This window comes from Enhydra lutris, unplaced genomic scaffold (assembly GCF_002288905.1).
Source record: "Enhydra lutris kenyoni isolate GAN:26980312 unplaced genomic scaffold, ASM228890v2 scaffoldscaffold3, whole genome shotgun sequence".
NCBI lineage: Eukaryota > Metazoa > Chordata > Mammalia > Carnivora > Mustelidae > Enhydra > Enhydra lutris.
In genome coordinates, this window is record NW_019154087.1 from 70,567,892 (window position 1) to 70,639,980 (window position 72,089).

At 41.7% G+C, this 72,089-nt stretch overlaps 1 protein-coding gene across 2 annotated transcripts; it reads left to right on the forward strand.

The window, feature by feature from the left end:
• The first annotated feature begins 13,547 nt into the window (after positions 1–13,547).
• On the forward strand, positions 13,548–35,286 carry LOC111154216 (BCL2 interacting protein 3 like). 2 transcript variants are annotated; one of them, XM_022513695.1, is made up of 6 exons: positions 13,548–13,731; positions 20,721–20,904; positions 25,298–25,370; positions 30,270–30,373; positions 30,515–30,664; positions 32,495–35,286. In XM_022513695.1, exons 1-6 carry the CDS (start codon positions 13,632–13,634, stop codon positions 32,541–32,543), a joined length of 660 nt encoding a protein of 219 aa, XP_022369403.1. In that variant the 5' UTR covers positions 13,548–13,631; the 3' UTR covers positions 32,544–35,286. The 2 variants fall into 2 exon arrangements, with proteins under 2 accessions (XP_022369403.1, XP_022369409.1); XM_022513701.1 differs by lacking the exon at positions 13,548–13,731 and adding an exon at positions 19,863–19,976.
• Positions 35,287–72,089: the final 36,803 nt, after the last annotated feature.

Below are 72,089 nucleotides of genomic sequence, written 5' to 3' on the forward strand. Positions count from 1 at the left end.
GAGAATTAAAGTCTATTTAAAAAAAAAAAAAGAAAAGAAAAAGAATAAGAAAAATGAACACTGCATATGATACCTATGGGATGCATACCATCTTATGCATAATGGAAGTCCTAGAGAATATTTGCAGAAATAATGGCAAAAACTTTCCAAATTTATCAAATTTGGAAATAAATTTGATAAATACCCAACAAGTTCAATAAATCTCACAATGATAAATGCAAAGAAATTTACACATTATATTTGAATTGTGAAAAGCCAGACACATAAAAATCTAGAAAATCTAGACAAAAGTTATTTCTCATCAAAACCAAGGAGGCAAGAGGATAGTAGGATAATATATTTATGGGATACAGCAAAAGAAGTGTTCAGAGGAAAATTTACTATGGGAAATGCTTACATTAAAAAAGAAGAAAGACTGCGAGCCCATAATTTAGCTTTCTGAATGAAAGTATTGGAAAAAGAAGACCAAACAAGCCAAAAGGTAGCAGAAGGAAATAAATAATAAAGATTAGAGAGAGGGGCTCCTGTGTGGCTCAGCAGGTTAAGTGTCCAGCTCTTGATTTTCTTTTTTTTTTTTTTAAAGATTTTATTTATTTATTTGAGAGAGAGACAGTGAGAGAGAGCATGAGCAAGGAGAAGGTCAGAGGGAGAAGCAGACTCCCCATGGAGCTGGGAGCCCGATGCGGGACTCGATCCCGGGGCTCCGGGATCATGACCTGAGCCGAAGGCAGTCGTCCAACCAACTGAGCCACCCAGGCGTCCCCCAGCTCTTGATTTTGACTCAGGTCATGATCTCAAGGTTATGAGATTGAGCCCTGTACAAGACTCCACACTCAGCATGGAGGCTGGTTGAGATTCTCTCTCCCTCTGCCCCTCCCCATACTCACATTTTCTCTCTCTCTCTCTCTCTCTCTCTCTCGAATAAAGAAATATATTAAATCTTAAAGATTAGACAACTAGTAAAACAAAAGAGAATAAATGAAACCAAAAGTTGATTCTTTGAAAAGATAACAAAATTGACAAACTAAGAACAAAAAAACAAATAACTAAAATCAGAAATAAAAATGGAGATATTACTACTGGTTTTACAGAAATAAGAATAATAAGAAAAATTATATGCCAATAAATTATAAAGCCTACATGAAATGGACACATTCTTAGAAAGATATAAATTACCAAAACCCATTCAAGAAGACACAGAAAAATTTAAGTAGGCCTACAGTATAGTGTAGCAAGTATACAGATTGAAGCAGTAGTCATAATAAACCTCTTAACATGAAAAACTCGGGACCAGATTGCCTCACTGGTGAATTTTTCCAAACATTTAAGGAAAAATTAACAACAATCCTTCTCTAAGTTTTCCAAAAAGTAGAAGAAGGAAGACTTCCTAACTCATTCTATAAAGCAAGTATTATCCCAACACAAAAGGCTGACAAAGTTACCATAAAAAAAACCTACAGACTAATATCCTTTATGAATGTAGATGTAAAAACTCTTAACAAAATACTAGCAAACTGAATCCAAGGATTCAGGGATTATATACCATGACCAAGTGGGATTTATCTCAGGAAGCAAGGGTAGTTTAACATAAGAAAATATACCACATTAACAGAATGAAGGGGAAAATCCACATTATCATCTCAATTGACACAAAAATTAATTTGACAAAATGTATCTTTTCATGATAAAAATACTTAGAAAACCAGAAATAGTAGTGAAATTCCTCAACATGATAAAGGGCATTAATGAAAAACCCACAGCTAATATACTCAAAGGTCAAAGACTGAAGGCTTTCTCTAAGATTAGTTATAAAACAAGGATGCCTACTTTCGCCAAAGCTATTCAACACTGTACTGGAGGTTCTGAGTAAAGCAGTTAGGTAAGGAAAAAAAATAATTAAAAGGCACTCAATTAGAAAGGAAGACATAAAACTACCTGTATTGTCACATGACATGATTTTATACATAGGAAATACCAAAGAATTAAAAGAAAACTACTAGAGCTAATAAATGAATTCAGCCAAGTTTGTAGGGTATAATATCAACATATAAAAATCCATTGTTTTTCTATATATAAGCAATGAACAATTTGAAAAGAAAATTTACAAAATAATTAATCTATAATTGCATGCAAAGAATAAAATAACTGGGAATAAATTTAATCAAGGAAGTCAGAAATGTGTACACTGAAAAATATAAAACATTGCTGGAAGCAATGAAAGCATATTTATTTATTTTTAAATATTTTATTTTTATTTATTTGACAGACAGAGATCACAAGTAGGCAGAGAGGCAGGCAGAGAGAGAGGAGGAAGCAGGCTCCCTGCTGAGCAGAGAGCCCGACGCGGGGGCTCGATCCCAGGACCCTGAGATCATGACCGGAGCCGAAGGCAGAGGCTCAACCCACTGAGCCACCCAGGCGCCCCAATGAAAGCATATTTAAATAGATGGAAAGACATCCCATGTTCATGGATTGGAAAACATTATTGTTAAAATGTTAATACTACCTAAAACAATCTACATCTTCAGTGTAATTGTATCAAAATCCTAGAAGAAAACCTAGTAGAAAATTTTTGTGACCTTGAATTGGGTAATATATGACATTAAAAACACAATACATGGGGCGCCTGGGTGGCTCAGTGGGTTAAGCCACTGCCTTCGGCTCAGGTCATGATCTTAGAGTCCTGGGATCGAGCCCCACATCGGGCTCTCTGCTCAGCGGGGAGCCTGCTTCCTCCTCTCTGCCTGCCTCTCTGCCTACTTGTGATCTCTCTGTCAAATAAATAAATAAAAATCTTAAAAAAAAAACACACACAATACATAAAAGAATAGATTGATAAACTGGACTTTATCAAAATTGAAAACTTCTGTTCTTCAAAAGACACTGCTAAGAGAAACAAAAGACAAGTATGTGTATTGGGGAAAATCTTTGCAAATCATATGCCTAAAAAAAGATGTGTATTGTGAATATATAAAGAACTCTCATAACTTAAAAATAAGAAAGCAACTCAATTTAAAACACGAGTAAATTATTTGAACAGACATTTCATCAAATAAGATATATGGATAACAAGCATATGAAAAGCTGCTCAATAACTTTATCATTAAAGAAAATGCGAATTAAATTCACAGTGAAACAACACTACACTCCCATGAGAATAACTAAAGTTAAATTAAAATTAATACAATACCAGGTGTTAACAAGGTTATTGAGGAAACAACTTTCAAACACTGTTGGGGAAAACATAAAGTCACTCTTGAAAATATTTAAGCAGTTTCTCAAGATGTTAAACATACTCCTACCATATGATCCATTCATTTACCTTCTAGGTATTTACCAAAGATAAAAGGAAATATATGTCCATATAAGGGTTTGTACATAAATGTTCATAGTGGCCATATTTGTAATAGCCCCAAACTGAAAACAACCTAAATGTGCCACCAGTAAATGAATGGAGAAACAAATTAGGTATATCCATTCAAAGTAATGTTACTTAGCAATAAAAAGCAACAAACCACTAATATACAAACCACATAAATAAATGTCAATGCAATTATATTGAGTAAAAGAAACCTGGTAAAAAAAAGTATGTAATACATGATTTCATTAATATAAAACTCTGGACAATGCTAATTAGAGGGACAGAAACCAGAGTGCTGATCAATTGGGAGTGAAAGGAGGGAAAGGACAGGAGGGACAGAATAAAAGGGGCAGTAGGGAAATGTTGAGGATGAGGGGTATGTCCACTATCTTGGCTGTGGTGATGGTTTCACAGTGTATACGTTAAGTCCAAGGTTATCAAATTGTGTACTTATAAAACATGTGATTTGTTTTATTTCAATTATTGTGCAAAAAAAAAAGTTATTTCAAGAAAAAAAATTCATAGCCAATAGGCCAACAGTTTAGAACATGCATTATCTTAGGGGATACTATTCTCAGGAAGAAAACTTCAGCAAGCCAGAGATAATTGCATAAATTGTGGCAATAGGATCCATAATGAGCAATAAATCTGTAACTACATAACTGAGCTAAAACAAATGTGGGAATTATGCTAACATATTTGTGAAGAGTATACTACTGTTTCCAAGTTTTTTTTTTAGCTTCCTAGAATCCATTCCCTTTGCAATGTGACATAGCAGTTGACTCTCTGACTTGCTTTGGCCAACGGAATGTGCACAGAATGATAGCTCAGAGCTGCATGTGCTCATTATTCTCTAATTTCTTCCATCATTATGCAGGGAACATGACCTGGCCAACCCATGGTCCAAGGAAGATGACAGACAGGGAAGCAGAGCTGGATCACCTTTCACCTTGAAACCAAATCTACCTGAGCTGAGTCTATATTAATTATCCTTCAGGTGCATGAGAGAGAATAAGTTTGGGTGAGGTTAGGGTGAGTTTGGGATGGCTCATTATTCAGCATGACTGTGGTAATAGCTATTGGATACATATATATACTGTGATGTATAAACTAATAATATTGAACTGAGTAATTAACAAACAGTGGTAGTGTGGAGAAAAGGGAGAAAAGTAAGAGAGGAGATATGCTAATTTATTTCTACTCATCAAAATTTATTAGATTAAGTTGATAAATCAAGTGATAGATGTACAACTATATCTAAAACTACAAAAATAAATATTAAGAGAATATGATTTAAAAATGGGTAGTAGAAGGAAAGGTGGAAGAAAAGAATTACACTAATTTCATTATCGTTCCTTTCTGGACATTAAAAGAACTGAAGAAATGGAGGATTATAGAAATTATATAAATATATAGTTGTAACAGGAACTAGTTGAACAAAAATAAGATTTCTAAGTTATAGGATGAAATATATTATAAAATGAAGAGACCTATGGTGAAAGATATTTTGAGATATTAAACAGAGGGTATGATATAAAATAACAATATTTAAGCCAAATATGTTTATATTATTAATGGATATAAATGTGTTAAATGACTGTATTAAAAAGTTCTGATTAGGGTGCCTGGGTGGCTCAGTGGGTTAAAGCCTCTGCCTTTGGCTCAGGTCATGATCCCAGGGTCCTGGGATCAAGCCCCACATCAGGCTCTCTGTTCCACGGAGAGCCTGCTTCCTCCTCTCTCTCTCTGCCTGCTCTCTGCCTGCTTGTGATCTCTGTCTGTCAAGTAAATAAAATCTTAAAAAAAAAAGTTCTGATTAGATCCTAATACAAAGTCATTTTTTGCTGTTATCATGTAACACATCTAATAGAATGTTATCCAGAAAGGTAGAAAATTAAAAGAGCAGGTAAAGGCACACTACAATGTTGCAACTAAATAAAAACCACCACCACAACAGAAACTAGGATCATGATGTAAGTATCAGAAAAATTTGAACTGAGGGCAAAATTATGACCACTTCATTATAATAAAGAGACAGGTATGAATACCTGTGAGTCAATTACTGAAGTATCAAGTATAAAAAAGAGACAGAAAGAATATAATCATATCAGCAGTGGGAAATGACGTCTTGAAATCCATGACACATAAAGAGGGAGAAAATATATAAATTTAATTTATTTTTTTTTAAGTAGTCCCATGCCCAATGTAGAGCTTGAACTCAACCCCAAGATCAAGAGTCATAGCTTACTTTACGTATGTCATCCAGAAAAAGGAAGATTTTCCCCTTGCCCAGCGACAACCCAGCCAATGAGAAAACGTCACAATCCCAAACTCTTCTTCTCCTCCAATGAATTTTTGTTCAAAACAACCTCTCCAAACTTTCTCCTTTCCTCTATATAAGGATGCTCTCCTCCTCTCTTTGGACTTGCGTGGGGATAGCCAAAGTTTGTCCTGATTTCCTCTGCTATTCCGAACCAAGGTTGCTTTTGTTGGCTAAACTGCTTACCTTCTTTTGATGGTTGACGTTTCTTGATGTTGGAAGTGGAATCAAAGGAGACAAACTCTGGAGAACTACTGACACCCAGAACTATGCACAGTACCCACTTGAGCTCCTCATACTCTTTGCAAGGGGCATTGTCTTCTTCTATTGTGATTTGGGTAAGTCTCCTCTCTGATTCAAGCTCTCTCCTTTTGGTCAATCTTTTGGACTTTACTTGGGATCCGTTTTTCTAAAAATATCACCCTTTCTGTTGAGTATTATTCTGTTTTCTAAATTTCTGGTTGTTTTATTTTGTTTGTGTTCTGAGCTCTCCAACTTTACTATGCATACTCGTTCTCTATTTCTGTTAACTCCCTTCTGTTTCTGTTTCCATTTGTTGAAGCTTTTTGGTAAGTCACCCATCCTGTTCAAAAGATGGGAATACACGTGATTTCTAGTGTTATAAAACAGCTATTGGAAAATAGGGCCCCTCATGTTATGTTTTAGAGAGTCCGAAGATAGTTTCCATTTAATCCTTGGACCAGATTCTTGTGTCTTTCTGAAAACTGGGTAAACTTTTGGATACTTTGGAATTAGTAATGGCCATTCTGGGGGAACTTTGTTTTAGATAAATCCACCTTAAGGGGATCCCTTAAAAGAGAAGTTTGCAACATCTCAGTGACAATGGAATGCATTCTTAGATTGGAATGCAGAAGATCCTGAAAGACCAAATGACTCCAAAAACAGCTCTGAAAGGATCCTTATAGTATACAAATAAAAAAATCTTTAGTAAAAACTTTGGCCATCTGAGGAGGTAACATTAACTTAGGCCATCTTCCAGAAACATAATTTGGATCTAACTATTCTTTTGAGTTTTATACCTGACACATAGCTAAAATTTCTAAAACAAAAGTTGTAAGTTCTCTGTGTCTGTCTATATATTATGTAGGTCTATGTATGTATGTTATAGATATGTGATATTTTTCTACCTCTGGATGATATTACCAAAATTAATTTGTAAAGAACTCTATTTAATTGGCTTTAAAAAATGCTTCTAGGGGCATCTGGGTGGCTCAGTGGGTTACAAATGCTTCTATAAATTAAGTAGACTGGTTCAAATGTTTTTTGAATTCACATGCTCTGAAATAAACTAAAAGCTAGTTTAAGTTTGTTGGTTTCATAAAAATAAGCATGTCTTCAGAGTTATCAGCATTAAATGTAATCAGTTAAGTTCATGTTATTTCTGTTGCAAAATTTGTCAGCAAGAAAATTCACTTGAGATGATTGCTGATTTTGTCAAATGTCTCATTAGCTTTTGTGAGTAATCTAAACATAATTTAGGGGAGCAAGTGATATAGATAAATGAAAATGGAATGAGAATCTTTTAAGGTAGAACAATTATGTTTTATGGTATGTGTGCTTAAAACATACCTTCCCCAAATCTTTGGTAACTTGAAACTTTAAATGATGGAATTTCATTGACTATCTAGACCATTTTTCACCAAGACCAAATACTAAAATGTTAATTACTGAACATAGGTTTATCTACTTTGGGGTTTCTATTTCAGAAAAACTGAAGATAAATTTGGGTCTGTGGGTAAAAACATCTTGTGCCACATTGAAAGACTGTATTAGTTAAAAGGACATATGCTTCTAGAATTATGAACTGTATTTATATATAAGTTTGCCAGTCCATCATTGCTTACTTCTTAGCTTTCACTAGGAACTGAAGATTCTATGGATTAAGAAAGCTAGTTGATATATGTAAAAATAGAGCTACTAGAAACAATGGGGGTGAAAGAAAATGATTATTTATGAAAGGTAAGCAAGAAAAATAGGGTGTCTGTTTTCAGCAACAATAAGTATTAGAATGGATATGCATCTTCTTGTTGAGGAAAAAGACAGTAATTTTATCCTAAAGAAAAATGATTACCAGAATAAGAGAGGAAAAGGAACAAAAGTGGAATAGATACAGTAAGTTGTAGAAGGATTGTGAAAAAAGACTCTCCAGAAAGAAATATTTTTGTGGTCCAACTAAAATTGAAATGGGTTTTTTTTTTGTTTGTTTTTTGTTTTTTAAAGATTTTATTTATTTATTTGAGGGAGAATGAGTGAGAGAGAGCATGAGAGAGGAGAAGGTCAGAGGGAGAAGCAGACTCCCCAAGGAGCTGGGAGCCTGATGCGGGACTCGATCCTGGAAGTCCGGGATCATGACCTGAGCTGAAGGCAGTTGCTCAACCAACTGAGCCACCCAGGCGCCCTGAAATGGGTTTTTTTAAGTTAAAAAAAAAAGACAGAGAAAGAATTTTAGTATCAAAAATACACTGGTACAGAATTAAAATTTGTTTTTTTTCTATTAAAAGGACAGAGTTTTCTTAGATTATTGCTTTGCTTTTAATAAGAAATTGTAAACAAAGTTTCTTTACCTTTAATGTAATCTGCCTAGGGAACAAAGATTCTGTTTTATCTTTATCAGGTCTTTGATTTCTTGGAAAAATGGAACCTTGTGAGCCTGGTGGTGGGTATTAAGGAGGGCACATTGCATGGAGCACTGCGTGTGGTGCATAAACAATGAATTCTGGAACACTGAAAAGAAATTTTAAAAATAAAAATAAAAGTAAAAGAAAAAAGAAAACTGGAGCCTTCTCTATTAAAAAAGAGCTAATGCTTTTGGCAACTATAGGATCTTCTGTATTTGCCTTTAAAATGTTTTTGTCACTCTAGTTAAATGGATAATTATGTCTTGTTTCATAACTTTCTGTGATCCTCTTTGGTCAGGTGTTTAAAATCTTTTCATATTTTTGACGGACTTAACAAAATTCAAATTCTGGGTGAAATCTTTTTGAACTTGAACTATCTTGAGTTTTTTCAGAGGGTTACTAGAACATCTCAAAGGTTTCTAGAACATTTGTTCTCTCTCCCTACCAAAAGGGAAATTTTAAACTAATTAGGCTTTTATATGAGAAGCTTGCCAAATAAGAAGAAACACCAAACCTTTTTTACGTTGTATTTGGATATGTAATTATGTGCTCCAAAATTTATATGATATTCCTAAAATTCTGGTGTCCTGATAAAATGTTATCAGTCATAATTTAAAAATATGTGTCGCAGAAATAAGCAAATTTCTTGTCAATTCCTCTGTAATGAACTGTCATCAGATATTTAATAATGGGCATTTTTAAGTTACTTGTTATTGTTTTACTCTGATGCTTTTGCAAATGTATTTCACTTAAGGAGAAATTCATGAAAAGAACTCTGACAAATACTATAGAATACAGGTCTCTGATAGCTTTAGGATCATATAACTGAACTGAACATAAAACTTTTTCTCTTAAGTGGTCTATGGCTTACAACAAATTGGTAAAATCTTTGCGAATAAAGACAAAATGATTTTTTTTTCTTCCTAAGTGATTCCTCCAGAATTCAGAAACTTGTGTATTTTTCTCATGGCAGTATAATTATTTGTATGAGTTCAATAAGAATCTGTTCTCCTTGTAAACAGGCCACCGCTTCCATCTTGGCTAAGATCCTATTAGAAAGGATCATTCCTACTTGGGGAATTCCCTCTACCTCCCACATCTGAACTTCCTAGCAATTGAGGAACCCACTTTACTGGTCAGGTGCTTCAACAAATTTGTGCTGTTTGACCACTTTTGCAACATTTTCACTGTGCCTACCACCCTTGATTTTCAGAACCAGTTGAATTACTAATTCATCATTAAGACTGAATTAGCAAAATTTGTAAGACCCCTTGAAATATCCTGGCCAAAAGCACTGCCTTTGGTTCTTCTGAATCTCAGATCCACCCCTTTTGAAACTGGAAAACTCCCTTTTTGGGACAATCACAATATGCCCAAAGTACCTAGCTAGCTCCTGCTTCCTTTGATCCACAGCTGATAAAGGGACATATACTTCAATTTTGCTAAGGTCTAATAAAATCCTAAGAGAACGAGCATACTTGGTAGAACAATCTTTCCACAGTGCTCCCAGGAGACAAAACCATTAGACATCATCATAACCTGCAGCCTGGAGACTTCATCTCCTAGAAAAGACACTTTCAGCAAGAGTCCCTCCAATCTTGCGGTCAGAAGGGACCTTACCAGGAATTGAAGCAAATGACAGCCAAGGCAGATGACTTTCCCAAATGATTGGGCTAGATATGTACACCTTTTTCTTGCTATTGCTTCTTGCCTTTTTTTCTTTCTTTCCTTCTTGGAAAGACAATGCTCTTATTTCCTTTTACCAATCTATTGCAAAAGGCAAATCTTTCTGACAGCTGCAACTATTGCCAGAAACTCTAATCTATTCAAAATGTCAGAGACCCTTGGTCTTACCTGTCATCAATTTCTCCTTAGTATCAAATACCACTACTGATTAAACCCACAAACGTGCATGTTTCCTAGGGGGCTAGGTTATTATAGTCAGGTGTTCCCATACTTACCCCAGTCATAACTATGTTAGCTCAGCTAGACACTTCTACCTTTGCCAATCATACAACCTTTATTTCCTCCCAAACCACATATTTTCCTTACTTAAATATCATCATTTGCCTGTACTCAAGGGTAGTACAAATGGGCTAACTCCTCTTTGAAAGGCTTTTAGAAAAGACAGCTTTAGGATGGGATGGCACTTTACAGAATGTCATCCTAATTTCTCTGACCTCTGGCTTGAAAATTTCAATCAGGAAATTCCAGTTAATGTATCTACTAATAACGAGACCTTAACTGAAGTCCTCTATGCTCCACCTGGTTTCAGTTTTGTCTGCAGTGGATGGAATTTTCATGGGCATATGAATGTTTAGATAGCTGGTGAACTGGAGACCAGTGCTTATTGGGACATTTAACCATTCCTGTTAACATGCACAACAAATCAGAAGCCTCTCATTGGTCCACCCATTGAGCCTCTGTGGCTGCCTTAAATGAACTTCCAAGAGGCATCAAGACTCGGTAGGGAGAGGTTTTCTTCCTTGGGTTAGAGTAACTACCAATGAGCTCTAATACTAGGAGAGCTAGCCAATTCCACACCAAAGCAGTAGCAGCCCAACACTCATCATTTGACTCATCGGCTAAGATAGTTTTGGACAATTGCATAGCCCCTGACTACTTGCTGAACAAGGAGGCATTTGTGCAACAGCAAACACCACCTGTTGCACCTGGATAAATGACTCTGGAGAGATAGAAACTCAATTACACAAGATCAGGGAACAAGCACACTGGTTACAACAAATTTCACCTGATCTCCCCAGTCCTTTGACGTGTTCAGTTGGCAACCTTCAGATTTGGGTCATGGTTAAGAACCATTATACATACTGGATTTGTCATGTTACTTTTAATTCTATTTCGTATAATTATTTTTAAACTTGCTGCTTGTCAAGACTCTACAGAAGTGATGCACCAAATAGAATAATGTAGCTCAATACTTTAAGATGATTTCCAAAGCTTACAATCTAGACAAGATACAACCTTAGGAGTGGAAAATACCTGAGAGCTCCTTCTCCTACTTTCTTTGTTGCACAAATGTGGTTCCTGTGGTTTCCATCACCTCAAGGTCTCCCCGCAGCCTGGGACAGGAATACCAGGAAAGGTCCCCTCTGCCACTGAGGGACACAGACAGAAAAAAATGATTAATTAATAAGTAAATAACCAACCAAATGCTTGAGTAGCAATGCTTTCAAGGAAAGATCTTGATCAAAACAGGGAAATGGGAAAATGAATAAAGGAAACCTAATTCAAAATGGAGAAGGGTCTCAATGAAGGGAGGATTTTCACTCAGGTACCACTCTTGGCAGCTTACCTTACATACTTCAGCAGGAAGAAACTTACTTTACATACCCCAGCAAGAAGAAGGAAGATTTTCCTCTTGCTTGGCAACAGCTCAGCCAATGAGAAGCTGTCACAACATCAAATTCTTGCTCTTCTTGCTCCCAACCTCTTCCTTTCTTCTTAAAAATTGCTTTCTTCTTTCTTCTTCAGACTTCCCTATGGTTCACCATAGTTTGCAACTCCTCCGTTCTTCCTGAAAAAACTCAATTTTGCTGGCTGCACTGCTTACTTTTTTCTTTTAATGATTGACAGTAGTCCTGAATGGGAAGGCAACTTTGTAAATATGTCAGTTATCCTCCCAATTAATCTATTAATTGAATACATTTCTGACCAAAATCTTTAAAAAAATTTCAATGCAGTTTGACAAATTAATCCTTAAAAAGCATTTTTGGGGGACGCCTGGGTGGCTCAGTGGGTTAAGCCTCTGCCTTCGGCTCAGGTCATGGTCTCAGGGTCCTGGGATCAAGCCCCGCATCGGGCTCTCTGCTCAGTGGGGAGCCTGCTTCCCCCACCCCCCCTCTCTGCCTGCCTCTCTGCCTACTTGTGATCTCTGTCAAATAAATAAATAAAATCTTTAAAAAATTTTTTTGGCATGGAACTTTGCAAATGTATTCAAAACTAGAATAATAGTTTAATGTAACCATCACCAAGCTTCAATAATTACCAACACGTGGTCAATTTTGGACAGTCAACTTTTAAATTCATCTAAAGGTAGTCATGAAAAGTTTTGAAAAGACAAAAGAGGACAAACTTTCTCTTACTTTTATCTAATAGAGCTCTTTAGAGAGGCCTTAAATGGACTTATGCTTTTGAGGAAATTTAGAACGTGGTAAAGGTACAGTTTCAAATCAATGTGTAAAAGATGACTTAAAAATTAAAAATTAATAAATACTGTTGAGTCGGTTGACTACCCAATTGGGAAAAATTGAAGTTAATTAATTTACAAGACTTCAAAAATAAATCTCAGATGGATCAAGGACCTAAATATAAAAACTAAGCCTATAAGAAGATTAGAAAATTTATAAGGAATAGATATAAAATCTTAGTGTGAGGGTGCTTCCAAATCATACGAAAATAATAGATTTGACTGCAAGAAAATTTTGAACTTCCTCAGGGTGAAACAAAGTTAAAAGACAAGTGACAGACAGAGAGAAATATATGCCACACAGACCAAGGAATGGACAAAGACACGGTTATATGAAATAGGTGGAGCGTTTAAGAATATAAAGTAGTTTACTGTCACCCAAGTATACTGAGCATGGCTTCCCATATCAAGTCCCAGAAATAGATTAGATGATGGAATTCGGGTAGTTATTTTCTTCCGCATGTTTTCCTGGAATTTTCCATTTTTTACAATGATCATGTGTTTCATTTATAACTTAAAATTTTAAAAAAATCTCTAATAACTAAAAATTCTGGCCTGCCTTACATTGTTCCCTGTTTGGGGCATTCATATATTGCCAGCTTTGTGCTAGCTTTATGACAGGGAGGCGCCGGGGTTTTTTCTTCCTTTGTGTCACCACGAAACCTATTACAGAAATGAATCTTTATAGATAGTGAAAAAGAAATGCTCAGGGATTGGCTAAAACAATGTCGCTGTAGGAGATCTGTGTGCCAAATATGAGCAGCTAACCCTTCCTCATTACACATTTCTCCCTAACCTCTATATCAGTTCCAGTCGCATAAGTCACTCCATCAGGCCGGTACAATGACACGCAAGAATTCATTCCAGGTGCGCACGTCAGCGTGACTCCCGCGTCTCCAGGTCTGAAGCTCGCCTGGGAACGCCCCCTCCCCGCCCCGTCGCTTGTTGTGTTGTCATCACGTGGCCGGAGCGGACCCTGACGTCAGGGTGGGGGAGGGATTGCGCAGGCGCAGAAAAGGGGGCGGGGGACTCGGCTTGTTGTGTTGCTGCCGGAGAACCAGAGACGGTCCTGTTGCGGCCGCAAGCCCTTCCAGCCACCTGACAATGTCGTCTCATTTAGTAGAGCAACCGCCGCCCCCGCACAACAACAACAACAACTGCGAGGAAGGTGAACAACCTTTGCCACCGCCAGCCGGCCTCAACAGTGAGTGCTGGGCCAGTGGGCTCGGCGAAGAGGGTGGGGGGGGGCGGGGGAGGAGCTGCTCCGGCCGCCGCCGCCAGCTCTGCGCGGGGGGCGGGAGGAGAAGGCAGTCCATTGGCCGAGGCTGAGGATGTTGCGGGTGACTGACAGCTCCCGTCACCTGTCAGGAGGAGTGGCTCCTGTCTTCCTGTGGCCCGTCTCCCCTCCCTCCTGGTCTCGGTTGGGGGGCTGCTTGGGCTTGCAGTTGGGGAGGGCTGGTGGGTGGGAGGAGAAGGGGGCGAGCCGATCCCACCTGCGGTGGGCCCCCCTAGTGTAGCCAATCGGAACGCGGGGGGGGCGGGCCTTGGGGGCGCGGAGAGCGCGGTGGGCGGAGCGGGCGGCGGAGGGGACGTGGGCAGGGATGGGGACGTGCAGCTGGGACGCCAGGGGATGGACGCGGGCGGCTGGCCGAGGGGAGGGGGCGGCGGGAGGACGCGCGGGCGGTCAGGTGTGCGGCGGGGCTCGCGCCTGGCCGGGTTGACCCCAGCTCTCTGGGTCGGCCTCCCCTTAGGGCTCGGAATGTAAGCCCTCCAGTTCCCTTCCTTTATTACCACAGGCTGGTCAGGAAAATCATTTGGTAATTTAGTGGTTACTTGTTTGACGGTGGGGGTGGGGGTGAGGAGGCTGTGCTACTTTTTTTCGTGTTTTGTTTTGTTAATTTTATTTTATGAGAGTTGGCCCAAGTGAGTTTTTTGGTTTTGGTTTTTAAACGATGGGGCTGTGTGCCCTGAAAACCTTTTGTGAACAGCCTCTTGAAGATTATGCAAGATTGCATAAATTACGGAATCTGGGGCAATAAATGTTCAGAAACGGGATTAAAACTACACTGATACAGTCGGGCGCTTGGAAGTTAATGTGCAATATTTGAGTTACGATCAGCTACAATTGCTTATCATAACATTCTGGTGCTCAGACATCTTGTCCTAAGGTTTTTCCCAGTTGTCTTGAAAGCTCAGTTTTCTTGGAAAGATCGTTGCCCAACCTTTCTGTAATTGATCTCATTAAAGAGGCAGTTGGGACAGTTAGCATATGGCCAGATGAAATCGTTTAAAAATCATTTGGATGCTTAAATGACATTCAAAGGCATCACAGTCTCTTTCATAAGAGGGAGGTGTTCCAACGTGGCCTAAAAATTATTTTAGGGAAAAGAGTTCCTCCCCACAAGATGGGGATAGAATTTGAGTATTTTAAGATATTTTCATTGCTTATTGCTGCTGTTCCATCTTTTGATGGATAAATTTTTCTTAAATGTTGAGTTTTTGAAACTCAGGTGTCTTACGTTCTGAATTTAAGATTTATATGTTATTTCCCACAGAAAGGATTAATTTATGTGTCTTTAAACATTTGCTTCATGTATTTAATGTGCACTTAAAACACTGCTTACCATTTTTAGCATACTGTTTTAGAAGCATGGAGTTTTAGAATGGAAAGACACTTTAGAGCTTACTGTCTCTGTTGTTTACCGGTAAAGAGAGCAAGAGTAAAGTATGTTGTCTCAAGTTCACAACAGGCTAGGACTTAGAGCTGAGATTTTTTACTTTCTGATAGTAGCCCAGAATCCCCTGGTAATGTGTGTTTCCTGTTTTCCCAGTAGGTTATTCTACCTGATGTACAGAGGTGACCTGCCTATCTAGCTTTCTTTAGTGTACTGTTTCTTGATTGTACTCACCATTTTCCTGCAGTACTCTCAAGTTGGCTGTTTGGTTAGTATGCATACATGATTTCACAGGAAAAAAGGAGTTTTAGTTTCCTTTGACCATTTAACAAAAACAACAAATGGGGTCGAGTTGTCTGTGATTGTTTATCTCTGTGTCTGATAGACATAAGAGGTATTTGATGTTTTTGGTCATTGAGTTACTGCTACGTTTATATTAACTTTAACAGAAGTGGAAGAACACTTCCTCTGTGTGTGATACCAAAATGTTGGCTTTGGGAAGTCTGCTAGATAGAAAGTACTTTTTTTGAGTAGGGTGAGCTTTGAAAAGTTACTGAAAACCTTTTAGCTAGTGCCATATTTAATTTCTCCCCTCTTGTCTTTTATTTTGTGTTTTCAGTTCATTATACAACAGTGGTTTAAACAAAACAAGAAGCCTTACTGATTCCTTCAAGTGATTTTTGGGCGCTAGGTAAAACAACTTATTCAGATATCTAATATTACCCAAATTGCTGATAAGTTGAAGTTCTTTGTTCTGTAAAGTTGCATAACTATGAAACACAGGAGATGAACTCATTGTACAGATTATCTGTGGTTTGGGATTTTTCTTCAGTTCAGGGGTCAAGACAGTTTTAAAACAGCAAATTATTGAAATATTTGGAATAATGAAACCTTTCTCTGACTTTTTTTTTTAGTTTACCATCAGGAAACTATTCATTTTCCTTACAAAATCAGTAGATAAATATCTGAACTACTGGCAAAGTTAAAACAACATTTTTCCAGTTTCCAGTTTCAGTTTTATTAAGAAAACTAACAAGTTACGTAAAAATATCTGTATATATTTATGCTATATAAGTTGGTAGGTAATATAAGAAAATCTTATTACTTTTAATGTAGGAAGTATAGCCTTTCTTTTTCTTCTTCCTTTTTTTTTTTTTCCCCCTGTTTTAAACATCTTCAGCTGTGATGTACTTGCTCCCCCAGTATGGTGAAGGCTTTTAAGGCTATGGCATGTGAGACGTCACTGCTTCATGATACTGTTTTGAATACATAAGTAACTGGTGTGTAAGTATCCACTTGTGGAAAATGACCAACTTTTTTTTTTTTTTAAAGATTTTATTTATTTATTTGACACAGAGAGATCACAAGTAGGCAGAGAGGCAGGCAGAGTGAGAGGGGGGAAGCAGGCTCGCCGCTGAGCAGAGAGCCCAATGTGGGGCTTGATCCCCGGACCCTGGGATCATGACCTGAGCCAAAGGCAGACAGAGGCTTTAACCCACTGAGCTACCCAGGCGCCCCAACTTTTTTTTTTTTTAGAAGAATTTTGGTGACTGTTCTTGGTCTGGATTCCAGCATCCAGTACTTTAAATAAAATAAAGGCTTTAAGGAAAGAACATCAGACATAATGGAATGTGTTACCCCTGGTTAGGATAAGAGTTATACATGGGACCTTGGAAAGTTGTGGGAAAAGAGGAGAACTACTCTTCTTTCTTTTCTCCCTTCCTCTACCCCTCAGCTCTCCCACTCCCTCCTCCTTCACAATTACTGGGCCAACCTTCACAATATACTATATTACAAAATGTAGAAGTGTGAATCTCTTAGGAATTCTCAGACACTTAAACTAAAATATATCTCATGTATTGTGTATGTGTAGAGTCTGGCATAAGAGAGGTCTTTTCAGTTTTAAGTAGTATTTTACTATAGTGGAGAGAGCCTGTAGTTTTTAATTTTAAAGTCTGATTATTAGGAAGAGAATTCACTCAGATTTTTTTCTACTTGGTATTGCTTGGACAGCACAATCCTCATATCTTGTCTTGTTTCCTTTCCAAGGAGGAGGGGACTTTGTGAGAATTGGTGGAGTTAGAACATCAAGAAATTCTGAGGCTGTAAATCAGGAATGAACTAGGTAATGAAAAGCATGTATAGTACATCTATAGTACATGAGAAAGACAAGTTTATTTTTTCCCATCTTAGTAAAAAAATGAAGGTTTTAATAATTTGTGTGCATAACTTTTTGTGCAATGCTGTTTATGTCCATAGATACCTTCTGGAAGATAATTATTAAGGGAAGTCTACCTTTTTAGGTGTCTTAATGCACATTGTCAGATTATCATTTATTGAAGACATGATTATAAATAACATAATATTAGAAACAATTTAGGTAATGGTTAACCTTGACATTTGGATAATGGTTAAAGTATGGTATGAGATGAGATGCAAAGCAGTTGTTTTGAAGTAAGGTAATATACATTGACATTTAAAGACATCTATCTGTAAGCTGTTAGGTAAGAAATGCTTCTTACAGGGCCCCTGGGTGGCTCAGTGGATTAGGCGTCTGCCTTTGGCTCTGGTCATGATCTCAGGGTCCTGGGGTCAAGCCCTGTATCAGGCTCTCTGCTTGGTGGGGAGTCTCCTTCTTCTTCTGCCCTTCCCCCTGCTCATGCTGGCACTCTCTCTCTCTCAAATAGATAAAATCTTTTAAAAAAGAAAAGAAAGAAACGCTTCTTAGAGAAAAATATGTATAGTACAATTCAGTTTTTCTGTAAAAACAAAACCAAAAAACAGCACTGTATTTCATTGAAAAAGCTCTGGAAGTTGACATAAGAACCTTTGAAAAGTAGCCTTTAGGAATAGAAATGGGAGCTTGGGAGGAGAGGTATTTTTACTTTATATGTTTATTTTCAAGAAACACATTTTTGCAATAAGATACATTTTTAAAAGATACAGAATATACTTACAGTAGTGGCTAACACATAGAACTTTCCATATACTAGTGACCTTCTTTATTTTTCTCCATGCTTTATTCATTTCAACCTTCTAACAATCCTATGAGGTAGATGTAATTATTATCCCCAGTTTACAGATGATAAAACTGTTAGGGGGTTAGGTAACCTGTCTAGGGCATAACAGCTGTAAGTGTTAGATTGGGAGTCTGCCTTCACTCTCTGCTCTTAACCACCATATTAGTGTATGCCAGATAAATATTGTCTGCCTTAAGTAGAAATGACTTCAGTTATGCTGGGTATGAAGCTAATCACAGAGATCAATTTTACTAAGGTTTTCCAGGTATGTCTTCTCAAGTTCCTAGGTTATGATTGCTCATGCGTTTTTAATGCAGAAAGTAGAATTTAGATATTGGTTTGGAAGTCCTTCAAAAAAGTAAGGTCTGGAAAAGCTAATACTACTACAGCACTTTTTTCTTTGATCAGCTACTTGAAGTGAACATTAACTATATTTAAGGGAAGACTGGCTTCCACAGAGACCCATCATGAACTCCTGATTCCTTAGTTTTTCTCCTACCAGAGCAGCTCAGGTCTTTTGGTTGTTTTGTTTATTTTACACTTCAGTCTTCTATACAAGAAGAATGGATTCTGTTGGTTTAAAATAAGTTTGACAATCCTAGAAAACAGTATGAGTAGAAAAAAAAAATTTATCATATACCTCTTTCTTTTTCTGTCTCTTTCTGTTAAAATACTTTGCAGAACTCTAAATTTAGGGATGCTTTGGCATATTTCTCATATACTCCAGAGGCACTCGAAGTATTTAGTTAAATTACCTTTAGTTAAAGTTAAATCTGTCTTAGCTTTGCTAGTTGAACTTGTTAATCCATTTTGAGTTCTGTCTAGTCTGTGCCCATTTTTGTGTATAGAATGAGGTCACAGAGATGTCCTGCAACTGTGTTGTTTGGCAGTACAGTCCCAAAGATTTGGCGGTGGTTATGGGACTGTGACACATACTGGGACTGCCTTAGAGGGAAAGGATGGAAACGGTAACTTCATTTTCATTTAGCCAACGCTGTTCTAGGTACTTGACAAATGTAAGCTCTTTTAACTAGTGGATAGCTGAATGAATATCTCCACCTACTGGGTACTTTACCTGTGTCCTGTGTTTAATCCTCAGAGCTGCTCTTAGGGATCTGTATTTTTGTATCCCTGTTTTACAGAGAATACTGAAGCTCAGAAAGACAGGCAAAGACTAGGTGGTAGAGTCAGTTTTCCACTCAGGTCTGCCTTTGAGCTTTTTCCTTCCAGTAAGGATGATGTTGAGTTGACTTTGGATCTAGAATAGTCCTCACCTCACTGAGAGTGCATTTTAGGGTTTGAGCCTCTTTTGGTGATGGTTCTGATTTACTGATGGAAGACTCTTCAGCCACAGAACTCTAATGCTTCTGCTGAGAGTTTGGAGGAATGGCCCTATCAATCTGCTTGGTTATATTTTATAAAATAAAATTTATTATACAGAATGGGAATTAGGAAGAAAATTCAGCAGTGTTTCTTTTTGTTGTGAATTGGCTGCTGTTACCAATTCTTATTAAGATTAAAGCACTGTAATGTGTTCAGCAAACTCACTGAGCCAATAAATAAATATTTTCAAGAGCTATCCGGATTACCAGGGCCACGTTCCCTTTCCTGTGGCTCCACCCTCTTTGACTGTTGGCCTGAGAAAACCTGGGTGTCTCCTGTACAGATGCGCAGTTTCTCCCCTAAAACCAACAAGACTGTGAAACTCTCGGAAATAGGAAGTGGTGGGAGAGAAGAAAGGACAAGTCCACGAGGTATGGCTAGTGCATAGGGAGAGGATAGAAAGAGGTGAGGTATAAAGGAAAGGAATAAACTAATTTGTGGGGTAGAAAGAAAGCTTTTTTCAGATTTTTTTTAGTATTATCACCAGATTTAATTAGAGCTGTGTGCATTAATTTTATGTTGCACATTTGTACACAAATTGAAAATTTTATGATTGGATTTAAGTTCTCTAGAAGCTTCTAATTGTGCTGATTAGGACAGTTGTTAACTTATTTAGATGACTTCTGAGAAGTTTCTAAACTGTAGGTTTACTTCATCTGTGGGGAGGACACAACTAAGTAGCTGCAGTAGACTACGGGGAAATACGCATAAATATATTCTGTTAAACATACGTAATTAAAATAGTAAAGATAAGTAGTAATAAAGTAGCCACTTATTTTTTGAAAAGCAATCTCAGAGTTTTCCGTAAGTGCTTATCATATATAAACTAAGCTTTAACTAGAGAGAAAATTGGCTAAAAGATGCATTTTCTAAGATACTAGTTGTAGAGTTCCAGCTTCTTCTAAATTGGTTGATTGCATGAGCTACTTCAGGAACAGGAACTATATATATTTTTAGACTTCTGTTGCTCCTTATTTATTTTCTTCAGAACACTCTTGCATTTGCTTTGAGGCCAGACCGAATTCTTATCAGAATTCACCGCATTCACATCTGTGTGCACATGACAGAGTTTGGTTCTGCTGTGGTTAACTTAAGCTATCTGACTTGTCCAACAGGTTCCTGGGTGGAGCTACCCATGAACAGCAGCAATGGCAATGATAATGGCAATGGGAAAAATGGGGGACTAGAACATGTACCGTCCTCATCCTCTATCCACAATGGAGATATGGAGAAGATTCTTTTGGATGCACAACACGAATCAGGACAGAGTAGTTCAAGAGCCAGTTCTCACTGTGACAGGTAAGTAAGATCCATACAGATGGGTTACAAGGTTAATTTCCATTAGAAAAAAATAATAAATTTACTTTCATTTTCATTTTACAGAATACAACTCTTGGTTTATCGCAGCATGTGTATTTAAATCAGATAGCTAATTGACAAATATTTGAGTGCCTGGTGTTTTTCACTGGATTAAATCAATTTCCTTGTTCAGAGTGTATCATTTTTTGACGTTTATCAGTTTTAAAGTCAATGCCATAAATGTTTACTTGTAGTATTAAACTTTCTCCCATTTTCCATTGTGTCCTATTTAACAGATCACATTCTGTGAGTTACGTATCTATCCCCCCTTCTGGACTGTGAGGCTCCAAAAGGCAGGAGTCATGTTTCATCTCCTTTGTACCCTTGACAGTCGTCATGCTGGTGTGCAGTAACACTCAGTAAATGTTTGGGTCCTAGAAACTGCAGGTTGATTCAAGTTATAGTGGTATTTGCATCGTTGGAAACACCAACCAAGGTCTGCAAAGATAGTTCATTTGGAAGGCCATTCTGTGTCTTCAGAGGAGCTTCTATTTCATACCTCATTTTTCTACATTGGACTTTGGGAAAGTAATTCCACTGTTGAAGGGCTGCTTTTGGTGAAAGAGTAAGGATACAGTGATATGTATGAGTAAAATGAAACTGAGTTGTTCATTTATTTTGCAGTGTAAGCTTTGATTTTTTTTCTGGAGGGATGGGTGGTATATGTGACAGTTTTAGACTGGTGACAGCCATGCTGTTAGCATTATGGGCTACTGGATGATCTTCTGGTTGATGAAGAGTTAACTGATATTAGTCATGTAGAAAATGCAGATGCACAAGGCAAAGACTGAGGAAACACTTAAAAATGTGTACTAAAAATAAAAGTGATTATCTCCAAGGGATGGAATTGTGAATATTTTTCTTCTGAACATTTTTGTACTTTGTAAAAATTGTATATGTAGCATATTTTATTTGTCAGGAAAAGTTTTAAAAGGAGTAACAGGAGTTCAGTCATGTTTGAAGTTCCTACATATCTTATAATCCACTGATGTTACCAAGGTAGCAGAGGACCGGTTTGCTGGCTCTGGCACTCTGTGCGCCCCCGCCACCCCGTCTCATCTCTGCCTTTGTCCCTGTGCTTCTTAGGAGCCTGGGATGGCTCTTGTTATAAGCAGAAGCAGAGCAGATGGCTCTTTGCTGAGCAGCTTCCCAATGATTCCAGTTGCAGCAGCATTCGTCTGTCTTCAGACTGAAGTTTATATTAATTACATTTATATTATGGGACTTGTAAGGGGTTTCTGAAGTTTTCTGCTTCTTCTGGGCCTGTTTGTAAGACTTTTACTATGCATTCAAGTACATGACCCTTGATCATTGGTATCAGCGTGTCTCTTAACCTCTTGTTCACTTGCTGTTGTCATTGAGCAGAGAAGAAGGCACCTGCTTGCTTTTCTGGTCATCTTATATCACTTGTGGTTGTAGTTCTACTTGTGATCAGATAGGAATTTACCTTCCCATGATCAGGTTTAAGTTAGGTTTCTAAATACATGAAGCAAGGCGTGGCATGTGCTTTTGAACACTTCCCTATCCCTCAGCTTCTGTATCTTTAGGCTTTGGGTTCCTGGTCATCTTTCAGAGAAGGCCTATGACTATAGCTCAGTAGTACTCTCCTGTACTAACCCACCATAACATTTTAAAATGTCTTCATAATTCATGCCTTTTGAATTGCCAGGCATCTCAATATTTGAAGTCATCAAGAAGTGTTTGGTAGGTGGAAGCATTTTTAAGGCTGTTGGATATTCGTCCCAGAGCTAATTTATATATATAGTGACCCTTGAACAACATGGATCTGAACTGCATAGCCGTGTGGATTTTTCTTCCATAAATCTAGTATAGTACTGTAAATGTAGTTTCTCTTCCCTGTGAGTTTCTTTAACATTTTTTTTTCCTCTAGCCTACTTTATTGTAAGAATACGCTACATAAGGCCTATAATGTACAAGATATGTATGAATTGACTCTGTTATCTATAAGGCTTCTTGCCAAAAGCAGGTTATTAGTAATTAGGTTTGGGGGGGGGTCAGAAGTTATACACAGATTTTTAACTGTTCAGGGTGGGTCCAGTACCCTACAATGTTCAACAGTCAACCATATTTTCAATTTAAAAATTATTCCAGAGATACATTTTTGTCACTGTAGTGGTTATTAGAAGATAACCCCTATGTGTTTTGCATTGCATTTTACCCTACTGTAGGAGTTGTCAACCTACACAGTAGGGAGACCCAGAGAGCTTTTAAAATTACCAGTGCACAGGCCACGTCCCTGGAGGTTCATATGCTGTCATCAGGGTTGGGGTAGAGACATGAGGGTATTATAAAAGCTCACCAGCTAATTCTAATATGAGCCAGGGTTGAAGCTCTAATGCATTCCAAATTGTTAGTAAATGGTTCACCAGTGAACTGTTTAGTACTCTTCTAAGTGAGATTGGTGCAGTGATAGGAGTGTAGAAGTGGAACAGTGCTTCTGTAGGGTTCTTGACTATTTCATTTACTGCCTTGACCTACTCCTGGCTCTGTGAGAATGGCCCTTAATTTGATATCTGGCTGTGAATGCAACAGTGTCATATGAGCATAATGACAGTAAACTGAGGACAGTAAAAGTGCCTCCTTCCATCTGGTTCCTGTGTTCTAGCCTGAGATTTCTAGTTCAAAAAAATGTCTAAATACACTAACATATTTGTGTGATACAGAACCAGCTTTTCTCTTTTGCTGTCCGCATTTAAGGCTCTTTTATGTTAATTATAATAGTCCAAGGCCAAATTAGTCTGACACATTTTGGGTGATCTTATTTGTTTTTGAATCTGTCTCACCATCATCTCTATATGTTAACATTATATACAAGCTCTTGGGGGCTTTAACAGATAACATCTCCTTTGGACTGGTTAAGCCTGGAGAGTTTTCATCTCTACTTTCAATTAGATTTGGCAGCGTGGGGTGTGGAGTGGAAAATCTAATGACCTGCTGTGGTTACACAAGCAATCATTGATAAGGTTAAGAATAGAACTTACCATGTTGTTTTCATCTATCACATCAAGTATAGTTCATGATCATGTGTTTTTATGTAAAAGTTTACCTGTAAATTTTGTTTCTGGAAATACATCTTGTACTTTTTATTGAAGATTCTATATTCGTATATAAGCTTATATAATTCACTCTGAAATATCTCAAAGCAAGTATTTATGAAATAAGTAGAATGGCAGTTCTAGTCTCCGTACTCCTTTACATCCCTAAAAATTACTGGGATCCCCAAAGATCTTTTGTATATGTGGGTTATATATTTTGATATTTAATTATATTAGAAATTAAAATAAAACAGATTTAAAAATGTATTCATTTAGCAATAATAAAACCATCACATTTCTGTGCGAGTAACTTTTTTAGAATGAAAAATAACTTTTTTCGTAACCAAAAATAAATAAATAAGAAGTAGTAGCATTGTTTTACATTTTTGCAAATCTCTTTATTATCTGGCTTAATAGAAAACAGCTGGATTCTCATTTGCTTTTGCATTCATTCTGTAATGATAAAACATTTCATGTAGCCTTTGGAAAATTTCATGATCCATGGAATAAGAATGACAGACATGACAGAATAAGAATAAAAAAAGGCAAATCATAATAGTATCATGAAAACAATTTTAGCCTTGAAGACCCTTTGAAAGAGTGTTAGGGGAGGTGTTCAAGAAGACATGACCGCAGGTTGACCCTGGAGCTGGACTTGGGCAATTGGAAGCTCCCCATTCCCTCCCCTGCTCCTGGAATGTGCATTCTGCCTGCCTTCCTGGCTCCCAGAAGCTGACTCAAGAATATAGCCTTGAGGGGCGCCTGGGTGGCGGGTGGCTCAGTGGGTCACTGGGCCTTCCGCTCAGGTCATGATCTCAGGGTCCTGGGATGGAGCCCCGCATTGGGCTCTCTGCTCAGCAGAGAGCCTGCTTCCCCTCTCTCTGCCTGCTTCTCTGCCTACTTGTGATCTTAAACAAAATCTTAAAAAAAAAAAAAAAAAAAAAAAAAGAGAATATAACCTTGAGACAGAAACATGGTGTTGAGTTTGAACGGCATACGTGACTAAACCCAGTTAAGGCTTCTATATACTTTTAAAATTTGGGAGGTTGGTGTGATCTTCTCACCTCACTGTCATCATCATCACAAAATTCCAGAATATTTTGGGTATAAGAGTGCTCTATTTCATTTGTTCTTTGGGGTCAAGATAATACTTTTTGATTGCTGCTTTTTCAAAACCATACTACTGTTGTAACTTTCAATTTTCTAATTTCCAGTGGAGGTTAATTTACTTGACAAAAAGAGAATTAAAAGTAATGGCTAAATTCTTTCTCTTCTAGCCCTTCCCCACAAGATGATGGGCAGATTATGTTTGATGTGGAGATGCACACCAGCAGGGACCATAGCTCTCAGGTGCGTGTACATGTGTGGGTGTGTGCTTGTTTTTCTGATGTACATTAAATAATTAGGAATGTGAACCTCTAAATAAGTATGTTTTACTAAAATATATTAAAGAGTAAGAAAACTTTAAAAAGTAGTTTGAAGCTGTTTTAAGTTCTTCAGTTTCTGATTTTGGAATTTACTTAGGATGATACAGCTCTCATTGTACGCCTTGCAGCTGAGCATTTGGGGTCCTCTCACTGTAAAAGAATTGGAAAATTCTTGTCTGTAATGTATCATTCCAGTATTCCAGGCTAGTTTCTTGAGTTTATAAATAGAAAGCTGAGACAGATGTTTTATTTAAGGTCACAAAATGAATGAAAAGGAAAGTTGTAAAATCAGGCATGAAAACTTTTTCCTGCATCTAACAGCAAACCAGTGACTTTTGAGATGAATTTCAACAGCTAGAGAGAATATTCATTTGAATTTTGCAGGGTCCCTTAAAGAAGATAAATGTAGTTCGCTAAGAGTTGACGTTATCAGTAAAATAGATGGCTGTAGTATTGAAAGTATACAACAATTAGTATTCTGAAATCTACGAGAAGTAATTGTTATTAGCGATTTAAAATGCTCATAACTGGCCCTTGACTGTATTGATGTGTTGACTCGCCTAAAAGTGCCAGAGTGCAAATTTGTGAGGACCAGAACCATTGTCTCTCTCTACCATGTTCATGGGCTGGCAGAGTATTTGTGGAAGGAATGTTAAAAATGCATTTGGACAGAAACTTTGCATTGTGGGATTCTCCCTGCATAGTGTCCTATTCCCCTTTTGCACTGGAAAGACTGTGCATGATAACGTGGGGTGCACCCAGTATTCTTCTGTTTCAGAAGGCTGCAGTTTCTCCCTGCTTTTTTCATAGTCTGTGCTGTTCTCTAAAACCTAGAAAATCTACGGACTGAATATAAATTTGTTTTATGATGAGCTTTATATTATAGATAAGACTGTCGTGTACAGAGATGTTCTGACTGCAGTTGTTGAATTGCTGGCTGATGTATGTCGGTTTTGCCACGTGCATAAGCTATAACTAATGAAGAAGAAAATAGTAGTTTGCATGCAAAAGTGTACTAAGGAATCCCAAGGAAGAGAAGTGAAATTAATTCTTTGTTGTAGTCTTTCCTGAGGAAGATGCCCTCATTTCATACTGTCTTTTGTACGGGTACTTTGAAAATCTAGATTAGCATTTTACAGAATGTGTTTCAACAAACATTTGCTCAATGGGAAGCTCCATAAGATAGTTCCAAAGTCAAGTGGAAGTAATACAGTTCCTGGGCTCCCTTCCTCCCCCCCCCCCCCATCCCCAGTAGTCACAGCACATGGTAGCCCATTAAAGGCTCTGACGATTCCTGCAGCAGAAGAATCTCTTAGTTTAAACCAAGTGTTTCCCAAGCTTATTTGATCTTAGACCTCCCTCCCCGACACACATACATTTTCCCCCTAATAATCTACCTAACAATCTAATGGAACACTCTCATAAGTGATTGATGGAGTGGCAGTATACATTTAGCCTTAACTGATACTTGAACTTAAATAAAATTGTAGAGCTGACTGCATCCAAGCTAGAATTCCAGAGGAATTTATGAAAGTCAGGGGAGAAAATACAACATTTTTGGCTTCTGTTTCAGATTATGATAGTATTGCTCGTGTGGTCCCAATTCAGAAATCAGTACCTAAAGGAATATTAGTTACCGTCAACGTTGTTGGATAAACTATATTAACAATCAGAGCAGTCCATATAAACATGATTACATCTTTGGAAAAGCAGTTTTAAGTCCTTTAAGAAAAATGTGTTTTTTTAGAATAAGACTTTTAGTAAAAGAGAAATCAGTGGGTATGACTTATTTAAACTTTCACAAAGCCTTTTCCATTACTTTTTTAAAATTGAAGAAATGAGCATTTAAAAATTAACAACTTTAGGGGCGCCTGGGTGGCTCAGTGGTTTAAGCCTCTGCCGCCTTTGGCTCAGGTCATGATCTCAGAGTCCTGGGATCGAGCCCCGCGTCAGGCTCTCTGCTCGGCGAGGAGCCTGCTCCCCCCTACCGCCTGTCTCTCTGCCTGCTTGTGATCTCTCTCTCTCTCTCTCTCTGTCAAATAAATAAATAAAATCTTTAAGAAAAAAAAAATTAACAACTTTAGGTTTCGGGAGGGTGGATTTTTTTCATGAGCGAGAAGCAAGCTCAGGGTTAGCAAACAGAAGCATTTACCACAGGACTGTTAAGGGATTGCTCTTATCAAACATTTATATATTGTCTATACGAGGAACAGAGAATGTTTTCAGCCTGTTCTAGGAGGAGGAAGGAAAGACACTAATACATACTAGAAGTATTCTAGGTGCTAAATTTATTTTTAAAAAAGGTTTTTCCCACTTCCAGTGTTCTCATTCTAGTGAAAGAGGTGATATTAGCCCTGAGAACAAATGGGAGAAGTGGGGCTTTGTCTTCATTAAATCACTAAGCTAAGATCACAAAGCCAGTGGGTGAGAGAGCCAGGATTGAAACCAGGGCTGTCTGAACCTGCAGCTCTTGTGCCTTCTACTAAAATAAATCTGTGCACGGAGTTGATTTCAGGAGAGCTCACAAGGTCCTGAGAATGACCTAAGATGTGCTGGGTGAGTTATGGTATGAGGAAGCCTAAGGTATAATGCATTTAGGAAAAGGATCATTCAGACTATACTTTTAGGACCATAGTCCTCAAAAGTCTCCATTTTATTTAGGTCTCTTGAAGTCCTTTTTGTAGTGTGTTTCTGGGATTGAAGGGGCCAGCACAGTGTTGGGTATCACTATTACTGGTACAGAGCAAAATGTCCTCCCTTTCCCCTGTGGTAAAACTGGGGTTTGTGGACCCCATTCTGTGTGGTTTTAATAGCTGCACATAGAGACCATGTCAAGAAAGAACTTGACATGGGCCATGGAGGGAGAATGTGAAGTGCTTTGAAGGTAAAGGACTTGCACTGAGAACAGGCTAAAATAGTCAGAGGAGGGTTATTGATTCCGTTAAAAGTATGAATCGTATTTATAGATAAAGTGCATTATTACCATATTAAGTACATTTTTCCAAGGATTGGAAGGTAGTTTAAAACCTGAAACTGGCAAATTTAAGATTAATAAAAGGAAGCACACAGCAGTAGTAAATGAGGATAGCATAGGATTCTTGGTTCTTAAGGTAAGCATTCTAAACTGATTTGGGGAATTTGTTCTTACTAGTAGTCCAAAGATAACTTTGCTTCGCTCAACTGAGAGAAAATGACATCATAAAGTAAATTAAGCCATAAAATCTTACTACATTTTCATTCTCTTGGAAAGTAGGAAATATTAACTTGTTCACAAATTTAAACCTCAGTCTTTGAGCAGTTTTAAGGAGAGAGATGCGAGACCAGAGTTGGAAACTGTAACCAGAAGTGACACGAATGTGTTGAATATAGTCAGATATTGTGTGTACACAAACTGATCTATAAGTAAATTGTAGCAACTTCTTTTTGATTTAGGATGTTTTCAGATTTATTCCAAAAAGAGCCAACTCATGATTCTGAATAATCTCAATACCCAATGGAAAAAGCTTAATCCTAAAGGCTACATTGTGTCATTCAGTGGAATTTGCCAAGTCCAGCAGAACTAAGTAAGAATGATACTACCAGAGTAGCAAAAATCCACAGGGATTTTACTTTCGGTTTGATAGTCTCTAGAGGTAGGGTAGCCTCTCTTACTCTCTGAACTACCTTCCTGGGGCACCTAGTTCACAGAGAACTAGCCCTGTAAAAAAAAAAAAACAAACCACATGCTTATATCAAGTTCTGCATTTCATAGCTATCTACCAAAAAGAATGAACCCTATTCAAACAGAGTAACAAATCAAAACAGTTCTTAGCTTTGAGACCCTTGGGTCTGAGGTCCTAGCATCACGTTCCTTAAAGCTGAGGGAATAGTACTGTTCATTTTTAGGACCATCTCATTCCCGAGGGTTCTTGTGAAAGAGAAGCTATTGGGAATTTTGCTTGTTCTTGGCCTGAAACTGTGGGTTATCATTACCAAGAAAAAGGACTTACTTTTCTTTTACCTGATGGAAAAAAATGTCAAATTCTAAGTCATTATAAAATAAATGATTCCAAAGTCTTTTAGCTTACATAATTTTGAATAAACTTTGGGAAATGTTTCGATAGTGATTTGTCTAAGGAAGTAAAGCCTAATGCTTAGGAGTTGGGGACTGGAAGAGACTGTTTACCTGGTTTAAATACTGGCCTTATCTCTTGCTCCTTACAAAACTTCAGGCACTTACGTCTTCGTTTCCTCATCTGTAAAATGGAATATTAATAATTTCTGTTTTTATGGCATTGTTGCCAAGTAAAAATCATTAATGCATATAATGTGCTTAGAATGATGCTTATCTCTTGATAAATGATTAATACTGTTATTACTTATTTCCTCATCACATGTCCCACTTGTTTTGTCATCACTTTATATTGGTTAGCATATACTTTTGGAGATTTTTTAATTTTTAATAATGAAAAGTTTTGAGTATGAACAGAAGTAGAGAGAATGTTGCAGTGGGCCTCTGTGTAAGTATCACCCGGATGTGGCAGTTAATGAAGCTCTCCACATTTCAGTGAACATTATAGCCAGGAGTGCACTTTCCAGGTTCACACCCTATGCTTCGGTAGAACAACAGCGAGGCCCACTCAGGTTCTTTTTAAGATAGTAAATGCCCTGATCTCAGATCACTGGGTCAGCCTTTTTAGAAAACTGGCATGTTTCTTACATGAAAATTGCTGATGCACAACCTTAAGAGTTTTAGTATATTTTCTGTCTAGATTTCTCTTTTGTAGTGGGAACAATTGGGCTTCCTTTTTTTCTTTTTTAAAGTTGTAATTCTTCTTCACAGTCAGAAGAAGAAGTTGCAGAAGGAGAGAAAGAAGTTGATGCGTTGAAGAAAAGCGTTGACTGGGTGTCTGACTGGTCCAGTAGACCTGAAAACATTCCACCTAAGTAAGTCCTTGCACATGTCTTCTCAGGGGACATGGCAGACACCATTCCCACTCAAAGACAGTGGACCTGCTCACTCCTAGGATGCTTTCAGCAAGTGCGTTTCTGAGTTTCTGACCCCTGCCTCTGCTTTTCTTCCCCCAGGGAGTTCCACTTCAGACACCCCAAACGCTCTGTCTCTTTAAGCATGAGGAAAAGCGGGGCCATGAAGAAGGGGGGTATTTTCTCCGCAGAATTCCTTAAGGTGTTCATTCCGTCTCTCTTCCTCTCTCATGTTTTGGCTTTGGGCCTAGGGTAAGTACTGGTGGACTCCTAATGGGTTTTCCCTTCATTTCATCCCCTGTTGTGTTTCCAGACATAAGAAATAGATGTGAAACAGTTTGTTTTGCTTTTAATGTTTCAGTGCAAATAGGGAGAGCTTAAAAGAATTATTGAAGCTGATACAGTATTGGTACACTGGTAAGCATTTTCAATAGGGGAGTTTTATTTTTCTTACTTGAAAATAGGTTATTCATGTTAATCCTCTCAAAGGTCATCTTCCTACCCCCTCCCCACTCCCCCACCCCCACCAATAGTCATTTTTAAGTGGGCTCTTCTGTGCTTGAATTTTTCCTTTTTTCTTGTTTATAAATTATTCAAGATTAGCTAAGTTTTATTTATTTTTTCATTTAAGTTCAATTTAGTTAACATACAGTATATTCGTTTTAGGGATAGAATTTAGTGATTCATCAAGATTAGCTAAGTTTTAAAGTAAACTAACCTTTAAGTGTATAAATTTAGGGTTGATTTGAACATTTTTTTTTCCCCCAGAAGGGAAAATACACCATTCTATTGAATAGTCCTTGAGTGAAACTGGTAGGTTGGTTCAGGATCCTGTTTTTTCTTTTTTTGTGGCATTTTCATTTATTCTTCTAAAGTTGACCCCACATTTACCTATAAATAATGAATTTTTTTAAGAATGTCTTTTAAATTCTTTCTTTTTTTTTTTTTTTTTGGTTTTGATGGAACAGTTGAGGAAATCTGTTTTTGAAGGAGGAGTTAAACCCTAGTTGTTGTTTTTTTCTTTTTATAAGATATATGTTATTCTCTTTAAGCAATATCTGTTATTCTCTTTAAGCATGTGCAAAGAATCATTTTCTCTATATAATATGCAAAAGCTCTGTGATCCCTTATCTCTTCTGTAAGGAGCTCAGCATATGGGAGAGATTTACTCACAGTCATAAACATGGAAACATACACATGACTTTCCCATAAACTCCTTTTGCCTTTCTGAGTACCTGATCTGTTTTTGTGATGGCGAAGGCCATGATCACAAACAGCAGAATGGATGGAAGGTTTTGTGGAGGAAGGGAGTGTGTGAGTGTTGAACAGGGTTGGTGTGAGGGCAGGCAGGAGGAGGAGTTCAAATTCCCCTTTGGTATTGACTGCACAGTAGTTCATTTGCCCTCAAGAACTTGGTTTTTATAACTTCCAGTAGCTCTTCCTTTCATGAGTCTTTAGATTGTCTCGCTTGCTGGTATAAGTGTAACTATTGTTATAGATGAGTATAGAAAAAAAAGGATTTGAGAAAGTTGGTTTAATTACACTGGAGGTTGGTGGGACTAGCTTCCTATTTTCCTTAACTTCCCTTCTGCTTATGTTATTTACTGGTAAAATACTTGCTTGGCGGGGAAAAGTAATATTAGGCCTGAAGCCTGAAGAGTTAAGTGATTAGTTAAGAGCCCACTATAAAGCACTGGCAGCTCTGTGATTTGGCATGTTACTGTATTTTGTATGTAAAATACCAGTAGAACTTTCTGTCTGCTGTAAGGGAACGTGTCAAAGGAAGTTGGCTGTGCTTTGTCATTTGGAGAGATCTGTTCTCTCTGGTTTTACTTCATCTGATCACTGCCCCTGTGCTGTTCAGTCCTGCCTAATGAGTAAACATAATTACATAAAACCAGTTTGGCTGCCTGGTGACTGGTTTTAAGGAAGGCAGCAGTGATTTCAGGGTGTTAGGGAACTGTGCACATACACCTTTAGAGTCTTTTACAACATGGAGTTTTTAGGTGCAGTTCGGCCTGTGGACAACTGGTTTGCATCCATTGACACTGGTGAAACACTCTGTACTCTGTTTCCTTTCAGCATCTATATTGGAAAGCGACTCAGCACACCTTCTGCCAGCACCTACTGAAGGAAAGAACAGCCCCAGAAAAGCGTGTGACCTGTGAAGTGGTGTATTGTCACAGTAGTTTATTTGAACTTGAGACCATTGTAAGCATGACCCAACCTGCCACCCTATTTTTACATATCCAAGTTCCAGTAACTCTCAAATCCAGAATTTTATTCAAACTCTGTTGAGGCATTTTACTAACCTCATTCCCTTTTTGGCCTGTAAGACACTTTAGAATTTCCTAACAGAGTTTACTGTTATTTAGAAATTTGCAAGGGCTTCTTTTCCGCAAATGCCACCAGCAGATTATAATTTTGTCAACAATGCTATCGTCTCCTTTTAGTGCCACCAGACTTAGACCTGCATCATTCATGGTATAAATTTTACACTTGCAAGATAACTACCATCTCTCTCTTCAAATGAGATCAGATTAGCAATTGATAGAACAGCTTTGTTGTTTTGTTTTGTTTTTTCAAGACAAAGCAAGCTTCACTAAGCTTGAATTTATAGTTATTAAAAAAGAAAACAAAAAACAAGACACAAGAAAAAAATATCCTGGGCAATAAAAAATTATTTTAAACAAGCTTTGGAGCCACGTTTTGTCTAAACAGCCTCCTAATGGCGCCTTTTCATTTATAGGAGGCCCGCTACGTAAGTGATGGGTGTGAAGTAAAATGAGAACTAAACTACATCAACAGATTTTAATAATAGTATGTTGTAATGCTGTCTTTTCTATGGTGTAGAATCTTTATTTCTCCTAAAGAACGTCTCAGGCCTAGAACTATACAAAATTGCTTTGGGGATTTGTGTGTATTTGGTATTTTTGTTTAATTAGCTTTAGCTGCATGTGAATTTTTCATGACTTTTAAGTTTTGGTTTTGGTTTTTGTTTTTGTTTTTTTAATTCTTTTCTAAGAAGGGGCTTTGGAATGAGTTCCAATTTGTGGTATAAATATAGGCTTCTTATTTTAGGAAGCTCCACTTACACTCTGAAGCCTTTAAACTCTGAAGATCATTGTTTCAGAGTAATTTCAAGCACTTGTGCAACTTTGAAAACCAGACTTGGGTTGTGGGAACAGTTGACAAAGTTCTGAGAAGATGCCATTTGTTTTCTTTGGATCTCTCCCTTTTACTGTTGACCTGCACAAGCCTCCCAAGGTGGTGCCCGGGACTGTGCGGGCACCGGTCACGTTCTCCAGGGGCCATCTTTTCAGTTGTGCTCGACTCCTGCAGTCTCAGAGCGCTCGGCAGCTTCCTTCAGTGATAGACTGTTTCTGTTTTGTTTGTTCGTTTCTAAAATGTGAAGCTTTAGGACAAACTGTTAGAAAGCAGCAGGATTACCAGTTATTCCAAGTAGATTTATTGGATTTTGGAACTAGCATGACTCTGAAGGGGATACTATTATATGTTTTATATATAAATAATTACTGTTTATGATGTAGACATTCCTCCTGAAAATGTAGAGAACCATTGTTAATTTTAAAACTGGCCATTTATTCATTAAATAAAGCGCATCAGGTTTGCCTTGGATGAGAACACTGGCAACCAGATTTGCCAGTTTGTAGAAAGACAGAAGATGTCTTTCACATTAAGTTTTGTAAAGTGGACATGTTATAGTGGAAAATAACCTACAGATTAAACAAAAAAGTTAATTTCTGACTATCTTTTTTCATAAACATAGCTGGTTATCTTTAAGAAAGATGATATATCCAGAATTGTTTTCTGAATCATTTTATGTTTTCTTTCTAGCACTTGATGCCTAAGTAATTTTGGATATCTTTTTATTATACCTTGTTTCTATCTTATTCTCAAACCTGGTAACACTTGATTTGCCTTCTGTAACCTATTTATTTCAAGTGTTCATACTTGGATTTCTTTGGAAGGAAAGTGAACCTGACAGCCCGCTGATTTTGAAAACCCCAAGTAAAATTGGAAAGGCCGATAGAGGTGAAAGAAGTAAACCGTTAAACTGCTACACTATGCAGCTTGTATTACAGTTGGTATCCTGGGAGGGAAAAAGTAAAATCAACCTTAAAATAAGAGCAACTTTTTTTTTTTACAGGTAACACATTGCCGTCCTTTGAAATTCAATAGAATTCTATCAGTAGTGTGGTTAAACTTGGGTATATTTATGATTTCTTTTCAACATTGGAAATAAATTTAGTTCTGCCTTTTTCTTAAACTATCTGTGAAATTTTGGACTATTACTTAAAACATAAATACATGATCATAGTAAAACTTCTCCTAAGATGAATCATGCAGTATTTATTGATAGCTCTAACATACGGAATACATGTTTATGCTCCTACCCAGATTTGTGTTGAACAGAAACAGATTGCATGGTTGGAAAGGAGACTTTGACAATTAACAGTTGACGTTTTAAGATTAATGTTCAAAAAGCTTTATACCTGTTTACAATTTGGGGATGAAAAGGCAGCCTTCATTTTTCTTGATTGATGAAAACTGGCTAACAGTACTTGTAAACAGAATCATGAGCAAAACTGCACAAACTTGCACATTGAAAAGTGCGACAAGTTACTTTGCAGTAAAAATACTTACTATTCTAAAAGTGAAAATTGAAGATTTAGCTAGTCGGGTGAATTTTTAAGTGAACCAGTTGTTGAAATTATTGGAATTTACTGAGCCAAAGTGATATGCATTCTTCATCTATTTAGTTAGCACTTTGTATCATTATATACAGTTTACAAGACATGTATAACTTGTAGCTATAAACATTTTGTGCCATTAAAGCTCTCACAAAACAACTTCTGTCAGCATATCATTTTATGTCATGTGTGTGGCTTGGAGTTTAGAGATGAAGTTTTCCATCACTAAGTTCCTCAAATACTTGAGGGCCTAACAGTGTGCAGGTGCATGGGAACAAATGCTATCCTGTCTTCCTGACTTCCCTACTCGCAGGGAGACCATCACCACAAAATATTATTCATTGGAGAAGTGTGTATGAAGTATGGTGGGGCCAGATCATTCAGAACTTTTGTGGTACAGATGGCATCAGGCTATTTTTACAGAAGAGGTGATGTATTAAAAGATGAGTAAGTACTTGTTCAACAGGTGCAAAAGGGAATCGAGAGTATGCCTGTAAAGGAATGGCAGAAACTGACATGTGAAAAATACATTCTAGAAAGAACTGGAAGGTCATTGTGACTGGAAAGCAGGATGGGTAGAGAGGAAATTGAAAGTGTAGTTTAACGTTGAACCAGGTTGAGATTTATGTGCTCTTCTGGGAGCTGAATTTACTTATAGTTAGTGGAATGTCCTTGGGGGTTAAATGCAGGGAAATGACTGAAGATGAAGTTGTAGATGGTCCTGGTAGAGTGAGGAGAAAGCACCAGAGGCATTAAGAGAGTTGGTTCTCTAGGTAAGGAATAGGGCCTGCCCAAGGGGTAAACCCCAGGGATGGGACAGCTGGGCCAGGGTGGATATGAAGATCTGAGGGAAAACCAAAGTCAGTGGTGAAAAGATGATTTAGAGAGGAAGATGCATGTGTGCCTGTCCCGCCCCCACTTTTTTTTTTTTTTGCTTTGAGTTTCAATTGATGCCATTAACTGAGAAAGGGAGGACAGGTGGAGAAATGGGAGTAGTGGGAGGAAGGAAAGATGACTTCAATTTTGAATACCCTGAACCTGGTTGGAACCTAACAAGTAGACACTTCTTCCCTAGCACTAGAACTCAGGAGAAAGGTCTGGAATGGAAATGAAATACACAAGGCATTTATGCATGTGTATTATATACTATTTGAAGATTTGACCAGGAGGAAAGGAGAAAACAGTGAATTCCAACATTTGAAGACTGAGCAGAAGAGAAGCTCAAAAAGGTGAGTGATGTAAATAGTAAGGTAGGAGAACCACCCCCCTGAAAGGGGAGGAGGTGGCCAGTCCCATCAGACTTAGTGGTTAAGGAGGTAAATTGAAGAGAACATTGTGATTTTGGTTGTTGAATCACTGATCCTTGAAAGAGCATTTTCTGTAGGAGCAAAAGAGGGGTCCCAGGCAAAATTATATTGGGTCAGTGAAAGAATAGCAAGGAAGTGCTGGCTTTTCTCAATCTGGAGATGACAAAAAGGAAGGGAAGATTTCTTAAGAGGAAACCAGGTGATACTATTGTTTAAGTTGGATATAGGATAGGAGTAGGTCTAACAAAAGAGCACAAAAGGAAGACACAAGGGAGCAGGAAAATACTGGAGTAAGACCTTGAAGGGAGTAGTTAGGATATATTAAGGACTCAGAGGGGAGATTGACCTTAGAAAGGGGGAGAAGGACTTTTGGAACCATTGCACAAACCTAAACATTCATGATGGGAAGTGAAGAGATGGGCGAGCAAGCATCAAGAGAGGTCTTTGAGGAGCAAAAGAATGAGGAGTTGAGGAAATTCAAGTCTAATAGACCATTCTGTCTATAAAGACTAGGTTTTGAAGATGAAGACGGTGTAGATGGAGAAGGAAAATGGGATTGTTCTCGATCAGTATCTCCTGATCTGAAAGGAGACTGGAACTAAAGCATAAGATTCTTGAAGCCTTATAATTGCTCCTGCCATTATTCTCCAGTAAAACCAAAAGCATCAGTCCAGTTGACCCAGACTAGGCTCCCCACTTTGCAGCCTAGTCGACTTGATGCTTTTGAGCTTCAGCCACCTTAGATTGGACTAACTGAGATCTTGGGGCCTTTTAATTCTGTCCTTGCTCTTAGTAAATTACAGTTCAGTCTAAAAAGCAGGATTGCGAATGGCTGAATTAGGTATAGACATTACAGAATCCTAGAAATAATACTTTATATTTGGTAGTGGAATAAGAATGTGCGTGTTTATTCTAAATGTTTCCTTTTTGCCTCTTGGTAAGATAACCAAAATTCAGGGAAAAAGCTATAAATTCTAAGTTTAGGTGAGCTAACATTCCACATCACAAATGGTTAATAATCAATAAACTAGTAGGCCCCATTCGTGACATTTTAACTTCCATGTGTTTTAGCCTGGGGATGATTAATTATACCTCTTCTGCTTCATGAGGTACCGGTGTCAGTTTGTAAAGATGTCCTCTGCTTCACTTATTATTTCTTTCTTTGCAATGGTAGAAATACAAATATAAAGGTCATGAAATTAGCCAGTTTATGAATTCAAATCAAGGGGAAAAGTTTTGACAAAGGTTTTATTTCTGTAGCTGAGAAGACAGCTCATCAGAAGTTATTAGACAATAGCAAGTTTTATAAATAACTGAAAAGAGCATTTGGATGTGTTTCAAGGGGTTTTTGAGTAAGTACCAATGGGTGGTTAAGCTGCTGATCAATTCTTACACTTTGAAATGCAAATTTAAAGTTAGCTTAAGTGGAATGGGGTTGGAAACTTGGGCTGAGGGAAGGAGTACAAATCATACTAAAATTACTTGGTTACCACTTAGTGAAGTTACACCTACCTCCTCTGCAGTTTGTATCATGTTTTGAAATGCTTACAAAACAAAAAAAGCTTTAGTTCCCCAACCTCAGTGAATTTTACCTGTGCTCCATCTCAACAGAGTTCTGTCCTCCACTCCCACTCCTAGCATGAATACAGAAAAAATGTGGTATATTTAATAAAGAAACAAATGACAGGTTTTGTTTTTTTTTTTTTTAAGTGCTTCCAGAGTGATGCTGACACACAACCAGGTCACTGACCCACAGGTAAATGCGAGTGGTGCCTGCAGCTGTAATAAGCCAGGTGTGTGCTGGGCTCCAGACCCTTTAGTCCAACTACCCCTTAGACATGGCCTCTTAGCACCTCCTGAACTTGTATTCCCCATCTCTCTTCCTCTTTCCTTCCATGTACCCCTCTTGTGTCGTTTGTGAAGAGCATAAGTATCCCCTCAATTGCCCAAACCAGAAACCTGCCAGTCCTCCACCCATGCATCTAGTCACCATGCCTGTTAATTCCACCTTCAGAATATCTCAGCTCCCGCAGCTGCTTCCACCTTCCACTACCTTAATTCAGGCCACCGCCCCCAGCATTTCTTGGGTCACTGCAAGAGTTTCCCAGCTGGTCTCTAGGGCTCTGTACTTTAAAGCAGCCACAGTAACCTTTCCAAAAGTCAAACCAAAGGGCGCCTGGGTGATGCAGATGGTTGAACGTCTGACTTTTGGTTTCTGCTCAAGTCATGATCTCGGGGTAGTGGGATCAAGCCCCCAGGTCCAGGGTCTGCACTCATCAGGGAGTCTGCTTGGCATTCTGTCGCCCACTCCTTACCCCTCCCATTTATATGGGAAGTAAAATTAAAATCTGATCGTACCACTGTCACTTGAAACCATTAAACGCTTTCCCATTGTCCTGAGGATAAAATTCCCAAAGTTGCTGTCAGGCCCTTCCTCTTCAGGTCCTGCTCATCTCCAGCCTTACCTCCCCATTGTTGCCTGCCACCACCTCCCCAAATTATGAATATACCTTCGTGCTCTGCAGGCCTGTCACCTTTTTAAGTGCTCTTTCCTCTGCAGCGGATCTCCTTTCCCCCACCGCTTTTCCTCCACTTTTCAGGGCTCAGCTCACAGTTCACTTCCTCTGGGAAGCCTTCTTGACAGCCATCTCTCTCACACACACACACAAACACACACACACACACACACCCCAGGTGGGTTCACACACACACACACACACACACCCCAGGTGGGTTAGGTGCCTCCCTGGTAATCCCCCTGAACATTTGGCATTTACTCGCGTTTGCCCTGAATTACAATTCTTTAACACTTGTCTGTTTTCCTGATAGGCTGTGAGGTCCTCCGGGGAAGCGCCAAGTCTTGTTTATTTTCCACCATCCCAGAACTGACAATGCTTGTCATATGATGCATGCTAAAAATACTGAAAATGACTGAATTTTATTTTTGACACACACACACACACACACACACACACAAAAACATGAAAAACCAACCTAGTTTTGGGCTAGTTTTATTTAATTTATCTGAATTAAATAAGTGGAAGAGCAAGATGGAATATTTTGAAATAACCCAGGAAATCAGGAAAGATTGAACTCGTAAGAACAGTTGAATAAAATTGCACTAGATTTTTGAAGTTTTGTTTTTAAGACAGAAGAGGAAAATGTTAAGAAACACTTCAGGAAAAGAATAGAGCCCACGGACACCTGAAATCCCCTGAAGTGACAAGTCAAATTGATTACTTAAGATTCTGACGGAACCCAGAATCTCCTCTTCACCCTGGCCAAGTGGGTGCCCTGTGAGTTTTGTATTGGGATTGTCACATGCAAAAATGGCCACTCTGTGTGGCCATTTGTTTCAATAATGGGATTAGGGGGTACTGCAGGGTTGGCTAGCATGACTTATACATGGAACTGATTCATTTTCGCCAGATAACCTTGTTTATGGGGTGGGATTGAATTAGATGTCTTGCAATGAGATGACTGCATGTGGGAGGTGTCTGGACTAAAATTCAGCCTACAGAGAAAGGTGGGGCCAGTTTCTTACAACTTACCTCCACTGCCTGTTAAGAAAAACTACATCTGTTGGAGATTTTCTTTTTGCTGAGCATTGTTGTGGCTGTCAGTTAATAGAATCCTATAGGTTATTTTACTGTGAAGGACCCAAGGCTCAGAGGTGTTCAACAATTAGCCCGCATCCCACCATTAATAAATGACAGGATGCCAATTTAAAGCAAAAGTACTTTCCAGGGCCCCAGTTCTTTTTAAATCAAGCATCTGGGGTGTCTTAGTTTTCTCAAAATAATTCTGCAATATCAATTTATATCCTGAAAAATCACAGCTTCTCACCAAACGTTATGCGATCATTAATATTCTTGAAAATGCTTATCAACAGTTTTACCAGTAGATGTAGGAGATAAACAGAATGGGATCCAGTGCTGGGCAGTGTTGGCAGCATGGTGCACTTTGTCACATTTGGCAACACTAATGATCCTTGGGTAGAGGCAGATCTTTGAGCTTCAAGCTATCCTTTTGGGCATCAGATTCAGCATCATGAATAAATCTGGAAAAGGAAATTCATAGACATTTTAACCATTTCTGGAAGCTAATCTTCATATCATCTGTGCTTTTGGAAATGCTACCATGTTCCTGCCAAAGAATCCATGTTGTGGGGGGGGGATGTAATTCAGGGTAAGAATAGCATGACAAACTGTCAGTATCGCTGTTTTTTTTAAACATTGCCACACTTGCCATATAATTTATTAAACAGATCACTGTTTTGGGTGAGGACAGAGGGGCAACAGGGCCGGAGGGGTGGAGGTGGAGAAAATATAGAAACATGGAGGGAGTGCTAAGCATGGACCAGACATGGACTTCAGAGAGCTTAACATTCTGCAATTTAAATGACATAACAATCCATTTGAGGTAGTTGTTTTTTGGGTTTTACAGAAGAGAAAATCTGGGTTCAGTAAATGAAGCAGGTCGCTGCCCCGCATCCTTTCTCATAGAACAGCTCCTGGATCCCTTTGAGTTTTAGTCTATAGCTAGGTGACACCTCAAAGTGAGCTGTCCTTCACCCAGTACACGCTCCCTGGTTGCGGGGTCAACTATTCTTTGGTGGATGTGAGCTTTTCCTGGGGGGGAGAGAAATCATGGTAATCCAGTGGGTGCAATTTCTAAGGAATTTTCAATATCAACCAATGCAGTATTTTCCAAACTAGTTTAATATTTGTGATTTTTGCCTTTTAAATGTAAGGAGGATGGGACCTTTAAAAATTATTCTGTGTAAGAATAAGGGATCCCCAGTCCACAAGGGCACCTAGGAACCTTATGTTTCATGCATTCTTTAAGCCAGCAAGTGTTCATTGTGCACATGCTCTGTGCCAGGGACTCCTCTGGGACACCAGATTTATAGCTGTTATATTAGTCAATTCTGACTAGTAGATTCTGGTAGAGTCTCACTCTAGTGACATAGTGTCTATTAAAAAGTTGATTACAAGACAGAATCCTTGAGAGGACTGGAAAGCCACCTCACTGCCCAGAGGGCAACTGCTGAACACAAAGGGCAGTGTTTTCATTCTGTTCTCGGGACCTCATGGGGCAGCCACTGATGCAGCCACCACCCAAGCTGCTTCTGTGCCAGGAGACACCACACCACTGCTTCCACCTGAAAGATGTGAATTTCCCCTTTCCTTCTATGTTACCAGTTCCTGAACCCAAATTCTTTAAGGATGTGTTGATGGGGGGATTGTCTGTGTCCTGCCTAAAGGAGGGGCTGGGAAAGTGAGCAGAGCTGGGGATGCTCTTTTGGGCTCCTTCCCTCTCCCACCAAGATTCATAAAGTGGTTGATTGTTCTGACATAAAAGTGCTGGTGCAGGGTCACTATGAGGAAAGACAAATGTCATCTATGACTGAACAGAACAGATAATGGGACTTCCCATCTAGCAGGAAAAGTGAACATCAAAAATACACAAATTATAATAAGTGTTAGGACGAAGTGAAGAACACTCTGAGCCTGTGACATGGGGACTTGAAAAAATGTGAGGGAGCAGAGGAGGTCGCCTGAGACCACACCCTGGATGCTGAGCTGAAACCACCGGGGGGAAAGGCAGAGAACATTCCAGGCAGAGGGAGCAGCATGTGCTGTTAAAGTAAGAAAAACATGTGCAGAAAACTGGGAGAAGGTCAGTGATGAGGCTGACAGCAGTCAGAGAGACGGACAACAAACAAAATAGGCCTCGGAGGCCAAGCTCATGATGATGGATGTCATTCCAAGAGCTTGAGAAAGCCATTGAAGGATTTCAAGCAGTGGAGCAAAAAGCATAGATTTGCATTATTAAAAGACCACTCTTGAGGCATCTCGGGGGCTCAATTGGTTAATTGAGTCTGCCCCTTTTTGCCTTCAGCTCAGGTCATGATCCCAGGGTCCTAAGATCAAGCCCCACATCAGGCTCCCTGCTCACCAGAGAGTCTACCTCTCCTTCTCCATCTGCCTCTCACCCAGCTCATGCTCTCTCTCTTTCAAATAAATAAAATCTTAAAACAAAAAAACACTCTTTTAAACTTAAAGAATGACCTTGAGAAGGAAAAGAATGGATGTGGAATGACTGGTGAGGATGAAGAGGTTATATAGTGGCTTCAAACTAAATTTATGTTTGTGGAGATGGGCAAAAAATGGATTTGAGAAATATCCAGGAGGTAAAATCAACAAGATGGGGTGAATGACGGGACAGGCCACCCCAAGGTAAAAAGGGTTACTTCTTGATTGCTACTGAATGATGGCGCTGTTTCCTGAAGGACAGCCAGCCCAGTGGTCCCGAGGATTCAAGGGCTCATTGGAGAATCCACTCCAAGTGTACACAGGTCACTGGATAGATGAGTCTGGAACTCCAAAGAAGGAGCTGGTCTGCAGATGCAGATTTTGGTCTTAATCAGCAAAGGGTGATCAATGAAGGTATAGCATGGATAATGTAGTCTAGGGGAGAGAGGGAAAGAGAAGAAATCTAGGAGAAGCCCCAGGGGCCTGCGGCACTGACAAATTTGGATAGAGGAGAAACTAAAAGGAGGTTGAAGAGACAGAAAGAAACTGGAAGGAAAACCAGGCCATGGGACCGGGAAGAAGAGTGTTTTATAGAGCTGCTGTGCCACATGATTTAGGATGAGTTTAAATAAGGGACCGCACAGCAGTTGATTGGGTTCATCACTGATGGGAACCGCAGACTCAAAGATTCCAGGGGATGGGAACTAGACTGGAACAATTTGCTGAGTGAGAAGAGGAAGAAAGAGGGATGGCCCTTTCTGGAAAATGCGCCACAGAGGACAAGAAAGCAGTGGGGTGGTAATGGGATAGAACTTGGGGGAGGATCTTTTTTTTAAAAGATGGAACAAATTTGAACATACTTAAATATTTATGGAAGGGGGGCGCCTGGGTGGCTCAGTGGGTTAAAGCCTCTGCCTTCGGCTCAGGTCATGATCTCGGGGTCCTGGGATCGAGTCCCTCATCGGGCTCTCTGCTCAGCAGGGAGCCTGCTTCCCTCTCTCTATCTGCCTGCCTCTCTGCCTACTTGTAATCTCTGTCTGTCAAATGAATAAATAAAATCTTTTAAAAAATAAATATTTATGGAAGGGATGTAATAGAGAAGTTGGAGATGAGGGTGAGGGATGACAAGGGGCAGGGTTTTGTTCTGTTTTTTGACATGTTAAGTTTTATGACACAGAAGACAAAGCCTTCTCAAGATGTCTTGGTGGTATCTCAGTCTCCAAGCCCCTTATTGCTTCAAAAAGGCCAATGGGTAATGCTTGCTGGCAAGGGGTAGGGGACAGTTGTTCCAAGCACGGCACATGGAGTGTGAATGGCATTGCATGACTTCAGGGAAAAATGACTAAGGGGACGTGTGGAGATGGAGGACCTGATACAGGTGAAGGGAGTTCAGGCACCTAAAACAGCTTTATGACAGGATGCTATTTATGTCACATACACATGCCTATTTTTTAAAAAACAGGAAAAAAATATTTGCCACCAATGGGCTTTGACTTACACTGAAAACCTTTCCTGCATCTGTTGAGAAAAATTTTTTTTCCTTCATATGTTAGTGTGGCAAATTATTTTAAGTGATTTAAAGCAAATTCATTTGTGCTTTCCTGAAATAAAATTTAGCTGTGACTGTAAATATACAAAGCTGGATTCGGTTATACACGAGTGGGGCTCAGGTATCTGCTCTCCCCCAAACCCACTAGCCCTTCCTCCTTCAGGCTCAGGGAATCTACTCTTCCTAAAGTTGGGCCACTTCCCTCTTCCCACCAAAAGCTGGCCTCTACCACCTCATGGACAATACACTTAAATTGCTGAGATGGGTCTCTACCTTTGAAACACAAAGTTTCCACAGTGGCTTCCAGAGCAACTTGCTTGCCTGCCAAATTCTGTTCTTGTCCTGAAATCTGTGCGCACATACATACACACATACCCACACATGAACACATGCGTACACACACAGTATCAAAGAGGATCATAGCTTTAGGAGTTATAATTACAAATATTAATCTCCTCTCCCTCCTGAGACTCTATCCAAATTAAGGGAGAAAAACTCAATAAAGGTATAAATCGATCCTTATAAAGAGAAGGAGAGGAGTGTCAGCAGACTGACTTCAGCACCATTATGGAAGCAGAATGCCAAAGGAACTTGGAATTTGCCCTCTCCTTACACTTACAGTGATGTCTCAGGACTCCCAGGGACTGAAGCCCCGGCAATGCCCAGCTAACACCCTCCTGATTCTGGCTCTGCCTCAAACTAAGCTGTTTCTATGTACTTCTGAGATCCATAAGCCCCAAGGTGGAGTCTCCTTGTCTCCCTGTGTCTGTAAGGAGTTTCATGAAATTGGGTTCAGTGTGATGGATATGCATCAGATTCGAGGACTGATTGGGAGAGGGCAGAGAAAGACACTTCATAATTCAAAGGTGGGGGGTGGGGAGAAGCACAGGACAAATCAACATTTCAGAGCTTAATATCTTAGACAAACTCATAGTGCTACTGAATGAAATCCTTTTCAGCTTTTTGAATTAGCATATAATTAATCAGAATTTTTTTACTACAATATGTGGGTCTATTGATATACTGACATTTGCAAACACAAACTTATCTAGTTTTATTTTTTTTAAAGTAAACTCTGCCCCCAACGTAGTGCTCAAACTCACAACCCTGAGATCAAGAGTAGTATTCTCTACTGACTGAGGTGGACAGGTGCCCCCCAAAACCCAAATTTATTCATCTTTTCTCATGAAAGTCAAATTTGAAATGTCTCAAACTGATACAGTTTAGTCCCTTAGAGACCAAACAAGTGTTGTTTTTTAATTATAGTAAGACATAACAAAATTTACCATCTTAACCAGTTTTTCAATTATTATTTTTTAGTAGTCTATTTTCCAGAGCAGTTTTAGGTTCCCAGCAAAACTGAGTGGAAGGTACAGAGTTCCCATATACTCCCTGATCTACATATGCACAGCCTCCCCCACTATCAGCATCCTCCAGCAGTGGGGTCCATTTATTCCAATTGATGAACCCACACTGACATATCGTTATCCTCCAGTGTCCATAGTTCACATTAGGGTTCACTCTTGGTGTATGTTCTGTGGGTTTGGATGAATGTATACTGACATGTAACTATCATTACAGTATCATACAGAACAATTTCACTGCCTCAAAATCCTCTGTGCTCCTACTAATCCCTCCCTCTCCCAACCCCTGGCAACCACTGATCTTTTTACTGTCTCCATACTTTTGCCTTTCCCAGAATGCAATATAGTTGGAATCATATCATACATAGTACTTTCAGATGGGTTTCTTTCACTCAGTCACATGCATTTAAGTTTCCTTCATCTCTTTTCATGGCTTCAGAACTCATTTTTAAAGTCGCTGAATAGGGGCACCTGGGTGGCTCAGTCAGTTGGATGTCTGACTCTTGATTTTGGCTCAGGTCATGATCTCTGGGTAGTGGAATCAAGCCCCTCATCGGGCTCCATGCTGCTTCTCTTTTCCTCACTCTCCCCCTCACCCTACTCATGCTCTCTCTCTCAAATAAATCTTTTAAAAGTAATAAAGTCACTGAATAATATTTTATTTATCCCTTCTTCTACTGAAAGACATCTTGGTTGCTTCTGAGTTTGGGCAATTATGAACAAAACCACATAGACATCAGTGTGAAGATTTGTTTTTAAAGATTTTATTTATTTATTTGACAGAGAGAGAGATCACAAGTGGGCAGAGAGGCCGGCAGAGAGAGGGGGTGAAGCAGGCTCCTCGCTAAGCAGAGAGACACATGTGGGCCTCCATCCCAGGACCCTGAGATCATGACCCAAGCCAAAGGCAGAGGCTTAACCCACTGAGCCATCCAGGCACCCCCAGTGTAAAGATTTTTGTGTGGGTGTAAGTTTTTAATCCCTCTGGGTAAATATGAAACAGTGTGACTGTTGGATCATATAGTAAGAGTATGTTTCATTTGGTATGAAACTGCTGAGCTGTCCTCCAAAGCTGCTATACCATTGTGTATTCCCACCAACAATGAATGAGAGTATCTGTGACTCCACATTCTTATCAGCATTTGGGGTTGTCAGTGTTCTGGATTTTAGCCATTTTAATAATTGTGTAGAGGTATTTACTGTTTTTTTTAAATTTGTCTATCTCTGATAACATACAACATGGATTACCTTTTCACATAATTATTTGCCATCTATATATCTTCTTTGGCGAGGTGTCTGTTAAGGTCACTGGTCCATTTTTTAATCAAGTTGTTTGTTTTCTTATTGTTGAGTTTTAAGAGTTCTTTGAAAATTTTGGCTAACTGTCCTTTGTTGGATGTGTCTTTTGTAAATACTTTTTTTTCAAGTCTGTGGCTTGTCTTTTCATTCTGTTGACATTATCTTTCAAAGAGCAGAAAATTTTAATTTTAATGAAGTCCTGCTTATTAATCCTTTCTTTCAAGGATTGTGCCTTTGGTGTCATATCTAGAAAGTCATCAAGGTCATCCAGATTTTCTCTTATGTTATCTTCTATGAGTTGGCATTTTACATTTAGGTTTGTGGTCCATTTTGAGTCATCTTACCTTTTTTAAATGTGCAGCTCAGTAGTCTTAACTATATGCACATTATTGTGCAACAAATCTCTGGAACCCTTCCATCTTGTAAAACTGAAACTCTACATTAAATAACATCTCTCCATTTCCCCTGATCCCCAGCCTCTACAACCACTTCTGTATTTTCTCTATGTATTGCAGTATCTCTATGAATTTTACTATTCTAGATACCTCATATTATATGGAATCATATAGTAACTCTCTTTTCATAACTAGCTTGTTTTCCTGAATGTAATGTCCTCAATGTGCATCTATGTTGTAACATATGACAGAGTTTCCTTCTTTTTATGGCTGAATAATATTCTGGGGTGCCTGGGTGGCTCCATCGTTAAGTGTCTGCCTTTGGCTCATGTATGACCCCAGGGTCCTGGGATCAAGCCCCTCACTGGGCTCCCCATTTGGCGGGAAGCCTTCTTTCCCTCTCCCACTCCCCCTGCTTGTGTTTCTGCTCCCTCTCTCTCTCTCACTGTCATAAATAAATAAAATCTTTTTTTAAAAAAGGCTGAATAATAGTCCATTGCATGTGTATATACATGTACCACATCTTCTTTATCCATACACCACATTTTCTTTATCTATTCAAATGTTGATGGACACTTAGCTTATTCTCTTGGCTATATTGGAAATAATGCTATAATGAACAAAGATATGCAAATTTCTTTGAGAACTTGCTCTCAGTTCTTTTGGGTATATACCCAGAAGTAGGATTGGTGAATCATATAGTAATTTTGTTTTGAATTATTTGAGGAACCTCCATGTTATTTTCCATTGCAGCTGTACCAATGAACCTTGTGGTTCACAAGGGGTTCGATTTCTACACATCCTTGCCAACACTTGTTATTTTCTGTTTTTCCCCCCCCTATTTTTTGTTGTTATAGTAGCCATCATAGTGGGTGTAAGGAGACCAAGGGGTGTGTGTGTGTGTGTGTGTGTGTGTGTGTGTACTTAAATTTATTTATTTTAGAGAGAGAGTGAGAAGGAGAGCACACAGCTGAGTAGGTGGGAGGGACAGAGGGAGAGGGAGAGGGAGAAAGAGAATCCCAAGCAGACACCCCACTGAGCATGGAGCCTGATGTGGGGCTCTATCACAACCCCGAAATCATGGCCTGAGCCTAAATCAAGAGTCGGACCCTCAGCTGACTGAGCCACCCAGGCACCTGCCCAAGATTAATATTTTTAACTTTGACCTGGAAATGTTGTATATCTAATAAGCTATACATCATAGTTAAAAGTGTCTGTGTGCATGTGTGTGTCTAAGAGAGAGAGACTACTGCACAAATGTACACAGTGTATTTTTGCTAAATAGCAGTGAGAACATAATTGGAATCATTTGGGAGAGAAGGAGTCACTGTGATGTGGTGGCAACACCCAGGGAGTGGAGACAGGAGTTCTCATCTGCTTTGCCTCTGACACTTGGGGTTGGTGCCCACTGAGGATGGAAAGGCACATGTGTGTAGGAGAGCTGGCTTAGACACTCAGGCACTTCACCGCACGGCCAGCTAGGATAGACAAAGAGAAACAACCCGAGGAGGCTCAAGTTCAACGTGGAGCTGAGTTCTTTCCATCACACACTGATGTTGCTGGACTTGGGTACAACTCTTTTGAAATACAGATAAAATTTGCTTTACACAGCAGACATGTTGGAGAGATCCTGTGACTATGGAAAACTGCTTTTTCTTAAAGCAAGTGAACATGTAAATGTTTTCAGGAAATTCTACATGAAGGAACCCCATGGTGAAGTTAAATGTAATTTGGTAATATAAATAATGAATGTTGATCGCTAAGCACATGTCTTAGGAGAATCTGTTCCTTACCACCCCCTGTCTCTCGCTTTTAACCCCCATTCTTACACCCCCCCTTATTTTTTGAGAGAAAGAGAGCACACAGGAGTATGTGCGAGGGGAGAGGGTGTGGAGGGAAGGGGCAGAGGGAGAGAGAGAACCCCAAGCAGGCTCCAGGCCCAGCACAGAGCCAACTCCAGGCCAGATCTCCCAACCCTGAGATCATGACCTGACCCAGATCAAGAGTTGGATGCTTAACTGACTGAACCATCCAGGCGCTCCTTTCCCATTCCTTTCAATGAGGATTTGATATGCTATATTAAAGACAAGTAAAAAAATTAGAAGATAAATTGGAGGAAGGGAAAGAAAAGATAGAAAAAACTTAAAAGCAGAGCAAATATTAATTCCCAAACACACTTTGGGAAGATAAACTTTTTGTTAAAGGAAGCATAAATAAGGTTGGATCTGAGCATCCTAGCCTCCTGTGCAAAGGGAGAAACATAATCCAAATCCACATTTACACGGTCCAAAAACTGAAACAAGCCGATTGTATAGTTCTGATTAGTGATGCCTGATTTTTTTTCCTGAGAGGTATTAAAAAAAGGACACAGTGTCCTGTGAATGCCTGCATCCACAACAATTAATTCTAGAATAAACGCAACATTGAATTTTTACAATTCAGTGGAGCAGCAAACCATGACCTGGCTTATATAGAAAATACAGTTACCACCTAAGATACTGCCGATCCTATCTTGTCCTTGTGGGTGCTTGTGTTTTGTTTGTTTGTTTGTTTGTTTTTTAATCTTTAGAATTGACTCATAAAGGACAAAGAGAAAGGGGGTTTTACTGAACACAGGGAGTCCCAAGCTTAACCTCAAAAATCCCAAGGAAATAGTTGATGACTTAAATTTGATTTCTGAAAACATGTATACTCTTGTGTATGAACAATACCAAAAACAGTGGGGAAAGAGACCCTTGTGCACCATTGGTGACAATGCAAGCCAGCGGCCACTGTGGAAGAGAGTGTGGATGTTTCTCAAAGAGTTAAAAACAAAAGTACCCTGTGATCCAGTAATTCCATTACTGGGTATTTATCCAAAGAAAAGAAAAACACTAACTTGAAAAGATGTCTGCAGCCCCATGTTCACTGCTGCCTTATGGCCAAGATAGGGAAGCATCCCAAGTGCCCAAGTGTCTACAGACAGATGAATGGGTAAAGGAAATATGGGGTGTGTGTGTGTGTGTGTGTGTGTGTGTGTGTGGTGTTACTCAACTATTAAGAAGAATGAAACTTTGCCATTTGTGACAACATGGATGGACCATGAAGACATTATGCTAAGGGAAATCAGTGAGACAGACAAAGACAAATACTATGTCATCTCACATGTATGTGGAACTAAAAAAAATAAGCTTACAGATACATGGAACAGATTGGTGGTTGTCAGAGTTGTAGGATGGAGGCTGGGCTAAATGGGTAAAGGGAGTCGAAAAGTATAAACTTCAAGTTAAAATATAAGTAAGGGACACCTGGCTGGCTCAGTTGGTAGAACATGAGACTCTTGATCTCAGGGTTGTGAGTTTGAGCCCCATGTTGGGTGTAAAGATTACTTTAAAAATAATATCTCAAAAAAAAAAAAGTAAATCATGGGGATGTAGTATACATCATGCTGACTAGAGTTAATGGTACTGCACTGTATATTTGAAAGTTGTTAAGAGAGTAGATCTTAAGCATTCTCATCACAAGAAAAAAGAATTCTGTAGCTGTGTGGTGACGGATGTTAACTAGATTTGTGTGATCATTTTGCAATATCTATAAATATTGAATCATGATGTTACATACCTGAACCTAGTAAAATATTATCTGTTGGGGTGCCTGGGTGGCTCAGTCAGTGAGACGTCTGCCTTCAGTTCAGATCATGATCTCAGGGTGCTGGGATGGAGCCCTAGTTAAAGCTTCCTGCCCAGCGGGAGTCTGTTTCTCCCCCTCCTCACTCCCCTCACTTTTGCTCTCTCTATTGCTCTCACCCTCTCTCTAAAATAAATAAATAAAATCTTTTTAAAAAATGTCACCTGTCAAGTATACTGCAAAAACAACAGCAAACCAACCACCAAGTCAAAAGATAAACAATGAGCTGAGAAAAGGTTTTCAACACACATGACGAAGAAAAAATTGTCTCTTCTTTAAGGCATCCTCCCCTCATTCTGATTTGTAAGTACATGGTTACTCTGTTGGGAATGGAGGATGCTGGGGTTAAGGAAGGGCCCTTATTTTTACTTTTTTTTTTTTTTAAGATTTTATTTATTTATTTGACAGAGACAGTGAGAGAGGGAACACAAGCAGGGGGAGGGGGAGAGGGAGAAGCAGATCCCCTGCTGAGCAGGGAGCTCAATGCGGGCTCGATCCCAGGACCCTGGGATCATGACCTGAGCCAAAGGCAGATGCTTAACGACTGAGCCACCCAGGAGCCCAAGGAAGGGCCTTTATAAAAGATACTCTATTATCATTTTTGGACTTCATAAAATCTTTGTGAAATCTTTCTCTCAGAATCAGCCTAATGTAAGGACAATGTTCACCTTCCATATGGTGTTGGCCTCACGATGAAACCTGTAATGTCTCCCTTGTCCTGGCAGCCCCAGGAGATGGGCCTTGATTTGTGTTGTTTAGGACCCTAGTGGCTCGGGCTCTGTGGACAGGTCCTGGGTAGCCATAGCACCCTATGCGGGCTGTTTCATCCCAATTATAGATTTTGGGTTCCACTTTTCACTTTATATAGATAATATTATATGTTGCCTCCTAGGACTTCTCCATGGGAATATCTCCTAATACTTCAAACCCAATGTGTTTAAGATAGAAATTGACCTCTTTCCCTCAAACTCCTCCTCCTGTTCCTTTACTCCCTTGGAAAGCATTACCACCATTCAACTACTCCAGCCAAAAACTCGATGGCACCCACACTCCCTTCTCTACCCCTTCTCCCAAGGTCAAATACATTGCAAGTCTACTGATGCTGACTCTGATAGTTTTCCAGCATCCACCTACTTTCTCACTCCCTACTGTTCCTCTGCTGGTTTGGTCACTGTAATCTTTGGGCAGGTTACAGAGCAGCCTCCTAATGTGCCCCCTGCCTCCAACCTTCAGAGGATTTTGCACACAGTAGCTGGAGTGATCTTTCGAAAATGCATATCAGCTTCTGCTCAAATCCCTTCAGTGGCTTACAACTTCCATCGGTAAAAAGACCTATGTCTTAGTCTTGTCGAGTGGAGGAAGAAACAGATATATTAACAGATATTTAAATAAATTGTATAAACAAAGGCCCTTTAGATGATGATAAGTTGCGATCAAGCAAATAAACCAGGGTGATGCACTAGATGTGAAAGTAGAGGTTGATGCAGTGGGATTTGGGGAGGAAGAAGACATTCATGTTGACCTTGGTCTGGGAGGGGACAGCATGAGGGGGCCCCTCCCCTCCTTACTCTCCGTCTCTTCAAAGGTGCTGTGTTTTCTGGCCACGGGACCTTCACACAAACTGTTATCTCTGCCTTATTTGCTCCTCCCTCCTTCACTAGACTAAGACCCACCCTTCAGGTCACTTCTTCAAGGATGTCTGCTCACCTGCTGGAACACGGCACTTTAAAAAAATGATGCTAAGCTGCCTTGGTCAGGGTGTGTTCCAAGTGCCTTCTTACTAGCAAGGTAGCAAAGACCTGGGTTCCCCATATCTGTATTCTGCTGGGTGGCTATTATCTGTTCTTTTTCATCTTGGCCATTTTGATAGGCACAATGATAATATCTCAGTGTTGACTTAATTTGTGTTTGTGAGGCTCCAATGACCCTGAATATATTTTTGTGTGTTTACTGTCCAGCTGAGTTTTTCTTTTGTGATTTTCTAGTGTATTTCTTTCACTTATTTTTCTATTGGTATGCTCATCGTTTTATCATTTGTCCAATACATGTTTGTTGCATGCCTACTATATGTTAAGCTGTTGCTATGAATTATGTCCTCCAAAAATTCATATTGAATTGAGTGTGGTTAGGGTTGAAGCCAGAATCCCTAGCACCTCAGAAAATGACTGTATTTGGAGATAGACCCTTTAAAGAGGTAATGAAGATAAAATGAGGTCAATGGGGTGGAACCCACCAATATGACTGGTGTCCTCACAAGAAGAGGAGATTAAGACATGGACCCACACAGAGGGAAGACGATGTGAAGACACAGGAGAAGACAGCCGTTGCAAGCAAGGAGAGAGGAAACAGAAACCAACCCAGCCGACACCTTGATCTTGAACTTGCAGCATCCAGACTGTGAGAAGATAAATTTCTCTTCTTTAAGTCACCCAAACTGTGCTTTTTTTCCTATGGCAGCCCTCGCAAATTAATACAGCCATGTCCTGGGCGCCTGGGTGGCTCAGTGGGTTAAGCCACTGCCTTCGGCTCGGGTCATGATCCCAGGGTCCTGGGATCGAGTCCCGCATCGGGCTCTCTGCTCAGCAGGGAGCCCGCTTCCCTCTCTCTCTCTCTCTGCCTGCCTCTGTCTACTGTGATCTCTCTCTGTCAAATAAATAAATAAAATCTTAAAAAAAAAAATACAGCCATGTCCTGGATCCCGGGATAATACATAAATAGACTTGTTTTATGTTATGTCTTACTATATTTCGGTCTTACTATAAATCAGGTGGTGAAGTTCCAGCCGGAGGGCAGAAGGGCCATGTACCAGCTCGAAAACAGGCAGAGAGTAACTTGTTCCTTCTTCCACCTTTCTGTCCTAGTCAGGCCTCCAGCAGGTGGGACGAGGCCCACCTACACTGGCGAGGGCAATCTGCTTTCCTCAGACTCCTGATTCACGTGTTTGCCTCACTCAGAAACACCCACGCAGACCCAACCAGAATCTCCTTTAACCAAATATCTGGGCATCCCGTGGGCCAGTCTGGTCGACACACAAAATTATCAACATCGCAAATCTCATGGATAAATGAGAAAAACAGTTCAGGACCTGAAAATGAGTTCAAAGCTGACATCAGGGGGCATCTGGGTGGCTCAGTGGGTTAAAGCCTCTGCCTTCGGCTCAGGTAGTGATCCCAGAGTCCTGGGATCGAACCCCACATCGGGCTCTCTGCTCGGCGGGGAGCCTGCTTCCCCCTCTCTCTCTGCCTGCCTCTCTGCCTACTTGTGATCTCTGTGTCAAATAAATAAATAAATAAATTTTTTAAAAAATGCTGACATCAGTAGTTGATTGACTCATATAATTTTAGGTCCGGAAAGGCCTGCAGAGGGCATCCTGCTGAACCTTGTGTTTAAGAGAGCAAAGTGCTTAAATGTTTTGCTCAGGTACATAGAGCCACGTAGTGATGGAGAGCCAAGTGCCCTCCAGTGAATGAGCAATTGGTTTACAATAATAACAAGCTAACATGTGTCTCAGCTCAGTTTGTGCCAAACACTATGCTCAGCTCATCCTTGGACTGATGCATTTAATAACACATGAGCCCTTCGTCTGATACATGAGGACGCTGAGGCGAGGTCACACCGCTAGCAAGGGGTAGAGCCAGGAATCAAACTTGGGCATGGTGACTCTAAGCTTGCGCCATCAACAACCATGCGAGAACATCAGAAAGACTTGCCTGACAACAGTTCGGGGGCCTGGGAGAGCTTTTCATTAGGCACGGCCTTTATTTAGGTCACCTCCTTCGGACATGAGTGGCCACCGCGGCCTGGGGGAGTTTGGGTGTTTTGGCCTGTGTAGCCTTTTTGAGTGGGACTCTTAACGGATCAGCCTGGTTTCTAAAAGAAAAACGCCACGTTCACTATGAGAGTTTCATTATAAGCAGCTCCTGCCCCTTTTATAATCAGAAGAGGATTTGGTTACTTGCATGAATTCGGTAGTTCATAGACGGGAGCTGTTCAAGAAAGTGACAGGAGCTGTTCAAGAAAGTGCGACCGATCTTGATTTGGGGAGCTCTCAGCCGCCCTGTGATATTTAGGAGAAGCATGAAGCAAATGGCATTTCAGTACCAGGGAAGGGAACCTCTCAGCTTACTGCCCTTCAGGGACAAACAGGAAGCTAGTCTTTGCTTCCTTCCCTCCCCAAAACAGACTATTGCAGACTTTCCTTTTTTCCTTAAAAAAAAAAAAAAAAAAAAAAAAAAGAATCTGGGAATGTATTTCCCATACTCTCAAACGTATTTTGTCCACATTCGTGTTCTACCCATTGACGGCATTTCACTTTCATTTATTAAAAACATCCTGTCTTGGATCAAGTCCCAGGAAGCAGGACCTGAGACAGATACTCTTGTGGAAGTGATTTATTCAGAGAATGCTCTGCAGGAAAATCCTGTGAGGGACTGTGGGGGAGGGCTGCGGCCAAGCAAAGATGTCGTCTCAAGTTAAGTTTAGGTATGAAACACACAAAAAAGCAGAAACAGAGCCATAAATTTAGAGAACAAACTGGTGGTTGCCAGAGGGAGGGAGGGAGGGAGATGGGCAAAATGGGTGAAGGGGTGGGCATGGGAAGTTCAGGCTCCCAGTACAGAAGGAGTAAGCCATGGGGATGAAAAGCACAACATGGAAGATGGTCAGTGGCATTGTGGTGACAGACAGTGGTAGTAGTTACACTGTGGTGGGCCAGGATACATAGAGACTTGTGGAACCATTATATCATACACCTGAAACATATAACATTGTCGACTCTCTTTCAACTAAAAAAAAAATAAGTAAAATTTAGGTTTGGCTTAATCCACAGGGGGAAGCTTCTAGAACATAAACTGCACTGTAGAACTGACCCACCCCGAGGCAAAAGAAGCAGCTTTGTAAACGACATCAGTTTGCGGCTTCCTTCATCAGGGAAGGGTCACCGTGGAGGCGAGAGGGGTTGCCCTCAGGGTCCCCCACAGCCACTTGGCACAGGGGCCTGGCAGTGGTTCTGGGCAGGGCATCGTGGCTTCTACCTCACGAAAGCCGTCTGATTTCTCAGTGTCGAAACCATTTCCCAACAACTGCCCTTCTCTTCCTCCTGCCGTGCATTGCACAGTGACCAACTCAGCACGATGAGCCAGCAGCAGCATCGGGAAGGGCTAGGAGAGACGCGAGAAGGGGTAGCCACTAAGGGATAGACTCTGAGTGGCCATTTGGCTTTGGTTCTAACTCAGCCTGGCCTGCTCTCCGCACACTAATGGGAAGCCTCAGAGTGGGAGAGCAGGAAGGGACCTTGGAAAACATCTGGGCGGTGTGTGGGCAAAATGACAGGCCTTGTGTGTACTGTGCTCAAGGGCATGCAGTAAATTAATGATGCAATCGGGCCGGAACTTGGATCTTCTGACTCGAGGCCAGGGCTCTTTCCCCAACAGTCCACTGCCTGTCTGTCTGCCTCCTATGGTGTCTGCCCTGGAGAAACTCTTGGCTGCCTGAGGCCCCTGGGGAGAGCACATGAGGGCAGGCTCAGCAAGGCTGGGATGGACAAGGGACAGGTGGGGCCTCTATGGTCCTGGAGAGGCAAGGCACAGGGAAAGGATATCGGTCACATCATCTCTCTTGCAGAGAGGATAAAAGAGGCTGGAAATGTGTGTTTTCATTTCATTGATTTGGACCCCATGCTAGGTCTTGAAAACAAACCAGCAACTCCTATTTTGTTACATCTCATGAGCACCTTGGCCCTGGGCATCTTCAGCACCTCCCCATTTTGATCGGCTGGAGATGTGGCCGGTGCGATGTCCCCCAGCAGCCCCAGAGTCAGTGCTGGGTAGAGCACTGGTTGTATTAATCCCACTACCCAGTGGGGGCCAGACCTGTCCCTGCTGCCATGAGCCCCAGGCTCAGGAGAAGCTCAGACCCTCATACGCCTTCAGAGCTACAACTTGGCCCTGACGCCGGCTGTGCTGGTCTTGTCATTCAACTGGGGGTGCGTGGCCCCATGCTCTGTTTGGCCTTCCACTCTGGTCTGGACCTGATACCCTGCCGAGCTCTCGGGCCATTCTCCTTGGCCAGAACCCTGAGAACAGCTGGGATTGCAGTTCCCTTTCCACCTGTTCTTCAGCAGGTCTGCAACCTGGACACTACCATGCTGGGGTCCTCCCAACCTTCCCAAGTTTGTGCTTCCTTGGCTCCCGGCCTTGGTTAGTTCCTGGTGCCTCACCATGGCCCCTGGAATGTTCTGTATTTTACCGTCTTCCACTCATGCCTGAGGCCAGCCTGAGAGAGAGTTATTTCTTTCAGCTCCGACTGGGTCTGACCTTCTCTTCCATTTCTCTACCATCTCATGTTTCTGAGCTCCCAGGATGACTTGCAGCTGAGCCTACCTGAGTTGTTGGGGCAGGGGGGTTCTTCCTTTCTCAAAGTGTTCCCCGAGAACCTGAGAGGTGCCAGACACTGTGATGAGCTATGATAGGCATTAGGCAGAAAAGGATGAAAGGAAAATGAGGGTTGATACCAAGGAACTCCAAAAAAACATGGGGTTCTCTTCAAAACATCATTTAGGTCTAAGCGTGTCTGTACTGGGCAGGAGCTGCGGTGGAAGTTGTGGAGAAAAGCAGGTTAACCTGGGAGTACCTCAGGGCCATGGGCTACCTCACTGATGGCTGCGTTAGCTGGAGTATAATTATCTCAACAGACAATATCATTGTTTACTAATTCATACAACCCGTATTCCTCCATTTCTTTTTGACCACACTCTCTTTTAAAAAAAATTTTTTGGTAGGTTTTTGTTTTGTTTTGTTTTTTTAAAGTGGGCTCTACGCCCAGCATGGAGCCCAACATGGGGCTTGAACTCATGACACTGAGATCGAGCTCTGAGCTGAGATCAAGAGTCAGATGCTTCACCAACTGAGCCACCCAAGGGTCCCTGATCATGCTACTCTCTTAGCATAAAAATTGCCATCAGAACGGCTATCCTTGCCTTCAGAACGGTCTGACGGTTTTGACCTGGCATTCAAGGCCCTTCCGCCCCACACCCACTGATATTTCCAGTTGCATCTCCCATTACGGACCTCATTACAACTCTCTTTTGCAACTAGTCTGGCTGATTGGCTGACAGCTAGACTGATGTTTCGTTCTTGCCATTCCTCCCTCCTCAGATACCCCGGCTCCCTGTTGTCCAACCTTCCCTTACACCTCAAGGTTTGGCCCAGAGACCATGGCCTCCAAGATGCCTTCCTAGTCTACATCTCTCCCTCTTTTAAGTCAGTGGTTCTCACCTCTGACTGGATATTAGAATCACCCAGGGAGCTTTAAAATATTAGACGGGGTGGGGAAGGGAGCAGCAGACCAACTTCATCAGGCTCTCCAGGGAGAGTGCCTGGGAATTTGCCTTTTTAAAAAATATACATATATTATTTATTTATTTGAGAGAGAGAGGGAGAGCATGAGCGTGATGGGGTGAGGGGTGGGGGAGAGAGAGAATCTCGATCAGACTCCTCCCTGAGCCAGATAGGGGCCTGCACCTCACAATCCTGAGATCATGACCTGAGCTGAAATCAAGAGTTGGATGTTTAACTAACTGAGCCACCCAGGTACCCCTGGGCATTTGCCTTTTTTTTTTTTTTAACCTCCCAGATCATTTTAACATGCAGCCAGGAGTGAGAACTACGGTTGCAAACAAATATATATTTCTTCCTCTCCTCTGGTTGCATTGTTATTTAAGACATAGGCAAGAGAGTGGGGCACCTGGGTGGCTCAGTGGGTTAAAGCCTCTGCCTTCGGCTCAGGTCATGATCCCAGGGTCCTGGGATAGAGCCCCCACATCATCATCATCATCATCATCATCATCATCATCATCATCATCATCGGGCTCTCTGCTCAGCAGGGAGCCTGCTTTCTGCTCTCTCACTGCCTGCCTCTCTTCCTACTTGTGATCTCTCTCTCTCTGTCAAATAAATAAATAAAATCTTCAAAAAAAAAAAAGACATAGGCAAGAGAAACATTAACTTCCTTAAAACACAAGATGTGCCTTCCTTTCAGTCCTGCGCAGAGCATACTACAGCATCTTCCACAGGAAAGCACGGGGTGGGGGGTTATCTGCTGGAGGGATTGACTTGCAGAACACAATCTGCCTAGACAGACTGTGGAAAGGCCTCAGAGAGGTGGGTCAGCTATTGTCTTGCAGATTTCAAAGGGTGAGACTCCTTGCCCCTGGCTACAATACAGTGAGGGGCTGCCGTGAATGGAATCCTCCAGCTGCACTGTGTTTTGGGAGTCCTTCCTCTGTACAGGCCACTCTGCTGGGTGCCGGCATGCCTTAGGCAGGTAGGTGCAAGACTAAAATCAGAGCTCATAGTCCTACTGCAGGAAGTAAGCAATTCATTCTAATGGGATGTGTACCGCAACTAAGCTAAGTGCCAAAGTCATGGGTGCTTAGAGGAGGAAGTCACAGTCTGGCGAGGATGTCTGGGACTACTTCTCATAGAAAGCAGCCATTTAACTAGGAAGATCTAGAACATCAGAGAGCTTACCAGTGTGTTGGTTAGAAATGTCCTCAGCTGCAAGTAACAGAATGTTTAACTAGCAGTGGTTTAAAAAATAATAATAACAGGGGTTCCTGGGTGACTCAGTCGGTTAAGCATCCGACTCTTGGTTTCAGCTCAGGTCGTGATGTCAGGGTCATGAGACTGAGTCCTGTGTCTGGCTCCACACTCAGCACAGAGTCTGCTCAAGATTCTCTCTCCTCTCCCTCACCATGTTTGCATGCTCTCTCACTCTCTCTCTCACCCAGGTGCCCCTGATTATGCTACTTTCTTAGCATAAATCAATCTTTAAATAATAATAATAATAATGATAAAGAAATATTATATATAACATATATGATATATATAATATATATCTATTATAATAAATAGGTTAGGCACTCAAGATGACTCATTAGCTCCACAATATCAGGGTTGAAGTGTCTGGAATTCTCATGACCTTTTAGTCATAGTCACAGGTTGGCTGCCACAGTCCAGACATTGTGTCCACATTCAAAGGAGAAAGATGAGTAGGAGGACAGGGCCAGCCATGTTTTCTCCTTCTATCAGGAAAGCAAAAACTCCCAGATACCTCCTGGCAGATTTCTCCTTATATCTCATTGGCCATAGCTGTGTCACATAACTAACCTTAGCACCAACAGAGTCTGGGAAAGAGACGATTTGCCTTTTCCAGCTTATATACGGCAAGCCAGGTCAGAGAAGGGGGTTGGAATGGGCTCCTGAGTGAGCCAACTAACAGACAGATTTATTTTATTTTATTTTAAAGATTTTACTTATTTGACAGAGAGAGACACAATGAGAGCAGGAACACAAGCAGGGGGAGTTGGAGAGGGATAAGCAGGCTTCCCGCTGAGCAGGGAGCCCTTTTCGGGGCTCGATCCCAGGACCCTGGGACCATGACCTGAACCAAAGGCAGACAGTTAATGACTGAGCCACCCAGGCACCCCCAGACTGATCATTTTAAACAGAACCATATTTGCAAAAACATGCAGCTGTGAAAGTGTGTGGAATATTTAAGATCAAATAATTTGGTATCACCAAAGTATAGGGCATATGGCAAGGGGGAGATGGTGAGCAACACAGAGAGAGGTTGAGATGAGATTCTTTAACTTCTTGAATGACATGCTGGTGAGCTTGGAATTTTCTATAGAGCCTGGGTAACCAATGATGAAATCAGTGTTTGGGGAAAAGTGACAATGGGTAGAGGAACTAAGAGAGAAAAAGATGACAAACTTTTTTTTAAGATTTTATTTATTTGAAAGAGAGAGTAGAGCAAGAGAGAGAGCATGAGCAGTGGTGAGGGAGGGAGAAGCACACTCTCTGCTGAGCAGAGAGCCTGATGTGGGGCTCAATCCCAGGACTCTGAGATCATAACCTGAGCTGAAGTCAGATGCTTAACTGACTGAGCCACCCAGGTGCCCTGATGACAGACTCGTTATAGCAATCCAGTCAAGACATGATGAGGGCCCACACTAAAATTTCTGTTAGCATAGTTGCTGGGGGAAGAGTTGGCAGGATATCCAAGAGGTCAGGGATCTGATAAAAACAGCTACCAAAACGTCATCTTTTGGTAAAATCGGGCATACTGCTGATTTTACTTCATAAAAGCCTCTTGCATATGTTTCTGAGAAGGAAGAGGAAGGAGGTGATACTCTTCAACACTGTCCCTTAGGGTTGTTTTAGGTTCCTAGAGCTGCTATAATAAAGGACCACAAACTGGCTTAACAACAGAAATTCATGCTGTCATGGATCTGGAAGCTGGATGTCCAAAATCCAGGTGTCAGCAGGATTGGTTCCTTCTGGAGGTTCGGTGAGAGAATCTGAGGGGGAGTTTCCTTGCCTCTCTCCTAGTTGTTGGAGGCTCCTGATAATCCTTGGTGCCTACTGGCTTTTAGACACATCACACCAATCTCTGTCTCTGTCTTCACATGGTGTTCTCCCCTGCGTGTGTCTATGGGCTCAAATTTCCTGTCTTATAAGACCCACCCTAATCCACGATGACCTCATCTTAGCTTGATCACATCTGTAGAGACCTTAATTTCAAATAAGGTCATATCCACAGGTATCAGAGGTTGGGACTTGAATGATCTTTGGATGGACACAATTCAACCCACCATAGGTCTATTAGCACTGCTCTGGTTGAAAGTGTCAGACAAGCTCTGGCTTGAGGGGAAGAAAGGGAGTGTGTCTACTGGCAAAATCCGAAGCACATGGGAGTCGATCTGCCATCCTCAGTGTTACTTCATTCTCAGGAAGGATCCCTACACAGGATGGCTAAGATCACCCTCCACCCAAACTGTTACATTCAGGTTTACAAAGATAATCTCAGACAAAGGTCTTCTCCAAGTCTATGGCACCCCCACCATAGGAGTCACAGGTCACAAGCCCATCTTTTGAGGGATGGAGGCAACTTGCCCAAATCATAACAATTGAAGAGGATTATCGTGGAATGTGGGGGGTGATTCCAGAGAGTGCTGCCAGGCTATGTTCTCTCTCTGCATCTACCCAGATGAGGGCGTGAGGGTAAGGAGGGAAAGCCTCCGCTGGAAATACCATTGTATATCTTGCAAAATGATCACCATGGTAAGTTTAGTTAACATTCATTCCATAGTTTCGCATTTTTTTCCTTGTGATGAGAACTTTTAAGATCTACTAGCTTCGTAATGTTCAAACATATAATTACTAGAATACTCATTATTAGTCATTACTATTTTTTACTGTATTGCAGCTAGATATTGTGGCCTGTACAATGTCAACCTTTGAACTGTATGGGACTTTTAAAAAGAATAGATCTTTGGGGTGCCTGGGTGGCTCAGTGGGTTAAAGCCTCTGCCTTTGGCTCGGGTCATGGTCTCGGGGGTTCCTGGGATTAAGCCCAGCATCTGGCTCTCCGCTCAGCAGGAAGCCTGCTTCCCTTTCTCTCTCTCTTTGCCTGCCTCTCTGCCTGCCTGCTTGTGATCTCTGTCTGCCAAATAAATAAATAAAATGTTAAAAAAAAAAAAAAAAGAATAGATCTTCTCTGTAAAAGTCAATCAAGAGTTCTTAAGACTATAAAACTCTTGAGAAGAAAACGGGGGAAAAGCTTCCTGACAAGGGATTTGCCAATGATTTCTTAGGTATGACACCAAAAACCTGGGGCACAAAAGAAAAAATAAATTGGACTTCATCAAAATTAAAAACCTTTGGGACACCTGGGTGGCTCAGTCAGTTAGGCATCCAACTCTTGGTTTCAGCTCAGGTCACAATCTCAGAATTGGTGGGGAGTGTGCTTCTCTCTCTCTTTCTCTGCTCTCCCCACCCCAACTCCCTTGCTCTCTCTTTCTCTCCCCAGTAAATTCTCTTTAAAAAAAAAAACAAAAACCACTTTTGTGCTTCAAAGGGTACTACCAACAAAATGAAAAGGCAACCTATAAAATAGGAGAAAATATTTGTAAATCATATGCCTGGTAAGTGATTATATCCAGAATACATAACAAACTCTTACAACTCAACAGCAAAAACCAAATGATCCAATTCAAAAATGGGCAAAAGACTTGAATAGACACTTCCCCACAGAAGATATCCAAATGACCAATAAGCCGATGAAAAGATGCTCAGCATCACTAAGCCCTAAGGAAATGCAAATCAAAACCATAATGAGATACCACTTGGCACCCAGCAAGATGGCTATTATGAAAGAAAGAAAGAAAGAAAGAAAGAAATGTAGGCAAGGATATACACAAATTGGAATCCTTGTGCTTTGCCAGAAGGGTTATAAAAATGGTACAGCTGCTGTGGGAAACAGTATGATGGTTCCTCAAAAAATTACACAAAGAACGGTCCAGATAATTGTGCCATCCCACGTCTGGGTGCATACTCAGAGGAACTGAAAGCAGGAACTTGAATATTTGTACACCCATGTTCTAACAGCGTTATTCGCCATAGCCACAAGGTAGAAACAACTCCAGTGTCCATCAGCTGATGAACAGATAAGTAAAATATGGTATGTACATAAAATGGAATACTATTTAAAATAGCTTTAAAAAGGAAGGACATTCTGACACGGGCCCCACAACAGGTGAGCCTGGGGAACATCGTGCCAGGTGAGATAGGCCAGTTCCAAAAGAAAAAATACTGTATGACTTCATTTATGTGAGTTACCTTGAGAGGTCAAATTCAGAGACAGAAATTAGGATGGGGGTTGCCTTGGGCTGGGGGAAGGGAGAATGGGGACAGAGCTTCAGCTTGGGAAGATGGAAAGTTCTGGACATAGATGGTGCTTATGGTTACAAAAAATGTGAACATACTTAATGTCCCCAAACCCTACTTTTAAATATGGCTAAAATGCTAAATTTTATGCTATGTATATTTTACCACAATAAAAAGATATATACAGAGCCCTAAAATTAATTTATTTCTTCAAGTTTTCCACATCAACCTTCTGCCTGTGAGATGTGACCAAAGCGAGGGAGTTAAAGTTTCTAAAATCAATGTAATATTTGCATTTTTTTGTTCCTTGGAGAGTTTTTACTTTAAATAAGTTGACATCATACTATTCAAGACCTAAGGGTTTGTGGTTGTTATTTCTTCCTTTTTTTCACAAATGCCAAATAAACCTTTGTTCCATTTACACTTTCCCCTTGAATTCTATTTGGTATGACACATTCATCCCTCTGTTTCCTTTCTTGGCTTGTCTTTCATTTACTCCTTCATTGGGAACCACTGCTTGGAAATAACTACTGTCCCACCTGTGTGTCAGGTGCCCTTGTAGGTGCTGGAGAACTAGCAGGGAACAAAATATACCAAATCTTTACCCTTCTGAGCTTTACGTTCTTGTGTAGGGAAGAAGGAAGTGAAAAAGATCATGTGAAAATATAGTACAGTGTCTTTGATCTTTTCTATTTAGAGTGTCCTCCACAGATTCACAGGCAGAAGGGCAGCGGCAACACCATGGGGGAACGTGTTAGAAACTCGGGGACCCGTCCTGAGCCTGCTGAGTGTGGCTTTGGGTCCTAGAAAGATGGCCAAATGATTCACAGGCACATTCAAGTTTGAGACGCACCACTTAGGCCCTACTGAGTGCTAGGGTTTTAGGAAAATTAGGCAGGAGGGGCAAAAGATAAATTAAATTTCCTTACTAACTACAGCCCATTGACAAGTCCTTGAAACAGGCACAGTGATATCTCTCTACTGGCTCAGCTGCCTTAATGCTAATACTTTGCTAAGGGCAAAAGGCAATCTTAGCTTAACATTACCCTGTAAGTCTTTTTTAACATATAAAAGTTCCTTTGGAAACTTCCTTTATCTCTTAACACCCCCCCCCATTCCTGTTGGCAATCATCTTCCAAGGCAATGGCCCACTGATATACATCAGAAGGGTCTCAAGACTCGGGTTTTATTAGACAGTAATAAATGTCCTTTTCCCAACAATAGCTAGCTCCGTCAAGGTCCTGGAAACCTTGCTTCCAAAATTCCTTAGAGACCTATCCCTAAGGCCCTCCCACCTTGAACGTATACAATCTGGCACTTCTCCACACCCCAATACTTTCTGTCTACAGGTCCTGTTCCCTGTGCTTTAATAAAAGCAACTTTTTGCCCCAAAGATGTCTCAAGAATTCTTTCTGGGCCATTGGCTCCAAACTCAAACCTTTCCGACATCAGGGGTCAGGGAGGCCTCGCTGGGAAGGAGTCCTTGGGGTGCCAGAGGTGAGCTCAGCACATACCTGGAGGAAGAAGCTGCAGCTAATGCTAAGGGCCACCCCCAACCCCCCCTCCCACCGGGGCACTGGGAGCCGGTGAAGCAGCATCCGGTTGCACCCTACTCACGCTCAGTAAGTCTTTATCCCAGGCCCTCTGTTTTGGGTGGTTTGGGGCGCTGGTTCCAACGCTGCATCCCCCAAGCCTGGGGATGCAGCAGGCCCCCTGCCCAGTGCTTACTTGGGGGCATTCACAAGTAAAACTTTATTTGCCTCGAGTTTCTGCCATTCGATCTAAAGCTCTAACATCTTGGGCTTTCCTTTTTTTTTTTTTTTTTTTTTTAATAGATTTTATTTATTTGTCAGAGAGGGAGAGAGAGCGAGCGAGCACAGGCAGACAGAATGGCAGGCAGAGGCAGAGGGAGAAGCAGGCTCCCCGCCGAGCAAGGAGCCCGATGCGGGACTCGATCCCAGGACGCCAGGATCATGACCCCAGCCGAAGGCAGCTGCCCAACCAACTGAGCCACCCAGGCGTCCCTTGGGCTTTCCTTTTAAGATGCAAATTCTCCCCTGTCAGTCCCGTAGCTGAGGAAACAGCTAAGTAACCCTTTGAATTTACTCCTTTCTCTTGGCTTCCTTAATCTAAACGTCTTCTGTAAACTCCGCCCTTCTCCCCAGCGTTTTCCCGTTTTCCCATGCCCGAACCATCGACGCTCTTAAAAGTGTAGACCAGGCAAGTGGATCTCAGACCTAGATCGGGGCTGTCTGAGACAGTCACCCATGCTTGAACTTGTCCTCGGTTTCCGAGAGGGAGGGCGGTGGAGGCGGCCTGGGTGGGGTCTGCCCCTACCCGGCTCCGCCACCCGGTCTGGGACCTGGAGGCGCATTCCTCTACCTCTCCCAGCTTTCATTTCCTCCCCTGTGAAAGGAGATAACCACCGGCCTCCCTGGGTTGTTTCGAGCCCCAAGTGAGAGATCATTCATAGGAAAGCATTTTGTAAGTCATAAAGCGCTAAATGAAACACACGCGACAGTGGCAGCGCCACCATTACAGCCACAGGACTGGTGGCGCGCTCCTCATGCCATGGATGAGCTCCCATTTTCTGGCCTCTTCTGCATCGGAGCCTCACTCGCGCACGGTAGCTGCATACGCTGTTCTGGATTCCACGTCTGGGGCCACAGGTTTCCCCCGGGAGGACAGGCCGGACGCGGAGGAGAGCAGGGATTGGCTGTGGAGGAGGTGGGCCGAGCGGTGACGCGCTGCGCCGGGAAGGGCGCGGAGGCACGGAGCTGCGGGGTGGGAGCAGCGGGGCAGAGAGGGAGGGAGAGGAGGGGGAGGGGCGGAAGAGCAGGAGAGGAAAGGGGAGGAGGAGGGGAGGGGGACAGGCTAGGGTGAGACCCGCGGCAGCGCTGCGGAGGGAGGAGGGCGGGAGTGGTTTTTGCGCTGCCGGGCGGAGGCCTGGTCTCAACCCCGGTGGCCGCGTCCCTCTTCCCACCGGAGACAGTGGCCCTGGAGAATCATTACCGCTCCATCAGGGGATGGGACCCGGCCGCCCGCGCGGGAGGAATCGGTCCAGGGCCGCCTAGGGCCGGCGGGGCCAGGACCGGCGCACCCGCGCCGGTGAACCTTGGCTCTCGCTCTGTCGCCTCGGCCAGGAGTTTTCTGGTGACAGCACGTTTTGGGGCGTTTTGGTGCTATCCAGGCCCTTCTCCAGCCGCCGCCCTTACCTCCTTCGGCTGCCGGACCCCGCGCCCGAGGACAGGGACGTTTGGGTTGTGCCCCTTGGTGCTTGCGGGCGGGGTGGAGGGGTGGGGGACACTCAGTGACCTCTAGCGGGACCTACTGCGTGCCCGGTGCGGTGTGGGTGAGTGGGATGGGGACGGGAATACGGGCAACCAGGAGGACCCCGAGAGAGGGGCAGCTATAGGGGGTCCTTGAGGGAGTGTGATCATGGGATATGCAAGCTCAGGGGTAGAGGAGGTGTGGGCCTTGGCGGGAAGGGGGCGATCTGGCCTGCGGAGAGGTGACTGCGCCAGGCAGAGGGATAGATGCGATGGAGGCAGGGGCATGGTTTGAAGGAGTCAAGGACTGGAGGGGGTAGGAAGGGAGCCTGAGGTTCCAGGTCAGTCTAGTGCCCTGCAGAGCCTGCCTGGTGCAAGATGAGGCCCCCACACTCAGCAGTGTGACTTGGCAAAGGTAGCCTTTGTGGGCCACGGTGTCCTTGGTGTCCTCATGGATAGGTGGGACTGTAGCTCGCAGTTGGAAGGATTTCCAAGACATGTGAATGAAATTGTTTCTTTCCCTTCTGGAAGGAGAAGGAACTCAACTTGTGAGGCTTCTGTGACACTAGGAACACAGCCAAACAGAGTCCAACAGAATTGCTGAGTCGGTAATAGGTGCCTGGCCTAGTTGGCCGTCTGTTTCTGGAATGCACATCCCCTTATAGGCTGGGTCTACAGTAAGGCCAGGAGCTCAACTCTTTTTAAATTCTTTTTAAGAATTCTTACACAGCACAACAGAGGGGAATTACTGAAGTGACTGCTTCAGCATGAGCACGCATAGACAAAGACACACATTTGACAGGACTCCCTCCCTCACAGGTTCACACAACTGCCCAGGTTATCCTCAATCAGAATTCCTTGATTTGCAACTCGATGTTGGTTGGGTATGGGATTCTAGCCTTAAGAGTAGAGACCTAACAGGGTCTGAGAGGTGGGACCCCAGTACTGCTCTAGCAGAGACCTAGGCAAAACTTCAGGCACCAGAGAGGCCCACTGTCAGCAATAGAGCACAGAACAGAGAAACGTGCCCAAAGTCACACAACTTGTGGGTTGGGCTTTGTGGGATTTTGACCCTGATGAGTCACTAGAGTGTTGAAAATGCCCTGGTAAATCATTGTCGTGACTCAGTATCACCACCTATAAATTAGGAGCAAGGACATGGGCTGTAGAGCTTCCCTTAGGGTAGGTGCAGTCTTAAATAGCTCCTCCCACCTTAAGGCAGCTGGTGGGTGGGAATGTCATTTTTGTGGGATGGTGTGGGTGCCACCTTCCAGCGAGTTCAGTGCCCTGGCATGGCTGAAGCAACACAGAGGAGCCAGGAGAAGCCTGTCGGAGAGGGTGGTACCCCCACTAAAGGGAGGGGAGGAAGAAGGCTAGAGAGGTGTGGCAGGTTTGGTGGAGAGAGACATCATAACCCTGGGGTTCCCAGTGTCCTCTTCCCAGGGGCAGAGCATGGCTGTCTGAATGCCTGGACGCTGGCCAGGATGGGGGAAACGTCCCTTTGTAACACACGTGGACTCCGATTTAGGACATGGTTTGATCGATGGCATCATCAGGGCTGCCCCACATGAATTGCATGCAGGTGTGCCCCTTCTTCCCGCCTGAGTGCTGCGGTCAGCCGAACCCTCCTGACCCTGGCCGCTGCCTCGTTTCCTTCGCCAAGTGCACCCGGCTCTGACGAAAGCCTCCTTCTTGGAGCTCTTCCAAAGGGCTTTACAGAATGCCATGCTGAGCGGCCTTTGCTTAGGTCAGCTCTTAAATGTCACTGAAACATCCCAGGGAACTCTAGAGACAGCCCTGGCTTGTGAGACCCCTTTTCATTCTGGCCTGCTGTTGTCTTCCCACCTCTTTGTCCTGTCGGCCTTATGCTCCCCCTCTCCTCAGCAAGCTCATTTATATCTTTTTACCTATGATTAAACACCCTCCTATACACACCTAGAATGTTCTCTCCCATCTCAGCCAGTCCTTCCCATCCTCAAGGGCTCGCGCAAACTCCGTCTTCAGTCCCCTGACAGCCCCAGCCTGGCTCTGGGAACCAGTAGCATTCGGAGTGCCTCCACACACTTATATGCGATCGTGAGGTACCTGCCATTGCTCCTCATTTATGAATTTAACTCTTCCTCTGGCATGTAGGTTTCCTGGTGGCAGAGAGTCTCCCAGATATGTCTTGGTACCCTACGGCCCTGAAAGTGATGCTGAATGAGTTTCGGGCTCTCACAAAATACTTCTGGGTATAAACTGGCAGGCTGTATTCCTTTCTTTCTCCCTGTGCTGGGGCTCAGGGCCGTGGCCAGCTAGGAAGATGAGGCAGGGTCTTGGTGAGATGGAAGAAAGGGGTATACCAACACGCCAGGGCCTTGCTAAGGGAAAGCAGTCAGCTTTAACAGCACTTTCATTATCTTTCCAGTGTAACAACCTCCTCCTCTCAAAACTTAGTGACTTAAAACCAACCATTTGCTCATGAAGGGAAGCCAGCCAGGCTGGGCTCGGGCGGCGCTTTCAGGGCCCATTCTTGCCTGGGGTGGCTTGTGTGGTTGCCGTGGGCTGGGAGCCCGTCTGCGCGGATCCAAATGGCCTCCCTCACACGGCTGCAGTCAGTGCCCTCAGGGGCAGCTCCTCAGTTCTCCATGGAGCCTCTCATCCTCTCCATGGGCCAAGCCAACACTTCACATCATGGCTGCTTCCTTCTGAGAGGCCTTTCTTGCCAAAGCCTAGGAGTCACTCTGTGTCACTTCTGCATTCTACTGACTAAAAAACAGGGCCAGCCAAGACTCTGGGGGGGACATGGACCCCATCTCTTAATAGGAGGACTGGCGAGAGTCACACCATAAAAAGGCAGGCGGAGTGGGAGGGATGGTTGTGGCTGTTTTTAAAACCACACTACCTCTTTAAGAGAGGCAGGTCTTTTAGAAATGTCACTGTGCAGGAGCCTGGGAGGGCCCATTTCCCCGGCATGACACCCCCTCCGCACCCCCGCCCTCTCAGCTCACCAGACCTGCTTCCCCTCCAGTGCCACTGCCTGCAAACCAGGTGGATCCTTTGTGCTGCCTGAGCCAGAGGCTCGTGATTCCGCCTGGACTGTGTGGGGAGGGCCCCAGGTAGGGAGAGGGAGGCTCCATGGGGGAGGAGGAAAAGAATAGCCGAGAGAGGGGCTGCTGAGGCCCACCTGGGGCAGTATGGTGCCCATGAGATCCAGAGGAAAAGTGAGCAACTGCTTGGTGCCATCCTGGGTCTGTGTCAGACTAGGACCACTTTCTTCCTGACAGTCAAGCTTACCTTCTGGCTTTCCACCCCCAAGGGGCACAGGTTCAACAAATATCTGTGTGGATGTTAAGAAGTTCCCTCTAATAGAAAATCCTAAATAGAAAATCCAGAAGAGCTATGTGTGTAAATGGTTGCTCGAGGCTTTTCAGGAAGGAAAAAACCCATTGTCTCTCAACCTGATGCTTACTGAGCATCAGAAAGTGAAGCTGTTATGGGCAGCTGTGTGATCCCAAGCCCCTCAGTGGTAGAAAGGGCCCTTCTGAGTGAGCACGGCCCCTCATGGTCACTGCAGGACACCCCCCCACCACCACCACCATTAGTCATTCCTCCTGTCTGCAGCCTTCTGGGCCTGGGCATCTCTGGCCTTAGCCCTCAGGTGGGAAGAGGCCAGATCCCTCTAGGGGCCCAGACACAGCTCAGCTACCTCTGGAGTAAGATCTGGAGCAGCCCAAGAAGCTGTGATTCTGCCTCGTGGTGGAGTGGCTCCGTCGGTTAAGCTTAAGCATCTGCCTTCAGCTCAAGCTATGATCCCAGGGTCCTGAGATCCAGTCCTGTGTTGGGCTCCCTGCTCAGCTCCCTCTCCCTTTATCCCCACCCCCCACTCATGCTCGATCTCTCTCGAATAAAGACATACTGTTGAGTGCCAAGACGTGTGCTCTGCCTGGCCCAAGAAGCGAAGGAAATAATGCCATCAGTCTCATCGACTGAGTTGAGAACGTTCACCAGTTAGAAACTCCTGTGCCGGCATTGACTACTTGCATCGGCGCAGGGCCCTGTGCTGACCAGCGCCTGGGGAAGTCCTGGACCAAGAGAGGATAGAAGGTGCCTACAATACTCTGTCATTATTTTTTGAAGACTTTATTTATTTGAGAGAAAGAGAGCGAGAGCGAGAGTGAGAGAGAGAGACAGAGAGAGAGCGCACGCGCATGCACCAGTGTGAGTGGTGGGAAGGGCCAGAGGGAGAGGGAGAAGCGATGCTGGGGCTCGATCCCAGGACCCTGGGAATCAGCCAGGACCCCTGAGCTGAAAGCAGACTCTTAACCGACCGAGCCACCCAGGCCTCCCAATATTCTGTTATTATAAGGAAGTGCTCAAAGATCAACAGGGACATTTCAAAGACACAGAACCCAGCTGAATGGGGCTCCTGGCCCCCAGCCCACCTCCCCACGCCAGAAAGAACTGTCTTACAAAGGAGTGAACGAACAGTTTAGAGATGGGGAACTTGGTTTTTAGACCTGGGTTTAAATCCTGTCTCTAACTACTTAGGTGACCTTGGATATGTCAATTCATCTTAAAAAAAAAAAAAAAGTAAAAAACCTAGAGAAGTTGCAAATAAAACAAAAATTCATTTTTTTCTCTGCTGAGCCTTTATAAGAATAAGTTTCTGTGTTGTGTCATGCCCCAGTGCCTTGGCATGTCCTTCCCACAAATAAGACCTTCCACTTGTGTGGGACACAGCTGTCAAAGTCAGGAAACTGACATTAATACCTTTCTACCATCTAATCTTTAGGCTAGAAAGTTATCCTTTTTTCCAGTAATATTCTTTGTAGCAAAGTATCTAACCCAGGGCCACACACTGCATTCGGCTCAGTGTGGAACTGCTTTTAAGCCTTGGCCTGCAGAAGCTTAAACCATCTACAGATTACACGTTAGTTGTCTTGTGGAATGTCCTTAGTTTGGGTTTGTCTAGTGTTTCCTCTTCTTTGGATTCAGGCTGTGAATCCTTGGCAGGAACATCACACAAGTGACTGTGTCATTTTCACTTTGATCTCTCAGGCTGCTCCTGATTTCAACTTGAACCGTTCCTGGAATGATTGCTTTTGCCATTTGATTAATACAGTGCCTGCCACGCTCTCTCCCCTGTAAAGTTACTTTTTCCATTGTAATTATTACTTATTTTGTGGGAGGTCCTTTGAAACCTCTTCTTCATGAGACTTTAATTCACTTAGTTACTTACATGAGTATGGAATCATGGATTCCTGTGTTGTTTACTAAGCTGTAGTCTATTACTATAGTTTTGTTTTTTTAATTATGATATCAAATTGTCCTCTCTGGGGCGCCTGGGTGGCTCAGTGGGTTGAGC

Coding starts and splice junctions, on each gene's coding strand:
- LOC111154216 (XM_022513695.1), top strand. CDS start 13,632: ATGTCGTCTCATTTAGTAGAGCAACCGCCGCCCCCGCACAACAACAAC. Junction 25,371..30,269: donor GCAGGGACCATAGCTCTCAG/GTGCGTGTACAT, acceptor TCTTCTTCACAG/TCAGAAGAAGAAGTTGCAGA. Junction 30,665..32,494: donor GTTTTGGCTTTGGGCCTAGG/GTAAGTACTGGT, acceptor GTTTCCTTTCAG/CATCTATATTGGAAAGCGAC.